The following is a 72,089-nucleotide window of genomic DNA, read 5'->3' as shown; positions in this document are numbered from 1 at the left end:
GCACTACGGGTCAAGTTCCAGGCCTCAAACAATGAGGCCAAGTATGAAGCCTTACTAGCCAGTATTTGAATGCGCAAGGCGACAGGAGCAACAAAGATTGACGCCTGCTCTGACTCCCAACAGATCGTTAGCCAATACAATGGTGTCTATGAAGCCACCCATCCGACTATGATCAAATATTTGCAAGCGTTAAAAGATGAAGATGGGACACTTGAAGACTTTAATCTAAGTCAAGTGCCCAGATCAGCAAACAATCAGGCGGATGCTCTATCAAAACTGACATCATCCGCACCCTGTGAAACGCCTCGGTCAGTGTTCTGGAAAATCATGGAAAAAAGAAGTATATCTGATGAAGATCCCATTAGAGTACTTGACTGAAGCTCTACCTGGATGAATAGAATCCGGGCATATCTTAAAGACGGCACCCTCCCTGATTCACTTAAGGAGTTGGCCGTGCTGAAGAAACGGGCTGCAAGCTTTGAGATGAGACAAGGAGAGGTTTTCAAAGCAAGTTTTCTGAAGCCTCTTTTGAAGTGTGTAACCCTAGAGAAGGGGCAAGAAGTTTTTGAAGAATTTCATCCCGAATACTGTGCCACTCATATAGGCGGCAAATCCTTAGCTGTCATGGCCAGGCGACATTACTTTTGGCCTACCCTTGAGGTTGATTCTATGGAGATGGTTAAAAATGCGACACGTGTCTGAAATTTGGCAAGCTAATCCATCGTTCGGCCACCAATCTGACGACAATCCACAATCCGGTATTGTTTTTTAAATGATGCATGGACATCCAGGGCCCATATACGGCTGCTCCAAGCGGCAAGCGCTACATCCTAGTGGCTCTGGATTACTTTACTAAATGGGTAGAGGCAGAGGCAGTCAAAAAATCAAGACAAAGGACGTCATTTCCTTCATCTGGAAGAATATCATCACCCGTTTTAGGGTACCTTTATCTATGGTTTTTTACAATGGTCTTCAATTTGAGAAACTTAAAATAGCTGGCGGGCCATGGGTGGATGAATTACCACACCTTCTACAGGCCATCAGAACAAAAACGAAAGGGGCAACTAGAGAAACTCCATTTCTCATGGTGTATGGGGCAGAAGATGTCTTGCCCATTGAACATTATGAGCTGACTCTTCGGATTATGCTATATGATGAAGAGACAAACTAGGAGGCCATGCGCCTGGAATTGGACTCACTCCTAGAGCGCAGGGGCAATGCCGCCTTGCGCCATGAGATCTACCGTCTGAGAATGACTCGGGCCTACAACAAAAGAGTACACAAGCGCCCTTAAAAGTTGGGGACTTTGTGTTACGGAAAATGGAAGCAGTTGGTAGGGAAAATGAGCAAGGCAAGCTAACCCCAAATTGGCCCCTACCGAATCTATGAAGAAGTCAGAGGCGACAACTACCACTTGGAAGCACCAGACGGAAGGAAGCTACCTAGAACTTGGAATGTAGATAACTTAAAGAAGTACTGCTTCTGAAATTTTGTAATGTTTTTGACCTGTTAATGAAATTTTGCCTTCATTTTCATTCTTATCTTTATTTACTTTATTTTGAGTACCAACTGTATAAAGTGCAGAAGGATCATGCTCACAAATTTGAAGGATGTCGCCTGCACAATGTTCCGACCGATCCTACTTACCTTTTTTTATCTCCGACTTTACAATGTCCAGACGGAACAATTAATAACCGACGACGATGGTTAAACATCGGCTGCACAATGTGCAGACGGACAATGTCGAGATTTTATAAGCTACCGCCTGCACAATGTACAGACGACCTTGTATGCTTTATAACTTGTTAAAATTATAAAGGAATCGTCTACCCAAAAAGAAAACACCTAAGATCTTTAATAGGGGACCCGACTACACCAAAGCAGTCGCCCCAAAACTTATTAAATTTTTAAAATAAGTCAATAACATAGCGGCTATGTATTCTTTATTAATTTTTAAGCTAAGTTAATAACTTAGTGGCTATTTACTCGTTAAAAGGGGCCAATGGCCGGATGAATATTATTTAAACTACCGTCTGCTCCAACATGAGTACGACTGTCTTCTCTAACATGAATCAGACAACTGGCAACGTCCATTAGGGTGAATTTGTCGAGGAGAAGCATCTCCCATTTGAGTGGCACATTGCTCTACGAACACAACAAGCGGCCCTACCAAATGCACTATGGCAGCACTCGCAGTCGTTTGATTTAATCTAACTTGAAATCGGCTACTGTTTCATATTAGAGGCTACCTTAACGCCTGTTCTTGCTCTGGGCAAGGCAGACGGACAATTCTTTTTTCAACAAACCAGCTAAGTCAAAAAACTTAGCGGCTTATCTATATTTCACAAGGTATTTGGCCGGATGCATTCAAGAAATCGTCTGCTCTACATGGTCGTCTATTGCTTGGTTTGGGGCAATCATCATAGTGATTGATTGACTTAGAAACAATGCATACTCTTTAAAGTATTAATAATTTCTCAGTCAATCAATCCACACAACCGAAACCAACCGACATCCGTCTAGGGGCAAGGACATTTGCATGGTATACAGGTTAAAAGTACTTAGCAAAAAAAAATACGTGTAGAAAAAATTGAAAGTTTTGAAATTTTTAAGGCATAATGCAAATTTTAAACCAGTCAAACGACCGTATGCTTCAATAAAAGAAGCAGCCGCCTAAAACGGGTGACTTTTAGAATTAGTCGGCATTTCTGGGAGAAATTTGAATTACCCGACCCCTTGGTCAATAAAATACACGGTTACTCGGCAGACAGGCTGGAAAAGAAAATGCTTGGCCATTCGGCCGTAGAAAGATACCTAAAGCTCAAGTAGTAGGGGAGAAGTTCTCATTGTTAGCAGCCGCATCCTCCTTGTTTTCACCCGTCGGCTGCTCATCATCTTCTTCATCCTCCTTCTGCTCATCCTTAGAGGACTCCCTCGTGGAGCCGGACTCCTCAGCAGCAGCCTTGGTCGCTTCCTCCTGAGCCTGCTGAAGAAGGCGGGTGTTGAAATCATTGCTGGCTTGATCAAACTTTGTTTTCCAAGTATCATAGTCAACACCCGACTTAGCTGCTTCCCATGCCATCCGCATGATGGCTTCATTGTCTTCCATCATTTGTCATACAAGGGCCTCCTTCTCCTCCTCGTTGTGAGCCTTGTATTTGGCTCGGAGCTGCTTCTCCTAGTTAGCCAAGCGCAACTATAGGCAGCTCACTCGCTGCTTTGCCATCTCAGCATCCTGCTTGGCCTCATCCAAGGGCTCAAGCTTCTCCTTAAGGCCCTTGACTTCAGCCTTAAGCTCGTTGATCTTCGTCCGAGCCACCTCCAAGTCCCGCTTCACTTGTAGGTTGGCATCCTCCTGGGAATACATCATATCAAGTGTCAATAACTCATTTTGTGCAATTTGAAATTGAGATCTATCTAAAGCGGAGGTGGCCCGAGCATTAGCAGCCGTTACCTCTTTTGACTTCTCTAGGATTGGCTTTTTAAGCCCTTGTACGCGCAGCATGTCCTGCATTCGGTCAAAGGGGCGAATGGTTAGCATCAGGAGGATACAAGTGTGACTTGTAATAAAATTTACCAAGTTATTGCCTCATAGAGGATCCCCAAGATGCCATCCAAGTTGAGGGTGCCGACCCCTCAAACAGACGACCTGTCCTCATAGTCAAATGCTCGAAGCATCTCCTTGGCCATCTAAACGAGAGTTGGCCTCTTAGCAGGAGCTGCACAAATTAATATAACATAGGCCAAGAGAGGCCGAATGGTCTATATCTATGTAAAAAACATTAAGGAGAAGTATCCCTTACCCTCCGGCTGCTCCTCATCCCCCTTGACGTGCTTCTTCCCGTCTCCTACTGAGCCAGTAGCAGAAGTGAGTAGCTTGCCACTCTTTGATGCCCTTGGGCCATCTGGCTTGCTGATATCCTTATCAGCATAGAGACGAGAGCCATCGCCTCTCTTTTTAGGCTTGTGGGTAATGTGCTTTTGGGACTTGCCATAAGCACCCACATCTTCGGCCTTCAGCTTCTGCAGCTTAGGGTCGGATGGTTTGGAGGGAGAAGACTTGGTGGAACCAATTTGCACCAACAAAGAATAGTCAGAAAACATGCAGACTGAGGAAAAATCTTGTTAAAAAAAGACAAGTGTGATAAACCTTTACTTTAGGGGTTCCGCCAGTTTTTTGTTCCTCGTTAGACCGTTTGAGAACGTTTAAACGGTACATAGATGCAGAGGCTGTAGCCGGCTTCTTAGAGGCCGAGAGCTTCTCTATATCTTTGTCTGCACAAAGAAATAAGAGTTAGAAATTTGCAAGCAAATATTGAAAACAGCTAGAGCATTAAAAACATCAAACGGCCGACTACCTCTTGGCATCTTTGTACTCAGGCCCCAGGCGGCCAAGTACACACTATCCGAGAGCCACTCGTAAAAAGGAATGTAACTTTTGGGGTGACTTCCTTCTCCCTTATCTGCTCGTTTGTCCGGACGGACAAGTTGAATAGACCCTTATAAAAAATTTCCTCATGGTTTCGCCTAGGAAAAGGCGGCATGGCTTTCTTTCAAGCTAGGATGGGGGATCCTTATTCCACCTGTTATATTTTTTATTCAGCAGGCGGTCAGAGGAGTGGAATATATAAAACTTTGTCCTCTAATCCTTTTACTTGGACTCCTTGCTGGTTGCCATCATGTACCCCTTGCAGGTGGTCATGGTGTACTAGCCTTCGCCGCTTGTTTTCGACGCTCGACATAGATAGTGCATGTGGGAGAATGCCTCAAAGCTGGGATCCACCTCCAGCATTTCACATGCGGCAACGTACCCGATTATATTAATCCATGAGTTCGGGACCAGTTGCTAGATACCCAGTTGGTATCCATCAAGAATTCTCTCCAATGCCGGATGGAAAGGGAAGCACATACCCGCATGAATGGTTGCCTCAGAACAACCAAAGCTCTCATCGTGGTAGCGGGCCATTCTTGGATAGGTGGTCGTATCTACAGCATCCGGCACGGTGAGAAGGAACCCATGTCCCATGACATGCTTAGACTTGAACTTGGTCAGGTCGGCATTCATTAGGTCCCGCCTGCCTTCAGGAATGTGCTTATAATAGGGAGCACGCTCCGGGCGGTTAGTAGCATGCGGCTCGGCCCAGCCTTCACCTTTTTCCACTAAAAAGGACTCCCATGTCGTGTTTATTTTAGCTCATGCCTCCTCCGAGTCAACAGAGGCACTATCAAAAGATGACGAGGTCGAGTCATCATCATAGGTCTCAGAAGAGCTATGGGACTGCCGGCTGGTGCCAGTAGGGTCCTCCCTCAATCTCCCCTCCGACGCCTGTCTAGAAGGCTTGGGCGCAAACTAATTTTCACCCTCCCACAAGATTGTGTCGCTGGGAGTTGGGGAATGGTAATAGGTTGGAGTTGTAGGAGGTTAAGAAGAAAGGCTTAGAGGATGGTCTTGAAGCTCACTAACAGGCGTCCTAATATAGCCGTCTGAATATATACAATGAACCCCTTCAAATGGTCGAAAGAACCATTCGAATTATAAACTCTTGTAGTTCTCTTGGTTATATCCATGGTGTCCTGCATAGACATAGATTCGGTCGGATTTAGGGAAGTTCGCAAATCAGGGTCCATGAACGAGCATTCGGCACCCCTAGTTCTAGATTCAGCCGTCCCCGGTGACCGGCTGATCACTACCCTAGGCCGTGTCGTGTGCGTTTGGGAAACCATTTTCAAAAACAAAGTAAGGAAAAAGTAAAAAAGAAAGAAAAAGAAGACGACGGTTTACAGACAGATTTGCAAACGATTGTCGGATTCCTGCAACGAACTAGTGAAGAGTTCAGAAGTGTTGCCTTGCAAGGCTTCTATTGCTTCCCTGCAGCTACTTGCTCGCAAGGCTATTATAGCAGCAGCTGCTGCAGTTACTGCCTCGCAACATAAGCAACTACTGCCTCGCATCATAAGGATGCTACTTCAATGCTCTTGATGTTCTTCTAGTCTACGCTACTGCTTTTATGCTCCTGTAGATGCTGCTTATATGCTCTACGCCACTGCTATTTTACTCTTGTTGCTGCTAATCTGCTCTATGCTACTATTGGAATATTATTACATTTGGTCTGTTACAATATAAAACTATATTCTGTTTTTTTTTTTTTTTTGAATTAAAATTGTAATGTTACAACTTTATATTAATAAAAATTATAAGTTTATATATATGTAAGTGTTTATATATCAATTTAAGTAAAAAAAAATTTATTTTTTTAGGGCATTAAGGGCACTGGTTCGGTTTGGTGCTAATAACTGTGTTATTGCCACTGGTTTTGAATCGGTGGCAAAAACTCTAACTTTATGGCATCCCTCGAATGAACACTGGTTCAAAACAAGTGCAATAGGGGGGATTTGAACCGGTGCTGTAGGGAATATTTCAAGCATTAACCCAAACTTGAACCCTACTGTGATCATACACTTAAGAATGGTGGCGTCCAAAGGGAAAGAAGCTAGAGCAAAAGAGTCGCCAACAAGTGTTTGGAACTTGTAAACCGTTCACGAGGTGAAGGTTACACCCCTTAACGATCAAGGAGATCGTCAACTCCAATAGGTCTGGAACCATTAGTGGTAGTTTCGGGACGAAGGTACAAATCCAACCTAAAAGAGATTGAACCTGCTCTAATCATAGGCCTCTACTTTATTCTTCTTGTATTCATGTGCGTTTTCTGACTAACATGCAATCATTAAGTTTACTTTAAACCTGTTTATCTATATTGGTTGAATATTAATCCACAACAAAACTATTATTGGCGATCACTTGAATTATAATCATATTAACCCTAAACAAGATTATTAAATATCTTATTAAACGTGATTACAAGTACAAATTCTCTTTAAATATGCGTAAAAGGTGTGGTCAAGGAATAAATAAATTTAACCAAGCAAAATAATAATCATAACAATAATAATAAATCATAATAATAATAATTATGAAAATAATCATAAATTATAACAATTACAAGAATAATCATATTAAAGCATAATAATAGCAATATCCTAGGCATGATACTAAAAATATTAATAACAAACCCTAGCGTGTCACTAAGCATTAAAAATCAAAACTTTAGCCCTAACATGATACTAACATGAATATTAGGAAAGAGAAGGAAGCATCGCGGGAATCATAATAAGCATATTTAATATTATAACCTTTACCCTAAACATGTTACTAGGAATCATTGTTATTCAAAATATCAAACATGATACTAGGAATCAAAATAACAACCTAGACATGATTTCTATATCAATAAATCAATTAAAGTACTTACTTGGATGCCTCGTATCTCTTTCTAATAACAAAATACACACGTTAGTAACTTCAAGGAGATTAATAAATTAAAGAATTATATTAAATAATTGAAATAGAGATTTGGGACCAAACCCTCATAAATCAAACCTTTCACGTCTAGGGCGAAGGTACCTTCGAACTTGGCTAGGTGTGTTTAGATCTTGTGAATACGGAATTTATTTTTGTAAAAAGTTGGTTAAGAAAGAGAGAGAGAATATCAAAAATTTCTTGATAAGAATTGATGAGAATTAGACGGAGAATTAACTATTGAAAATGGAGGTTTTAGGAGGCTATTTATACTAAAAATTAGCCGCACTTGATAAAAAACAAATCAGAGTTTTGAAAAGAATAAAACACGACCACAGTGCCAAACACGCGTCTGTCGCCAAACGTTGGAGTGCAGTACCAAACGCCAGGTCTGTCACAAGGCGCTGGTCCTTCCATTAGACGCTAGAATCAATTTTCCACGAGTTTTATTATTTTGATAAAATTTAGTCGTACAAGAGGGCAAAATCTTATTTTCCTTAAAGTACTTCTTTTATTCTGATTAAAACTCTTAAAAGTCAATTAAAGTTAATTTATCAATGCTAATTAAATTAGGAATTAAAATAACCTTGTAGAAGAATCTAGAAGACTATAATCAATTCTAATTGCATTAGGAATGATAAATCAATATTAGGCCCTCCTCTAGATCATTGGACCGCATATAAATATCAAACCGGGCCTAGTTTAATAATTTGGCCATAACTTCCTCATTATGCATCGGAATTGGGCTTATAATATATCATTGGAAAGCTCTTTTTGAACTCGACCCAACTACACTACTATTGGACCCTTGCCATTGACCAATAAAAACTGGATTGGTTGTTTTCGGAAAATAGGTTTTCAAAAAACAGAGAGAAATAAAATAAATAAAAACTAACTGCAACACTAGACTTTCCACACTTTCACTTCATTCGATTATGATACGACGTTAAAGGTACTCATCACTGGATTTGGTTTTGGGGAGACACAAATGGGTGTCTACAGAAGCCCCCATTTTGACTAAGTTTGGAGAATCGCAAGTTTCAAAAACAAAAGTCAAAGTATCGATAGGGACGGAGAATGATTAAGAACGTTTTTCGATCCTAAATCACTCTTGTACAGACGACCTTGTATGCTTTAGTATAAACAGAAAAAAGAGTTAAGAAATGCATATCTTGCACCGTCGAGCACACGTCTCTGGGAGTAGCAAATTTGTCGCATTTGTTGTCGTTGTGACAACTTTCCACAAGCTAGGGAATGCCATCGAAGATAACTTCTCTTGAAATAACTTCCAGTTGTTGGTGATAACCCTCCACAAGCTAGGCAACGCCGTCGATCAATGCTGCTACATCTCGAGCCTTCTCCTTGAATCATAGTGAAATGCTTCCAAATCATAGCAAAAGTCGTCGAAGACCACCTCATCACAAACCGCCCTTCTCAAATCTTGGTGACAACCTCCACAATCTTAGCGAATGTTGTCAAAGACCGCCCATCTCGTGCAATCTTCTTAAGTCTTGGTGACAACCTCCACAATCTTAGCGAATGTCGTCGAAGACCGCCCATCTCGTGCTATCTTCTCAAATCTTGGTGATAACTTCCACAACCATAGAAAAAGCTATCAGAGACCGCTTCATCTTGAATCGTTCTTTTCTTAAATCAAATAATAACCTCCCCAATCATAGTGAAAGCTATCGAAGGTCGCTTCATCTCAAATTGTCCTTCTCAAATTCAAGCGAGAGACTTTTTTTAATCTTATAGTCCCCTTGTTGAAAGCTTCGTCATCTTAAATCTTCAAATCAACCCTTCCATCTTTGGAAAATCTTTTTCAATAACCATATCTGCGATTCTTAAAGGCTTTAAATTGATTTGTGAAAATCTTCCATCTTAGGAATTCTTTGTGAACCATTATATTGGTGCCTTTGAATTGTGAACATGTATGTCGGTGCTTTTATTGCTTTTATGAACCATTATGTTGGTGCCTTTGCAATGAGCCAATGTTTAGTTTCTTTAATCCAAGTGAGACGATCTTTTCTCAGGTCAATCACTTTATGTGATTGTAATCAAGTCGACTAATTAATCATGTGAAATTGCTTATAGGGGCTAACTGGCGTACCAAGGAACCCAAAATAGTTGTATGAGGTCCGCATAATATAATATGGGGGCCACACATTGTGTCGTCGCACCAACGCTTGCTAAAAGACACTGGCGCCAAACTTTGCTTCTATCAACTGGCGACAGCCTTGTCGTCTGGCGCTGGAGTCGAGTCTTCCCTAATTTGCTCTTGCTGCTGCTATTCGTTACTTAGTTTCGCTCCGAATTTTGAAATTGGTTGTTTTCTTTCAACTAAATCCGCTCAGCTCTTCATCTCTAAGTTACTGATCCGTGTAATTTTGCTTAAACTCCTCTCATCTTGGAGGAATCACATGTGGTCATATTCGCAATTTTTTTGAAAAAATCCGAGAATATTCTTACTCTCTTGCTCTTTGGAATGTACCTGTACTTATATTTTGGACTATAGGACTTTGCTCATCTTTCTTTAGGGTTGACCTAAGACTTAGTGTTACTTGACTCATTGACTTGACACGACTCAAGGTATAAGCTTGACTTAATGATGACTCACTTTGTGTGACTAGTGTGTGCATAGTGCTGACTCAATGTGATAACATGACTCAATGTGTACATGACTCGTGTGTTCATTGTAATGTAATCATGCGACTCGAAAATGCAAAAAAGCAATAATTTTCCGTCACTTTTGTGGAGGGTACTGACTTTCTCCCGAAAAAGAAAGACGCGAAAAAGAAGCGAAGTTTTTGAAGGTGCATGTTGAATTAGCTTAGTCAAATGTTTTGAAATGGATTAATTCATCCTAGGCTATCTCAATTGATGACTCCGTGATGACTGTATTTGGGTAACTTAGGCACGGAGGCTAAGAACTTCATACTTTGTGATGCAATGATGATTGATGTTGATATGACAAAGCATGCTTAAGCGTTGTGTTAAGATTTCATGACAAAGGGATCCTAAGGGAAAGTATATTTGGTCATGTATCTGTGCGGTGTGTGAAAGTGATACTAAAGTTAGGCCGCAAGGGTTAGGTGTGGGAAAATATTATTTCAAGAAGAGTCAAATGATGGTGACTCTTTAGGCTAGGAAAGCTAATGATGTAAGGATCAAGCCCCCAAGTCTAGCTCTAACTAGATAGGGATGAGCATTGGAGATCCCTTGATATGATCATGGTGTGAGTGTGTGAATGTGAATATGAATGCATTTTTATTACGGCTACACCTCGATGTGAGGTTTCCTACGTATCTGTTAGGAATCAGGCCGAACGTAGCTCTAGCCGAACCTCGCACAAGTGTGTGTATACCTCAAAAAGGTCTTTTTAATATTTGTAACGTGGTTAGGCTAACGGTTGAAGAATAAGGGGATAAAAGGCTCAAGACCCTAGATAATCCTCCAAGGTGTGCAACTTCGCTTTTGAATCTTTATATTTTTATTCTTTAGGCTTTCTATTCTTTTGAGCTCTTTCTTTTCTTTTTTTTTTGGCTCTCTTTTTTTTGCTTTTGCATTTACTTTATTTTTATAAGTGTGGGCAATCCTGATCATGCGGTCTATCACTCACTTGGCAGTCATGTTTCTCAGGCAGAGTACCGAGCACTCGATAAGAGACGCAATCTGAGACGTGTTCAAATCGAATACATTTTCATATCAAAGACATTGGAACACTTACCCTTTTGTACATTTTTATTTTTTTTTATTTTTTGCTTATCGTTTTTCTATTTTAATATTTTGAAGTCACTCAAGCTTTTTATTAAATCGAAAATTGCATAAGTTGCACACCATCCCATCCCAAAGTTAGGTAGATATGGGATGAAAAATGAAGGGTCTATCTTTAGACGATGCTCGAAGTGGTTTATCAAAAAAGGATTGTATATTTGAAGGGTGAAAGGTAATATGATGTGGCTACAAGGGGTGCCTCAAATCATTGGTATACCTTGTGCTTAGTTCGACAAATTTTTTATTTTTTTTAAATGCGATGAAATGAAATGATCATATGTAAGGAAAATAAATGCTCATTTTATTAAAGGGAAAAAGTAATGGTCCTAAAAAATAAATCTAAGGAGAATAAAAAGATTCCTATGCTAGACTTATTGGGGAAAGGGAAAATAAAAGAAATAGAACAAAGGAGATCACGAAATCTTGTCGTTGAAGCTCGCCTCTGTCTTGTGTCCTTTGCTTTATCATCACTCGCTCTTCTTACTAGCTGGAGGCATGGGAAGCTTGTCATTATCGATCAAAAGTTTGATAGCCTCCTTTAGCTTCCAATAGCTCTCAGTAGTATGATCCCTACCTTGATGATATTTGAAATGTGCGTCTGGATTCCAACTAGGCAATCTCTTTTCAGGTGCAGGATCTTTAATAGGTCCAATGGGAGTAATGAGTCCCTTGGCATGGAGTCGATCGAAGGCAGTATCGTAGCTCATCACAATAGGGGTGAAGTCTTTCCTTAGTTGCTTTTTAGATCCTTGATTATCCATGGCTAAAACTTCACTGAGATCAAAGGTACTAACATTGTTACTAGAGTGGGCATTTTCAGAAGAAGAAGGATTGTAGTTCTTCTTTTCTTTCTAGCCACTATTGTTTCTATTGTTAGTAGCTTTATGCTTTGCGAGGTCATCTTCAATCTCGAGGCCTATGTCATAGATGGCTTTGAAAGTATTAAAGTTGTGTTGATATTTTAAGTGCTTTGAATACTTTTATTGTAAATTTTTAATGAACATCCTCACAGATTCTTTTTCGGAAGGTACCTCAATCATTTTAGCGGAAGTTTCCTTCCACTTGTTGAAGAAAGAAGTAAAACCTTCATTCTCTCTTTGTCTTAGCATCTCAAGTTGTCTATAATCGGTTTCCACTTGAATATTGCACTTATATCTATCAATGAAAGCACTTAATATCGATTCCAAGGTAGAGGTTTTCTCATTTTCAAGGGAGAAGAACCATTGTTGTCAAACGGTTTCAAAAGATAAGGAAAACAAGGAATGAAAGACTTTCTTATCAATCCCCTTAATGTTCATTATAGTTTCAAAGGCTATTAAGTTAAGATAAGGATTATCGGTTGCCTTGAACTTAGGGATTTCAATGGCATTGAACTTCTGCGGAAGAAGTTCCTTGCCTACCGAGACCCCTTGCAAACTGATGCCCTAGAATTTATAGTCATTGGATATCTTGATCAAGGTCTCTTGCATGAGATCAATTTTTTGTTGCTTCAAAGGATCATTGATTTTGAGAGTTAAAGCCTTCAACACCTCAGTTACGTCAGTCAAATGATTCCTAAGTTCATTGACTTCTTCTTGACTTGCCATTATCTTCTTAGCTTTTCTTTTCCGACTCACTTGTTTATCAAAAAGTTGAACTTGAATAAAGGTGTTATCTTTGATTAATCGCCCTTCTCTCCTTGACCAAGTACTGTGGAAAGGGAAATTAAGGATATTCATTATTTGTCTCAAACTCTATTCAACATGCAATAGATGGAAGAAGGTAGGAAGAATGAATATTTTCATACGGGGAAAGCATAGAGAATGGAAAGATGATGTAGATGGAGAGATATGACTAAATTAGGAATAAAATTTACCCCCCACTCGAATGAAGGAAAACGACTCATGCATGAACCTAAGACATGGTCATGGTGACATATAAATAGTGTGTGATTTTTATTGTGAGTGCAAGTGACATGCTATGAGTCTTGTGTAAGACCATGGAATTTAGTGCATAGACTCAATTAAGGACTTAACAAAGGTACCGTTATTAATAAAATAATCGAATTGATTAGCAAACTGTTTAATTATACTCATAGTGATGACTCGAGCAAAATATCGAACTGTCGCCAAAGCAACAGGACAGTCGACGCACTTTACAGTGTAGCGCCAAACGACAGAGCTGTCGCTTGACGCTGCACAACACAGTGTGGCGCTGCAGTCCAAATCGTGGCGTCATTGCTGGAACGTTGATCTGGGACTTCTTTCAGTATTATTACTCTACGGGACATGCCTAAAGTCGTACTAAGTCAATTCGGATTAAATTATTAGACTTTAATTACTCTAATTAATTAATTAATTAATTAGGCAAAGTTTGTTTAGTCATTAATCAGTTTATTTAATCTTAAACACAAGTCAAACACACGATTTGGAAAAACACATAGAGTATGCATAATAAATAATGCACAATTAGGTAAGTAGGCACAACATGATGAGTTTGCAACCTAACCATGGCTCTAGTTCTCTAAAGCTCGGGATATGGGTTAGTCAAAGAGGGTCATGATTAATTGTCCGGATGCACCGCGCGGAAGCCTTACCTTTTGTAGGGTTGGCGCGAGTGGATGGGACACCGCGAGTTAAAAACTCGCTTCCATGGTTTGGTGAATTCAACATTCTCGGATGTACCCTTTGTTGCACAGAGCGTTCAATCAGGTAGATGGAGCATGAATTCCTAGAGGGTTATGTCCATATGTAGAACACATATGGGTTTCAGAAAAGTGAGAAAAACTCAATCAGGAAGTAGGATCGAGCAAACAGTGCTAAAAACTAGTCAAAATTAGAACGCATATTTATGGCTCGGTATTGGAATAACTTGGCGCGAGCGAACAGAGGCTGTCGCCGTAATTTGGCTCTAGCGCCTGGCGCCAGAGTCAAATACTCGGCGACAGACTCTGTTTTCTGACGCTAATTCCTACATGCCTCAGCAACTTTCTGTGCTCGATAAAATTTTCCAGTTTCGCGCAGCATTATTTTGATCCTAGTTGTGAAAGATATTTCTCAAATTTCCTACGTGTAAATATCCTATGTTTTTAACTCATTACGGATGGTCTTTCCAATGAGATCTTTTTTATGCGTATGAAAATAATGTAAATCAAAATTACGCACATGAAATACTTAGAACTTTTTGAGTCTCATTCGCTCATTCTAAATCATTGCCAAAATAAGTTTTAGGAATCAATATAGAAATCCTCTCCAGTTGAGATTGCCAAAAATTGTAGGGAATATTTCAAGCATTACCCCAAATTTGAACCCCACTGTGATCATACACTTAAGCGTGGTGGCGTCCAAAGGGAAAGAAGCTAGAGCAAAAGAGTCTACAACAAGTTTTAGGAACTTTTCAACCGTTCACGAGGTGAAGGTTATACCCCTTAACGATCTAGGAGATCGTCAAGTCCAATAGGTCTGGAACCATCACTGGTAGTTTGGGGACGAAGGTACAAATCCAACCTAAAAGAGATTGACCCTGCCCTAATCATAGGCCTTTACTTTATTCTTCTCGTATTCATGTGCGCTTTCTGACTAACATGCAATCATTAGGCTTACCCTAAACCTGTTTATCTATATTGGTTGAATATTAATCCCCAACAAAATTATTATTGGAGATCACTTGAATTATAATTATATTAACCCTAAACAAGATTATTAAATTTCTTATTAAGCGTGATTACAAGTACAAATTCCCTTTAAATATGCGTAAAAGGTGCGATCAAGCAATAAATAAAAATAACCAAGCAACATAATAATCATAACAATAATAATAAATCATAATAACAATAATTATGAAAATAATCATAAATTATAACAATTATAAGAATAATCATATTAAAGCATAATAATAGCAAGATCCTAGGCATGATACTAAAAAGATTAATAACAAACCCTAGCATGTCACTAAGCATTAAAAATATAAACTTTAGCCCTAACATGATACTAACATGAATATTAGGAAAGACAAGGAAGCATCGCAGGAATCACAATAAGCATATTTAATATTATAACCTTTACCCTAAACATGATACTAGGAATCATTGTTGTCATTCAAAATATCAAATATGATACTAGGAATCAAAATAACAACCTAGACATGATTTCTATATCATAATATCAATAAATCAATTAAATTACTTCCTTGGATGTGTCGTGTCTCTAATAACAAAATACACACGTTAGTAACTTCAAGAAAAATAATAAATTAAAGAATTAAATTAAATAATTGAAATAGAAATTTGGGACCAAACCCTCAGTAATCAACCCTTTCACGTCTAGGGCGAAGGTAACTTCGAACTTGGCTAGGTGTGTCTAGATCTTGTGAATGCGGAATTTTAATTGTAAAAAGTTGGTTAAGAAATAGAGAGAATATCAAGAATTTCTTGATAAGAGTTTATGAGAATTAGATGGAGAATTGATTATTGAAAACGGAGGTTTTAATAGGCTATTATAGATAAAATCAGACGGACATGATAAAAAACGAAACAGAGTTTCGAAAAGAATAAAACACGACCGCAGCGCCAAACATGCGCCTGTCACCAAACGCTGGAGTGCAGCGCCAAACGCCAGGTCTGTCGCCAAACGCTGATTCTGTCGCCAGACGCTAGAATCAATTTTCCACGCATTTTCTTATTTTGATAAAATTTAGCCGTACGAGAGGGCAAAATCGTGTTTTCCTTAAAACACTTCTTTTATTCTGATTAAAACTCTTAAAAGTCAATTAAAGTCAATTTATCAATGTTAATTAAATTAGGAATGAAAAGAACCTTCTAGAAGAATCTAGATGACTATAATCAATTCTAATTGCATTAGGAATGATAAATCAATATTAGGCCCTCCTCTAGATTATTGGGCCGCATATAAATATCAAACCAGGCCCAGTGTAGTAATTTGGCCATAACTTCCTCATTATTCATCGAAATTGGGCTTATAATATATCGTTGGAAAGTTCTTTTCGAACCCGGCCCAACTACACTATTATTGGACCCTTTCCGTGGACCAAACCAAAATTGATCGGCTGTTTTCTTAAAGTAGGTTTTCAAAAACAGTGAGAAAGAAAAGAAATAAAAACTAACCGCAACACTAGACTTTCCACACTTTCACTTCATTCGATTATGATTCGACGTGAAAGGTACTCATCACTGGGTTTGGTTTTGGGGAGACACATATGGGGTTCTACAGGTGCCCTTTTACATTGTTCTACTCATGGTGTTAGGCATTTGGATATTTTGGACTACACATTGTTTTGCTTAATTTTGCCATTTTTAATTGTTTTATTAATTTAAATGGGTTTTAATTACTTATTAAATGTTGGAGACTAGGCCTCGGTTTTTTAGCGGCATTTACAAAATTTAATTTTGGCAAATATTTGGGTTTACCGGCTTATTTAATTGGATTAATTAAGATGGATGCGGAATTTAGTGGGAGTTTTAATTATTAATTACGCTAAATTATATATTCAATTAAACAACTTAAACTAGTTTTAATTAGGCATGTTAATTGGATTAACGATCATGTAAAATGCATGAGCCATTCACAAATAGTGAATGGGTCAATGGAATGTATATTCTCTCATAGGTTTTATAAAATAGTAACTAGTGGGGCCCGAAAAGGATATAAAATACGGATTGCGATTCATGATGTATTTTTGTAAATCTAAATATGGTCTGCGAACCGTTGAGTATTTTTGTACCTTATGATTTGGGTATTTTATACCCTGCCAAGTGGCCCAATCAGAGCATGACACGTGTCACTGGAAGGGGCTTCAACTTGGACCTTTCAGATAGTGACATGTGTCGAGCTAATATTGCCCCCTGGGAGTGGCGGCTTTCAAGGCCCAAATACCAAGGGTCCCCAAAAAAACGGCATGCTCTGACCCCTAGGTCATCAAATCCTAGGGAGGGCACACTTCCCAAAGTCCCTATAAATAGGGACATTCCCCCATTTAATGGGACACGTTCCAATCATTACTGATCTGTCACTCTTAAGAAACAGACAACACCTGAGCTTGCAATCCGAGTAGATAACTTATTTTCCGCACGTTTTACTTCGACTCTTTACTAACTTAACCGTCGGAGGCTGACCATCGACCATTCGTTGCTCCGTTTGTTTTGCAGGTACAGGCGTCCTTGCTGAATCCAATCTTAGAGTTGTAACTCTCTTGAGCGACACAAAAAAACCCGAAACAACTTAATATTTAGATTAGTCCTAATCGTAGATACTAGTATTTGCATAATTATGGTCATGTCTTTAAGACGAAGGTTGTTGGAAGACGAAGCCATGAAGTTGCAAAAGCCCTCTCTTGAAGACTTGAAGATTCCAGGGGTCTTGCTAGTTGTCAAATGCATCTTTTGAATGTTTTCGATATATATTTATGAGTATTTATACATGATTATATGCTAGATGCATATTTAGGATTTCGAATGTTGTGATGATTAATTAAATTCACTTATAAATAAACCAACATAGAAACCCTAGGTCCCTAATATATTGAGTAAAACTTGGCATTCCAAAACAACACTTATCGACCTATTGAGAGTAGTAATGGGCTACTCCAAAGCGAGGCATCACTATTACTCCCTAGGTTACATAAGGCATACCGGGTATGCAAGTTGGTTTTTGTTATACTCAACGATATGAGTGATGGAATTTAAACATTTTGTGGCAAAGTGGATAAGTTATTGAGAGATCATTAGATGGATGATTTATCCAACCAAGAGTCACTACTACAAAAAATGGCAAAGAGACCCATTAAAATATGCCTGAGAAACCGCCTCACAACGGGTCTCTATCTCAGGGGGTCTGTTTGATAAAGAGACCCGTTCGTTAGAGGGGTCTGTTTTTAAGGACAAAGAGACCCCTGGTAAGTGAAAGAAGGTTTGTTATATATGTTTTGAAATAAATATTTTAGAAGAAAAACAGACCTGTTATAAGAGATAAGGGTCTGTTTGGTGGCTATCTAACAGATCTACTATGTCAGATAACAGCTCTCTTTATTCTCCAACTTTTTTAAAAAAAATTAAAATTTTGCTTTTTATTTGGTGTGGGCGGGTTTGCGTTTGAATTTGAAAATTTTGTTTATTTGCAATATAAAAACTGGCGGATAAATCAATTAAGTAAACTGTAATTTTCAGTTTATGACCACAGGAATAACAATGGATTAAAATAAAATTGATGTGATACAAAAAAATATCCAACATAATATGCAACAAAAAAAATGGATTTACAGAAATTTACAATTACAATAACAAAGACTTGAATACTCCATTTTCCAACTCCTTTTTCCATCTCCTTTTGATTGAGCATTTCTTGTAAAGAAATCACACAAATCTGACAAAAAAAATAACACAAATTGCTCTTAATGAAATTATATGAAAGCTATAGTAGTACTCGTATAATTTTATAAGTGATCCGACAGAAAAATAAAAAAGGTAATTAATTATGTGACATTTAGCCATTAAGCTAACGTACCCTACCACCAAACCTCTATTAAACTTATAAACAATATAATTACCCAGATGAGCATAATAAGACAATGTAGAAGAACACAATGTTTAATCCACAAATCAGACATACCCAGAAACTATTTTCCAAAGCTTTCAGCCCAAAACAGATTAGAGTTACCTTCGAAAGCCAAAACAATGTCGTCCTCAACAATCTCAGGAAGAACCCACTTTTCCTTCGACCAAACACCAAACCCATAAGGCCAATTCGTCTTCCCAACTCGCGAATTGAAAAGGGATTTCTAGTAACGTCCAACAATCCGCCGGAGCGAGAGTGGGAAATGATCTCCTCGAGGGAGTAGGACTCGGTGGAGTCAAGTGGCGCGTTGAAAAAAAAAATTAATAATGAAAATAATCAGAAAAATAGAGTACCAAAAAATAGATAGAGAATGAAAATAATCTGAAAAATAATCAACTAATTAACAACATACTACATAGAAACCAATTACTAGTGATAACTGAAGAAAAACACCAAATGAAATTAGAGTTAGATGAGTAAAAAATAAAATAAAATAAAATATAGGTAGTATAAATCTTACCCAACAGTTATTCGATATACGGTGAATGACATTAAGCAAAAATTCATAGAATTTAAGATTATGAGAGTAATCAGGCACTCTAAAGACTAGCAAATTCATCAACAAATCAGATCTAAAAAATCAATCATTTTCATCCAATAATAACTCACTTTTACCAAATCAAATACAATTGCCGGAAAAAAAACCACTAATATTGAAATTCAGTAATATTCCACCCACATAAATCACAACTTGTATATATATGGAGAAATTAACATTGGTATTTCATCAAAGGATTCTTTGATTCACAGCAAAAATTCAGAAATTAAGAACGAAAATCATAACAAAACTTAAAGTATTCCTTGAGAAATAAATTAAAATGGACAAACTCTGATTTTCTATGAGAAAGTGACGGCGAGAAGGACACCTCACACCACCACACCACCAGCGAGAAGCCGCGGAACGCCGGACCAAAAGAAGGAATGAGAAACCGAGAAAGGGAAGGACCCAGAAGAGAGAGAAATAAAGCGGATCTAGGATTGTAATGGAGAAACCATTGTTGTAGATAGAGAGAGCTTTTATCACTTTCAGAAAAGGAAAGCGGCGTGAAGAGGATGAATTGTGATGAAAATTGAAATGGGGAATATGAAGAGAAAGAATAGGGTTTTGTTATCAATCCTTTAAGTGGTGGGCCCTTACACATATAAGAGACCTGTTAATTCAATTACGGGTCTCTTATTTTTTTTTCCCTCCATCTTTTTGTGGGCTCTTTGATACATAAGAGACCCATTATCTCTAATATTAGATCTATTATATAAAGAGAGCCGTTGAATTAATTAACGGGTCTTTTATTATAGGTTCCTTTGATCATTTTTGTAGTAGTGAGTGGCTTGGAGTCATTAGCAAAGAGTTGCTTACCTTAGGAGATTGAGTGTTAAGATAAGCCAACGGATGCTTAACTACCATTTTTTTCTTTGGATCTTGGAATCGACTTATTCTCGTCAAATGGGGATAAATTTAATGCGTGGATAAGACATTTAATAAGATTGAAAATTTGCATGAATATTTTTAATTTTCAAACTTATTTTACTTGATAAATGGCTATACTTTGCATCTATATTTTTATAATTCCAAATCAAACTATATTGTTTTCCCTGATTGATAAAGGAAATCTTTTAAAAATGGTTCTCAAAGAAAGGAAAGGCAATTCTAAAAATAAAATTCTGATAAATGACTTTCATAAGTCCGAAAGGACGGTTGGACTCATGTATTCAAAATACTAGGTAGTTTTGATAAACATGAAGTATTGAGTTAGAAGCTCAAAAATTGTCAATGCTTGACAACCAACATATATTCTCTCTTTATACGCTGGTGAGTACAACTCATTGATGTATTAATTCAATTACGAATTAAAGGAAAACATGGATCTTTGTTATGCGGCGCATTGGATGCTTAATTATGCCTAACAAATTATTAAAGTCAAAGACTCTTAAAGAAATGATTCGGAAAGATTATGAGATAAAGTATGATAAGAATTATAGGAAACGAGGAACAAAGAAAAGGAATACGATTACATTTCTGCTAAAGATTTCATGTTATTCTAATTAACTTAGCAAGTTATTATTTTCACAAGTATCAAATACTGCTTGAGTGTTCCACTTTGAAAGTGACCTCAAACGATTGAAGATAAGCTAAGTTATTGACTTACAAGCTTAGAATGTAGCAAGTGGTGCTACATCAGTTGTAAGATAGTATGCTTTGTTTAAAGACCTTTTAAGCTAAGGTTGTAACAAATAAATGGTTATTGTGTTCCAAAATCAGCATGCGTTAACACACGGAAAGACTCACATTCAAAGTAAAGAGCAATAGTTGCAAATTTATTTGAATGAATGGTTGTTTAAACCATGAGTCAAGAATGCTTTATTATAAACAAACATTTCCCTAACATGAAAACTCACAAAGTTTAAATCATAGGCATGATTTGTGTTCCAGACATCTTTAGCAATGTCACATTAACAAGAACGGACTCAAGACTATATAGGCTCTTAATAGTTTATCGATTCGGAATCGTTCTAAGCAAGTCTTACTTGTTGAAAACCGACAAGCTATTATTCTTGGTATAGACCATTCACTCCGAAAGCTAAAGAGGATTCAATTAATTCAACGTCTCAGGAAGAATTTGAAAGAATGTGACAATATTCATCAAATGTGAACAAACTTGACCTTAAATAGTTCAAGATTTCAATGAAGTACAGAATCCACTTGGGTAGATGTCAAAACGTCTAGATTAGATCGAGCGACGTTTCCTTAAGCCAAGAATGACCATCACAAAGTTATGAAATTGAAATTTTCATAAATAACTCCACATAGAACATAGTGTGTCTTCACGGAGACCTCGATGCCATTTAAAAAAAATGATTCGAACACTGATGGATTACACCCCTTTCTATAAAGTTCTTACAGATTTGCACAAAGGACTAATGTTACACTAAACAAAATGTCAGAGCTAAGAAAGGACACCATTTCAGTTATGGAAAGAATTAACTTCTAAATATCTTTTCAAGTATATGTATAAAACTTTTAGCCACAATGAGAGTTCAGTGGCTGAGCAAGAGCTAAGTGACTCATTGGGAGCTCACCGGCTTAGCAAGAGCTAATTAACTCAGTGGGACCTCACCGGCTTAGAAAGAGCTAGGTGGTTTAGTGGGAGCTTAATGGCTCATTAAAGGCTAAGATAGATCAAGTGGGAGCTAACTGTTTATTTCACAAGGAACTTTTACCCAAAGATAATATACATGTATCTTTGTAATCTATCAAGTGAAACTACAAGCACAACTTCCACAACCTAAATGAGAACATAATGTTTGTTGCTTTAAGTGGTGTATTTCTAGAAAGTAATACATTTTCAAAACGACAAGTGGGGAGAAAATGAACTCGATGACCATCGAGATTAGCAACAAACTAGAATTGAGAATCTCAGAAGACCTTAAAAGGGCTTCGTAAGAATACTTGATCAAGAATACTCAAAAGGACTTTACAAGTGTTTTTAAAGAGAATTCATTACTCACAAAACTTTTGAAAAGTTGGAGTAAGATCTAGATAATTAAAGAGCTTTGGAAGCGCCTTGAAACTCAGTGTTTGATGCAATAACTCCGCATAGGTATAGAATTCACCAAAGGATTGGATTGAATCCTATAGAAAATATTAAGTTAGAAATAAACCTAAGACATACAAACATACTATTTACTATTAGATAGTAAGGGAATAATGCCTTATAAGATAGCTACGACAAATCAAAATTCCAAATAATGGTTAGAGGCCATAAGATCCAAAATAACTCTATGTTTGAAAATCATGTTTAAAACTTGATTAATTTGCATAAGGGATGAAGACACATCGACCGCAAATAAGATTTCAAGGAGAAAACTAACAAATGTGGAAATGTATATGCATACATAGCTAGATTGGTTGAAAAAGATATAAAAATTCACGGAATTGAATTTAATAAATTATAGGATATTTTGGATTTTAACACCTTACAAAAGGCTGAAAATGTTTTTTAACACCCCCCAAAAAAAAACTTTTATTTTAACACCTCCCAAAAATATAAAAGTTGGAAGTTAACACCAAAATCCATCTTCCGTTAACAGAACTGTTAGTGGGGCCCACCCCAACGGATATATTTTTAAAAGATCTGTATATAAGAACCATTCTTCCACGATTCTTGCACGATATATAAGAACCATTCTTGCACGATTCTCCCCCAATGAACGAAATCGTTGTTCTTATTGAATAGCAGCAGCGCATTGCATTGTTGCACGATACTTGAAACAATTCTTTCACGATTCTTCCACGATTTTTGAGAAGAGGAACAGATTGAAGCTGCTGAAACAGGTGAGTGCGGTCAATTGTTCGGTTGTTTGGTAATTATGGTTTAAATTCTCTTCAATTATTATTTGCAATTGTTTCGTACTCAGATTAATGGTTGGATTATGTTATGTACGCATCTAAATGCCCAATTGCGAAATTAGGGTTCGTCAGAAATTGAATTTGGGGCTTTTCGTATTATGAAATTAAAAATGAATTTTGTTGCTGTCAATGTTAATTCGTCAGTGTACAAATCTGTAAATGTGACTGTCGATCTAAAATTGATGCAGATTATGTCGTTTGTTAGCTCTTCCCCTCCTGAGGCCAGAAAATGTAAGTGTGGTGTGCCAATGGCCAAGCTCACTAGCTGGACAAGGGAGAATCCAGGCAGGAAGTTCATATCATGTAAGTTTTATGACCCAATAACAGAAACAAGGGGTTGCAAAGCTTTCGAATGGGTTGATCAACCTGATGGAACAGATTGGCAAACAGGGGTTATCAACAACCTGTTGTTGGATAAGAAGCTGCTAAAGGGTGAAGTTAATGAATTGAAAAGGGAAGTTGATGAAATCAGTGGCCAAAGGAGGTGCCTACTTAATGAAGTTGATAATTTGAAGATGAGATGCAAGGCCTTGAACGCTGACAGGAAGAGAATGAACAGGGAGTGCAATGAAGGGAAGGTGTCTTCAATCAGCTGTTTTGGTTGGGTGGGCATGGCCATTTGTATAGGTTTGTCAATGGGTGTAATTTTCCTAATGGCTAGGGGTGTGTAATAGTAAGCTGTATTAAGTAGTTATAATTTCTTGTAATGACTTGAAGTGTTATAAATATGTCTTTTAATCAACCTATTTATGCCTTGTCTAAGTTCCTATTTATGCCTTGTCTTTTAATCAACCTATTTAAACATGTGAAACATTAAAACATGGGAAATATGTGAAACACTAAGATAGTTCAAGTACAGGTTGACAAAAGAACCTTACTTCAACATGTTTCAATGGCAATCAAAGCCATGCAACCATTACAATTCAATATCTAATTGTTCAAATTTGTTAAGGGAAGCCACTAAAAAACTAGCAAGTTACATAACCAGTCATGAGTACATAATAAAAGTTTGAAATTGTTCAACAGACATAATGTTTGATATCCAGCATGAGTACATCACTGAGTAAGGTTGTTGAGGGATTGCAGCCTGGCCCTTGTTACAACACCTGTGGCTGTTGTAGGCTGACTTGAGGAAGACCTTGTCTTTCTTTTTGGTTGGCTTGAGGCAGGCTGACTTGAGGAAGGCTGAGCTGAGGATGGCTGACTAGAGGATGGCTGAGCTGAGGAATGCTTAGCTGAGGAAGACTGTGGCTGTGGGCGCTTGCTGAATGGCAGACAACCTTCTTGCTCTTGAGGAAACTTTTTGTTTCCTATGCTGTTTGGTCCAGCCCCAATTGCACTCTATGACATGCATATAAAAATAAAAAGTCAATGGAAAAGACACATACATATATAAAACAAAGGGGGAGTTGGTGTAATGCTTGTGTTACCTTTTTAGCAGCCCTAATCTCTTTCTTCTTCCTCTCCTCCACCATCCAAGGAGTGTTCAGTGGGGGTCTGCCTGCTGACTTTATCAGCTCTGTAGCTGGTGCAGCAGGTACTTTGCAAGTCTTGGCATAATGCCTATATCCCCCACAGTTGCTGCATTGCTTCTTCCTCTTGGTACTTGCCTGACCACCTGAAGAAGAACATTCTCCTGGCTCAAGCTTCCTTTTTTTGCTCTTTGGTCTCCCAGGTTGCACCTTAACAGAAGGGGGTAGTGGTTCCCTCATTCTGACTCTCTCCCAGTGCTTTGGGCCAGGCATTGGTTGGACAGCTGGTTCATAAGCAGACCTGTATGTGTCCATGGTATAGTATGGGTCAACAACAGCCTCTATGTCACCCCTCATATCCAATATGCAGGCATAAGCATGAACACATGGAATGCCAGTGAGTTCCCAATGGTAACATGTGCAGGTCTCCTTGTCCAAATCAACCAACACCTGGTCATCCTTCAGCTGCACCTCAAATGTATTCCCTCTGGATGGCTGCACCACACAGGACCTAGCCACAAAGTCTATCCTCCCCAGAACATGCCTCACATATGGCACTAAGTTGTGTGTAATTGTTTTTGAATCCTCCCACTTTTCATTATTCCTGTTCATAATATACCTCCTCATCCATTCCATTTGGGTGAGGATAGGTTTATCTCTGGCAGGCCTAATGACTGCATTGAAAGTATCACACCAAGCATATACAAGCTAACCAATATAAAAACACACCAACAGTCATATAAAAGCATAGGCTAGCTTCAACAATCAATAAACTTACAATGGTGGTGGCCCTAGCTGCTCTCCAAAACAGCTCCTTAAAGGTTGATCCAGTGAAGTTGAGCTTGAAGTTAGCCCAAATATGCCTCACACAAAACCTTTGCTCAGCTTTGGGAATAACATCAGCCATTGCTTTAATCAAACCCTACCAAATGCAGACAAAAGTATAATCATCAGTCAATCACATACATACACATGAAAACTTAGAAATTGAACCTAAATAGTTAAGAGGGAAACAGAAGCATTACCTTTTGCCTGTCAGACATGATGGTCAGCCCAGCTCCTTGATCATGTGTGAACATTGACATAAGGGATTCCAAGAACCAACCCCAAGTTTCCTGGTTTTCAATCTCCACTGTGGCCCAAGCTAGAGGAAACAAGTTGTTATTCCCATCCTTAGCAACTGCCACCAGAATTTGCCCAGGAAAGGCACCCTTGAGGTGACAACCATCCAACCCTATTAAAGGCCTACAACCCTTTGCAAATCCATCTCTCAATGGCCTTAAACAGATGAACATCCTCATGAACAATGGTGGCTCTGGCCTGTCAATACCATCAACAACAACATTGCACCCTGAACCAGGGTTGTACTTCATCACAGCTTTCCCATAATCCCACACCCTAGCATACTGCTCCCTAGCTGAACCAAATATCAGTAGTTTTGCCCTACACCTAGCTAGCCATGCCTTATAGTAACTCACATCAACTCCTAAATCATTCAAAATCCTAGCCCTAATCTCCTTAATTCTCCAACCAGGGTTACTCCTAAACTCTTCTAAATACCTCTCTGCTATGTATTCAGCAGTAAGCATCTTGTTCTTCTTTACTCTGAAGCAGGAATGGTCTAAATTCAAGGTTTTGATTTGCCAAGTTTGCTGCTTAACAAGTTTTGATGCAAACACCTTGAACTGACACTTTACCCCCCCCACACATGTACAAGCAGGCATTCTACAAGTGTAGCTATTGAACTCACAGCCACATCTATATCTACACTGAACTGTAATCCTTTTACTGTCATTATGCAAGTAGTAGAACTCATACCTGTTTTGAATGGCATGAAGTCTTAAGGCCCTCCTCAAGACTGAAGCATTACTGAATTTCTGATTTAACTTCAACTTGATTGGGTTGTCAAAGTCCACATCAGCATTAAACCAAGGAGCATAGTCCTGTTCCTCATCAGATCCACACAAACTCCTTGAATCATCTGAATCAGCATCACTTTCTGGATTCACCTTCGGTTTTCCAACATCCAAATCATTTCTCAACTCTACTCTCTTATCTTTGCCAACCCTGTCATCTACTGCACTCTCCAAACCTTTCCTAAGGCTCTTGTTCACTTTGGCCAAGATCTCCTTTGACCCTTCAATATACCATTCCTCATCCCCTTCATCAAATTCTTCTTCACCAGGTTCCCAATCTTGTCCCTCATCACTCAAATCTGAACTTGAATAACCAGATCCTTCACATCCATCATCCTTTTCTTCATCAAACCTCAACACTTTAGCATTAGCTGAGGCTTTCCTAGGTGGACTCTCCTCCCTTTGTTCAGTTTCTGTCTTCTTAAACCTAGGGCTCCTCCTAATAGTCGATGTATTTGAACTTTCTACCTTCTTATCCTTTTTTTTTGTCTTTGCAGGATTGGGTTGGGCCTCTTGTATGGGCTGACTAGGAGCTTCTGTTGTTACAAAAACCTCAACATACCCCTCTTCATTTACTGTCTCCAAAAGGCCCTTAACCTCTTCACTGTTAACTAGTTCCCTTTTCCCAGTGTTAAAGGTTTTCCCCTTCTGCCTATACCAACAGCTGTAATGCATAGGCACATCCATATCACCATTAACAAAACCATGAATTGCAGCTGTTCTAATCAAATGCACATCCAACTTAGATACTTGAACCTTCCTCTTCCAGTAACACCAACCACCACACCAACACAGCAGCTGCCTGTTTTTGGTTACTCTTTTAGGGACAAAAGCACCTCCCACTCTAAGGCAGATGTCAACCAAACTATCCTTGTCACCCATTATCTACCCACCAGTGAAAAACATATAAAACATATTAAAAGCCATGTAACTATACATGCACAATACGAATAAACAAATCCATCACAGCCACACAAACAAACACATAAAAAAATTGAAAATAAACATATACAAGCCAATGTAGGTGCTCAGTAACATAAATTAATCAACAAACCACACTTGCTAGTTTAATTAACAATAAACCACCTTAATTAATCTCTACTTTCAATTACGAAATCCAATTAACCTAAGTCGCATAGTCAGTTACAGAAATTGATTTATCAAGGCTTTCCTACTGTGGTCCCAAAATTTACCCTAATTACCCAATTATTGCAAGGTTTACAGCAATGAAGCACCAGTAATTGACGAAATTGCTATCAAAGGAGAGCAATTTTACCTTATTTTCTGTGAATTTCAAGCGGCTTTCGCACTTTTGTAGTTGAAGAAGATGATGAAGAAACCCTCCTGAGCTTATCTTCTCCAACGTTGACACCACCCTACACTCCACTTCTCAGCCAAGATCTCCTTTGGTTCAAAAGCGAAATCAATGAAGGTTCAGAAAGAATTCAATGCAGAAGGTTGCTGCGAATTCAATGAAGAAAGAAGTTTCGTGTTTTGCTGGGTGAAAATTGAAGTTCAAGCCAATTTGTGGGACCCACGTTAAATTTCCGTGACGGAAATCGTTAACTGGTGTTAACTTCCAACTTTTATATTTTTGGGAGGTGTTAAAATAAAAGTTTTTTTTTGGGGGGTGTTAAAAAACATTTTCAGCCTTTTGTAAGGTGTTAAAATCCAAAATATCCTAAATTATATTCACCAATCGGAATGCTAAAATCTTTTCATGGTTATTCTAGCAAAATTGTACATATGAAATATGACTAAAAAGATACCAAAATTGCCTTCCTAAAATAGGATTTTGGAAGTGTCTATGAAAATAGTCTAAGGGTTTTGAAAATCTAAATAATGCTACATTTGAAAGCAAGCTCAAGAAATCCATTATGGGATTGAAGAAAGCATTGCATAAAGGAATTGGAACGTTTTTTCTCATAAATTTAATAAAAGGATTAACTTATGAACAAACATAGAAATTCTTATGAATAAGAAGTTTAGTGGGAGCAAGAGTTACTCTTGTAGGGTCCAACAAGAAGTTTACGAACTCAGTTGAAAATTAACTATCAAATGCTAAATGCTTAGATTTGAATGTATTTTCGACAATGGACCAATTAAAAGACGATACTTAGTACATATTGGGTATTAAGATCTATTGTATAGACTTAATAAAATGTCTGTCGTGTAAAGGAATTTACCGTGTTAAACATAAATTGAAGGATTTTGAATGACTTTTGACCCTTATGTATAAAACTAAGTAAATGTTTGAACTACTTATGAGCTAGGCTAAATACTAAGTCAAACAAGAAAGACTCTAGTAAAGACTTTCAACCCATATCACATAGCAAATAGTTTAGCAAGACTCGATGAAACTAGATGTGCTAAAATTTAATGTGGATGGAAAAAGATTAAATATCATTCTACAATTAAATCCATCATGTACGCTACGATATGGAATCGTCACACGACTTACTTTCTTAGAGCATGTGAAGTATGTATATAGTACTAATCAACCCGAATCTATGTAATAGATCATTAGATTATGGCCAAGAACATCCAAAGTACTTGGATAAGTAACAGGATGAGTTCATAAATTATGGAAACAAATACAATTTGAGAATTGATGTTGCAAGCACAAACCTTAACAAGGATTAGATCCTTAACAAGGAAGCCGTTTATAAGCACGAGCTAATAATGAGTCGTGGCTTGAGAATGGTAACATGGACGTGCATCCATGTGTAATGTGCGGGAATTTAAAGTAAATTTCCATGATCACAAGTGATTAGGGTATCCCAAATCATTGTGAGTCGTTTGGAGTGAAACCCAAGCAAAGCATCATTAGGAAGCCTACTTAAATATATGTTGAGAATATTGTTGTCTTAAAGGCAATAATAAGGAAGATGTTCTATGGAAAGTTCATTGTTGAAGGTTAATGATTGTAGGTTGTCAAGTTGAAGATCTCAATCATGAATATGAGTGGGAGCCATCACTTGGACAATAAATCCTATATCACATATAATCCATGGCACTCTAAAATTTTATCATCTTATTATGAAAGTGATAAGTAATGAAGATGCTAAGATTAACAAAGTAATTATAGCTAAAGCTATGCAATAAGTGAACGATAACATTCACAATTGCACGACAGAAATCAAGAATATGAAATATGGGTGTAATTTATATAGATGTTTTATAAAGAGTGTTACTCTTAAAACATTCGGAAAAACCATTTATAAACCATTCAGGTTTTGGAGTAATTTAAAATTTATTGCAATTTTATCACTCTGTTTTCTATTTAATTATGGTTTAGGATTAAATAATGAGTCCATTCGATTCTGAGAATATTTAAAATAGGGTATCAAGACCAGTCTTGATAAGAAAACACCTATTAAGTGAACATTGAATATTATAATAAAAATTATCCATAATCAAGGTCATCTAAACGATGGACGATTAGTGTGTAGTTTGATTTATAACACTGATTCTTGTGCTACAAGGACATGATTGTCATAAATCATTTGTACAGGTATTGGTTTGGAACCATACCGGTAGATCTGTTATGAGGATACTTTAAGAGAATTAAAATCGTCATAAGTATACTTCTCAATATGGCTATCGAAACCTATTTCCTCGACCATGAGTATTGTGAGCTCTCTTGTTTGAGTACTATTCCGCTTTGATGTTGTCAAACGTCTACCGTAAAAGGGGATTATAACAGCAACACTTGGGATGCTAGGTCCCCTCAGTAAGAGGAGCTACATTACAAGGCTGGGAATGTCCCCCTACTAAAAATAGGGAAGATGTCTTTGTTGTTTACAAGGCCTCTTGAAGAGCGAGACTGTAAAATGCATGGTCGTGCTCGGATGGATTTTTGAAATCATCTGTTTATTAACAGTCGGACTTGGGATCGAGAAACACTTCTAGACATAATAAGGATGACGAATAAATCTTACCTTATAGTTCATCAAGAGACATTAAGTGACATAAGGAAAAAGGCTATACACTAAAAGCACACTTGTTCGGAAGGACAAGTGAGAGATCGAAAGGAATGGTGTCCTTCAAACAAGTGTATTATTCCAATAGAGGGTTCAGAATTATTAAAAAGCTAATTATTCAGTGAGACCAAGTGATCGGAATTCCTGGGTGGAGGCCGCTTCCAATCAGTTTTAGTAATGTATAATTAATATTATAACTTAATCTTGACTGAACCCTTCAGGTCACACCAAAGAAACTAACGAGCTGGTGCGACGAACTATATCAGAAGGAATTCATGAGTCACCCGAGTAATTAAAATTTAGACGTTGGAAATTCGAGCTTGGAGCGACGAATTCGAGCGTCAAAAGTCAAGCCAAAATTTAGGAATTGGCGAGACGGGAAAATGCTTCAAGTAACAATAAAAACCCTAGCCACGTGAAAGGCTAGGGAAGCACACCAAATAGGAGTGTACCACGTGGCAGCGCACGTGGAAGCACACGTGGTAGCATCCACGTCGGCAGCCGCCAAGTGGCAGCAACAACATTGGCAACTGCCACCAAGTGGCAGCGTACCACGTTGGCAGCGTGCCATGGTGGCAGCGACACATGGCATGGGCCGTGGACCTGGGTGAAGGGTCATGAATACGGGTCAAAAAAGTAGTGGCCCAACCAAACCCAATTTGGGGCTCAAGGTTAGGTGACACGTGGTTAGCTCACAATGCATGTGAGTTACCTTGGGGAGCAAGTGAGGAAGTGGTCCTCACCTAACCATGTGACACTTATTACTTAGTTATTCCTTGGTTTATTTAACTAAGGATTGAATTCAACAATTTTTCCATGTGGGATCTTTTTGTGAAAAAGTCCCACATTGAAAAATGAGTGGAATTCACAAGAAAACCTTCCCTATAAATACCCAAGGCATGCCTTAGGTATTTTCACTTGAGTAAGTGCTGAAAATGGCATTAGATTGTGAAAACCTTTTAACACAAATTACTCGGGTTTAGGTCGGGCCTTGCTAACTCCAAGGCAATAGATCGAGTTCGGTGCTCGCGTTGCAGATGGACTTTGTAGGAAGTCCCCGTGTGAGGGAGGCTAAGGGGCTTTCTAAGTAAGAGCTCTATTAAGTGAGCGAAGAATGCTACAAAGGTAATAATCTCTTACTTAGTCTTGTGTTTATTTTAATTATGAATTATGGTTATAATTATTATGAGTTTGGTTTTGGGTTGGGTTTCTTTCCGCGGGTGGTCGGACTCACCAAAACCCAACATAATGTGTGTGTAAGTGACACTAAGTCTAAGCTGCAAAGGCTAAGTGTATGGAAAATTATTTTGAAAAGAGTCAAATAGTGGTGACTCTTAGGCTAGGTAAGCTAATGATGTAGGGATCAAGCCCCAAGACTAGCTCTAAATGGATATGATGAGCATAGGAGATCCCTTGATATGATCATGTGTGAATGTAATTATGAATGTATTTTTTATTACGGCCTCACCTCGATGTGAGGTTGCCTACGTATTCGTTAGGAATCAGGCCGAACGTAGCTCTAGTCGAACCTCGCACAAGTGTGTGTATACCACAAAGAGGTCTTTTAAGGTTTGTAACGTGGTTAGGCTAAAGGTTGAAGAATAAGGGGATAAAGGCTCAAGACCCTTGATAAGCCCCCAAGGTGTGCAACCTTGCTTTTGAATCTTTGTATTTGTATGCTTAAGGTTTCTCACTTTTGAACTCTTTTTCTTTTATATTTTGCTCTCTCTCTTTTTTCTTTTTTGCTTTTGCATTTTTTTTTATTTTGATAAGTAAGCCAATCTCGATCACGCAATCTATCACTCACTTGACATTCATGTTTCTTGGGCACGGTACTTAGCACTTGATGAGAGACGCTATCTGAGTAGTGTTCATATCAAAGACATATTCTTGTCAATGACATTGGAACACTTGCCCTTTTGTACACTTTTATATCGTTATTTGCCTTTTGCTATTTTAATATTTTGAAATCACTTAAGCTTTTGTATTTAGAAATTTGCATAAGTTGAACACCATCCCATCCCAAGGTTAGGTAGATGTGGGTTAAAAAAAGAAAGGTCTATCATCAAATGAGGCTCGGAGTGTTTTATTAGGAAAGGATTATATATTTGAAAGGTAAAGATAATATGATATTGGTACAAGAGGTGCCTCAAATCATTAGTATACCTTGTGCTTAGTCCGACCCTTTTTTTTTAATGTAATGCAATGATCATATGCAAGAAAGTAAATGCTCATTTTATTAAAAAGGAAAAGGAAAAAAACCTACAAAATAAATCTATGGAAAATAAGAAGGTGCCTATGCTAGACTTATTGGGGAAGGGTTTGAAAAAAAGAAGAATAAAGCATGAAATATTGGTGAAAAGCTTGCGTCGTGCATTTGTTTCATCATTACCCTTTTTTTTTGTTTGTTAATCACATGACTCAAACTCGAATCAACATGAATAGATGGTCAAATTGTGTAGTGACGTGAATGATGTATGAAGGAAGCATGTAAGATGAAGGAATGTGAATGTAGAAAGTGTTTAAGAAGGAAAGTGTGATATATGCATGGAAAAATTAGGAATAAATTGGACCCCCAACTCAAATGACGGAAACAACGACTCATGCATGAACCTAAGACATGGTCATGGTGTGAAAAGAGTTGTATAAAGTGTGTGAATACTTGTGATTGTAAGTGATATGTTCAATACTCGTGTCATGACCAGTGACTAACTATGTGACTAGACTAAAACAAAGACTAATTTAAGACATCTCGCATGTGCACTAAACTGGGCAGGCTGTAGTATTTTAGTCATAAATTTTTATTTGTGACTCTGATAGGGACAAAACTAACGCCAAATTAAAGATAAATTTCGGGGCTACAGATCCATAGGTTTTACAACTTATAGTTCTTTCTAAAACTCCGGATTTGACCAAAACAAGTTGACTTTTGTGTAGTATACGCGAATAAAAATCCGGGTTGACACAAAGGAACTATGACTCGATTTTAGACATATTTATATCATGCAATGCGTTTGCAACCTAACCATGGCTATAGTTCTCTAAAGTTCAAGGTTAAGGATTAGTAAAAAAGGGTCCACGGTTATGAGTCCAGATGCACCGTGCGGAAGCCTTACCTTTGGAAGGGTTGGCGCGTGTGGATGGGACCCCGCGAGTTAAACTCGCTTCCACGGTTTGGTGAATTCAAAAAACTCGGATGTACCCATCATTGCCATGAGCGTTCAATTGGGTAGATGGAGCGTGAATTCCCAGAGGGTTATGGCCATATGTAGAACACATATGGGTTCAGAAAAGTGAGAAAAACTCAATCAAGAAGTAGAATCGAGCGAACAGTACTAGAATCGATCAAAACAAAAAAGGTAGATTTCTGGCTTGGTATTAGAAGAACATGGCGCAAGACAATAGGGCCTGTCACTAGAAGACAGGTATGTCGCCAAACAACATTTCTGTCGCACAGCGACAGATCCATCACATGGCACTAGCTCTGTTTTCTCATCTTTATGTTCTTTGAATTTTCCAATTTTTCGTGGCGTTTTTTCTATCCTTGTTGTGAAAGATATTTCCCAAATTTCCTACGTGTAAAAATCCAATGTTTTTGACGCATTACGGATGGTCTATCTAATGTGGACCTTTTTTATGCATATGTCAATAATGTCAATCAAAATTACCCACATGAATACTTAGAACTATTCGAGTCTCATCGACTCATTCTAAATTATTTGCAAAATAAATTTTAGGAATTAAAATAGAAACCCTCCCAAGCAGAGTCACCAAAAAATTGTAGGGAATATTTCAAGTATCCCACACTTGAGCCTCACTGTAATCATACACTTGAGCATGGTAGCATCTAAAGGGAAAGAAGCTAGAGTAAAATAGTAGCCAACAACTTTTAGGAACTTGTAAACCGTTCACAGGGTGAAGGTTACACCCCTTCACGATCAAGAAATTGCTAACTCCATAGTGGTCTGGAACTATGACTGGGTATTCGGAGATGAAGGTACGAATCCAATCTAAAAGACAAAGAACCCGCCCTAAAATAGGCCTCTACTTTATACTTCTCATATTCATGTGCGCTTTCTGACTAACATACAATCAATAGGTTAATCCTAAACCTGTTTATGTATGTTGGTTGAATATTAATGCACAAACAAATCTATTATTGGCGATCACTTGCATTATAATCATATAGCCCAAAAAATATTATTAATTATCTTATTAAGCGCTTTCTGACTAACATACAATCAATAGGTAAATCCAAACCCGTTTATCTATGTTAGGTGAAAATTAATTCACAAACAAATCTATTATTGGCGATCACTTTAATTATAATCATATTAGCCTAAACAAGATTATTAATTATCTTATCAAGCATGATTACAAGTAAAAATTCCCTTTAATCATGCATAAAAGGCGTGATCAAGGAATAACAATAATATAACATCAAGCAACAATAATATATTGATAATAATCATCATCATAATATTCTCAATCTCATCAAAGCATAATAATATTAGAAAGATCCTAGGCATGATACTAACAAAATTAATAACAAATCCTAACATGTCACTAAACATTAAAGATCAAAGCTTTATCCCTAATATGATACTAACATGATAGAAAAAATAGAAAGCATTACAGATACATGCATGATATTAGAAATATTAGCTAATACCCTAAACATGATACTAGGAATCATAAAGACATCCTAACATGATATTAGGAATTGAGATAATTTAAGCGTGCTTTCTATAAAGTAATTACATACTTGGATGTCTCGTATCTCTTTTTAATAACAGAATACACGCGTTAGTAACTTCAATGAAATATTACATCAAACAATTAAATTAAATAATCGAAATAGATATTTGGGACCAAACCCTCTGAAATTATCAACCTTTCACGCCTAGGGCGAAGGCAATGTTGAGCTTGGCTAGGTGTGTCTAGGACTTGTGAATGCGGGATGTTGTATTTTGAAAAGGGCTAGACTTAGAAAAATAATAGAGAGAGAATGAGCTTTAGCGTAGAGAGAGAAGAGAGATGATTGGTGATCGTTGATGAATTTTGATGATTGAAAAAGGGGTTATATGACCTTTATTTATAAGGAAAAAAGAGGTTCGAAGGAATAGAAAAGAATCTGAATTCAAAATGAAATAAAACTTGACAATCAATCGTTTTTCCAGATTTTGTTTTTATCATAACTTTTGATCTAGAAGTCCAAATAAGGTATATAATATGTCCTTGGAAAGCTCTCGAAGTCTACTTTCCTTGGAATCAAATAAAAATCTTTTGTAGATAAAAAGATATGGCCGAAATAGTGGGATGGTGTCAGTTTTGGATAAAGTTTCATATTTCTTTCATATCTTTTTTGTTATACCTCGGAATAAATATTATAATATATCGCTGAAAAGATAATTTTAAGATCTATCCAACCATATGTGATTTGGATAAACAAAATATGTGGCACGAAATTAATATCTGATTATCTTTGATTTCGCACATAATAAGGACTCTCAAACAGAATTTTTTTTATTCAATTTCGAATTCTTTGATCTTATCTTTTCAGAATTAGGATAATTATAAACTTTTAGAAACTTATAAAAGCTTATAATAAATCCTTATTATTTTAGGAATGGGTATAAACCTTTGGACCCACCACATGATCATTGGGCCGTAGGTAAAATACGGTTTTCTCATTTTAGTATTTTGGCCATAGCTTCCTTATTATTCATCGGAATTGGCGTATAATATATCGTTGGAAAGGTCTTTTCAAGACCCATCCAACTACACTATTATTGGACCCTTATCATGGACCAAATTAAATGGGACTAGAAATTTTTCATAAACGGGGTAGGAAAAGGAATATTTTCGAAAATAGAAAGAAATATTTTTATTAAAAATAACCGCATCATTAGACTTTTCACACTTTCACTTCGTTCAATAATCAATGACATGAAAGATATTCATCACTAGTTTTTGCTTTTTGGGAGACACATTTAGGTGTCTACACTAATCAATAAGCAAATAAACAAAAACAAGAAATAAAGGAAAACAATAATGATGAGAGAAAGTTAGAAAGTCTCATTGAATATGAGAGGAGATTCCACATAGTTGCTTCTTCAATCTCTCAAAACCTCCATGAAAAATCCAAACTTTCTCTATCTAAAACTACTCCTAAATTAGAGAGAGAAACTCCTAATCTAACCCTAAGAGAGAGAAATTAAAAGAGCCTAAAACTAATCTAAAACTAGGTGAATAATTGTTAAAAGAGTATTAAATCCCAAAGGGAAGTGATGGAGCCACCCTTGGGCACGGCGGGTCAAGTGACCTAGCAATAAAATAGTTTTTTTTTTTTGACAAAAAAAAACAGTGTTTTTAACATTAAACAATACATTAAATAACCATAAGTGCTTAATATCCTAGTGGTTACGGCATCACAATTTTGTAAGGAGGTCATGAGTTCGATACCCATGAGCAAGCAATTTCATTATATTTTTGTTTTTTTTTACTTTCTTCATTCTTTCTTTGTTTTTGGTGGAGACATATTACTACTATGATAGTGTAATATATATTTTGTAAAAATACAATTAATCATGGTTTTAATAACTTTGTCAAAGATAATTTAAATTTATTTATTAATTAACTTCATCCCTTAAAGCCTCAAATCCTCATTAATTAACATGCAAATATTATATATGCAATATATATTTTTGAACACGTATTCTTAGTTCTCACTAGTTAACTTATTGACATTATATTTTTTATTTTTTAATTTCATCTCTCATATCTTACCTTCGTACTTCTCATTAGATAACTTGTTAAAGCTCATCTTTCTAAATAATTTTGGTAATTTTATCGGTGATTTGTCATTATCCGTCACAAATCTTACTCCTCTCCCACAAGATATTTGATGCTTTTGGAGTGATTTATTTTTTATTAGCTTTAATTTTAGAATATATATGCATTAATTATTGATTTGTATGCGGTCGATTGCTGAAAGTGAGTCGGTGACCCAGCACCCATAAAATCCTGGATCCGCCACTGTCAATGGTATTTATATTACAAGCTAAAATAAAAGAAAGTAAAAAGAAATAAAACTCATCAAATTAATTAAATTACAAATCAAAATAAAAGAAAATAAAGAAAAGGAAAGGAAAATAGAAAAAGAAATAAATTAAAAAAAAAAAGGAAAATAAACCAAAATCCCCCCAAAAACATTCAGACCCCCACGAATTCATAATTTCTTCATCATCCTTCACGCATCATCATCATCATCGACCATAATCACCAATTCAAACACCATCATCTTCAATCTCACCCGTTGATTTGAGTAAGTTTATCGCAGCAGTTGGATTTCGAAATGCTTAAAGATCCACGAGAAAATCATGTGAGTTCTATTGACCCGTAGGAGCGTCCGCGCACACCCATCGGAGTGACCGCTCTTGCATTCTGCCTCAAATTTGGAGAAACTGAATAAAAGAGGAGCGGCCTGTCACGACTAATGTCCCACACCCTTGAGTATGGGCGGTAGGCAGCAAATTAGGCCAAGAGAGATGCCCATGGGTGCTGGTAAGCACCTTCCCCCTAAAAAGCTTTATTTAGCACCCTTGGTGAAATACTAGTGAACACCGCAATGACAGTAACACAATAATGGGTCATTTGGGGGACAAAATGGAACCCAAATGAGCCCAAACTTGGTGATCCACCGTTTTTTGACCCAAGGGACACGATGGTGCAGCCAAATTTTCAAGGAGAGGTCTGGAACATTCCAGAATGCACTAGAGGTCTTGGGATGCGTCCAGAAGCTTCTAGAAGTTTCTAGGTTGCTCTTGTACATACTTGTAAACTCTAGAGTAGTATAGAATACTCCGGAATGATGTACATAAGAGTTGTAACTTAGAATCGTGTAGAAAGCTCTAGAGAAGTAAGCTTCTAGGACCCTCCATTTGAGGAGGTTAGAAGGTTCTAGAGTAGAACATTCTAGTTACTTCGGAGGCTTATAAATAGGACCTTCCCCCTCATTTTGCAAGGTATCCAAGCATTTTGTAAACACTCACTCTCAAGCAATACAAGTTCCTTAACTTACTCTCTTTTGTTCTTACATACTTTCTCACTTACTTAGCTTTCGTTGCCATTCTTGCTAGAAGCGGTACTTGGGGTTAGCCTTGACTAGCAAACTTTGGGAAGGAAGTTAGTGGGCGCACGTGAACAACACTAGGGGAGTTAGTCCCCACGTGACAGGCCGCTTCGTAATATAGGGGTGTTCATAAATCGGTCCGGGCCAAAAAATGGACCGGACCACCCCGGACTGAACCGGACCGAATTAATCGGTCCGGTCTTCGGGTCTTGAAATTCATTCTTCCGGTCTTCGGTTCGGTCCGGTCCAAAGCCCTATAAAACCGGTTTTCGACCGGACCGATTTTTTTATTAAAAATATGTGTGAAACCTTAAATAATGGTTAAAAAATATCCTTAATAAGCTTATAAAACTTTGCTTTTTTGCACTAAACATACAAAAAGAGACGTAAAAATGACGTTAAAATATAGTTTTTCCAATACTTTTTTTGTGCTTTCCTAAACTTTATAAAAAATTTAGTATTCTTTTTTAAAAAATTCTTAAATTGGTCCAAAGCGGTCCGGTCCGGGTTTTGGACCGATTCTTTCGGTCCGGTCCGGTCCAGGTTCGGTCCTAACTTAATCGGTCCGGTCTTCGGTTCTTAAAATTCTAATTTTCGGTCTTGGACCGGTGAACAGCCCTATCGTAATATAGACAACCCGCTTTGTATGGGTTTGCTAAGCAAAATAATGAGCCTGACATCTCTTATGGGTTTAAGCTTTCCTTTTGTCCCAAGAGAGAAATTGAATAAAACTGGGGCTAATTGGAGCCTACTGCTTTGGGTTGCGGGCTGCTCTGTTCATGGCTGGAACAGTGGCTTTTGTGAGTCGACTTGTTGGAGTAAGGGAGTGCAGGGAAAGGAGGTGGCGAGGTGATTGCGGTGGCTGGGAATTGGTTTCGCTGATGTTATTTGACAGTGGTGTGAACAGGGGAAATGGGTTGCTAGTTGCGGGGTGTGAGGTAGTTAATTAGAGGTGATGCGCATAGAGGGTTGTGGTCTTGTGTGCGTGGTGTTTTGGTGGTTGTGCAAGCTGTAGATTGGTAGAGATACAGCGGTGGTTACTGGCTGGGAGCAACGGTGGCGGTTTGAGGTGGTTAATTGGAGCTGTGAGTGCTCTTGGGGGCTGATTTGGGCTGTTTCGTTGGGTTTGTATGCCGGCAGCAGCGTGGCTGCTGGTTGTGTTTAAGTGAGAAGAGGGAGCAAGGGAGGAGCATGGGAGTTGTATGGCTTTGGTGTGGTGGAGGTTAAGAAAGATTTGAGAGGGAGAGAGTGGTGTAGGATAAGGGAAAGCAACATGACCAGCAAGTACGGTGGAGCGAGGGGCATTGCAAATTTGACTCGAACCTTGGACCTCCGAACACAATCCTACAAAACCAAATGTACACAAGGAAGAATCGGGGAAAATATAAAATAGAAATAAATAAAGTAAAATAGAAAATAAGAGAAATATAACTAAAACAAGCAAAAATAAATAAAATTATACAAGCCAATAAAATAAAATAAAATAACAAAATAAACTTTAAAACTAATAAAATCATAGAAAGAGCTAAAACATGCCAAAATAACGAAAATAAAAAGAAATTTTAATAATAAGAGAACAAGAGAATAAAATGGAAAATAATAGAAAATAAACACGAAAGTAACTCTAAAACTACTCCCTAAGAGTGACATAAATGTCACTCATCAGAGGGTAGTATATAATATAATAAAATAAAATAAATATTAAAATAAGGTAAAATAAAATAAAATAACTCAAAGATAAAATAAATTCAAATGAAATTAAATTAAATAAAATAAAATAAGGAACACAAACTTGAAAATAAAAGGAGGAAAACAAGAAGAAAAATATTAACAATAACCTAGACTAAGAACATTATAAATTAAGAATTATAAAATAAAATACTAAAATAAACTAAAAACTATTAAAAACTACAAAAATACTCAGAATAAAGATAAAAGACGGGAATAAGCATATAATAGAAATAAAGGATAAAATGATCTAAATTATTGGAAAATAAGCCGGAAAACTACTCAATAAACACCCCTAAAAGTGACAGAAAAGTCACTTATCAGCACCCTTCATAGAAGGTGGTTGGCAGTTGGAGATAGGAGTTACAGCTTAACTTTTGTAAGTTGTAATTTTTCTTAAAAACAATGACATTATTTGTAATTTAGTGTGTGAACGAGTCATTCAACATATGCTTATAAGTTGAATTTAGTGTGTGAACATTTGTAGGCGTCGTTCGAAGTGTGCCTACGTTAAAGCTTGTGTGAATAGGCTTGACACTCATAGGAAGTGAGAATTGATGTATACGATTAGGGACAAATAAAGTAGGGAGCCGCCAACAAATTTTTAAGGAACTTGTAAAACGTTCACGAATCATTATAAGGAAACCACGAGAAAGGGACAACGAAAGGAAACAACGATTGACCCGTGAAGGTTACACCCCATTCATAATCCATGAGATTACTAACTCCATATGGTTCAGAACCACGAAAGGAGGATCGGGATGATGGTACAAAATGAGAAATGGATTCACATTCGCCCGTATTGGCCTCTACTCGATTCTTATAGTGAAAAGTGATTCTTGCGATCTCAAAGGCATGCAAACAAAATATTCAATTTGCTTCAAACTATTATTATGTTAAATTGGTTGAATATTAATGCAACACATAATTCTAAAATATTTTTGATCACTTGATTAAATAACAAGATTAAAAAGGAACCTAAACCGGCTGTCCAAGTTATCTTATTAGGCGTGATTTTCAATTACATATTCCCTTTTACATGCTATATGGTGATCATAATAACAATAATAGAATAAAAATTAACATTGGAAGCAATTTAACAATAATAATGTTAGTCAACTCAAATAATAATAATAACCCTAATTATTATACTAGCAATATAATAATAAAATAAGTAATTAAATTAATTAATTACTCACATTCCGCTCGTTCCCTTAAATTGTTACATCATGAATAAATTGTTAGTAACTTCAATAAAAAATATAAATCAAATAAAAATTAAATGAAATAAAGGTAGAATTGATTTAGTCCAAACCCTCAATTATTTGTGCCTTTCACACCTCGGTTTAAGGACGGATGCTCAGGTCGAGTATGGACTCCTTGGAGTGCTTAAGGGAAGAATGGTGTAATTAGAAAAAAGGTTTTAGGCTTAGAATATGAGGGAGTGAGAGAAGAGAATGATTTTTGGTGTAAAAGAGAGAAACAGAGAAGGATTTGATGCCCCGAACTGTAGAAAGGAGGGGGCTATTTATAGGGAAAATAAGCAGAAGGAACACACGGAACTAAACAGATAAAAACCCTAAAAAATAATGCAGCGACACGGCAAAGATTGTCGTGACACGGCAAAATGTGTCGTGACACGGTACACCTTAGTGTGACGCAAGAACATTTGATTTGTCGCGGGAAAGAATTCACCTACAGAAGATAAAGGCGCGTTAAGAATTTACGCGGAGAAAACATGGAACAGCCCTGTGTCACGGTATGGGCACCGTGACACGGGAAAATATGTCGTGACGCGGCAATACTTCCCGTGGCGCGACACTTTTTCCTGTGACATGGTGGAGTTTTTGCGTCCAGATTCTTAAGCGTGTGGGAAAGAAACGCGGGAAAGACACATGAAAGCACCATGACACGGTGAAAATTCCCGTGTGACGGTACCAGGCCCCCGTGCCATGTAATCATCTCCCGCGACGTGACAGTTTAAGCTAATCTGCGGTAATTCAAGTTTTTACGCGTTTTTAAAATTATCATAACTTTTGATCCGTAACTCGGAATAAGGCATATAATATATTATTGGAAATATTATCAAGTATACTTTCCAACCCAAATAAAATCAGGTCAAAATCATTTGTATATTTATGGCCGTTTTAGTAGAAGCGTGTCGGTTTTTGGTCGAGTTTAGTGTTTTGCTCATATCTTCTTCGTTTTAAATCGGAATTGGGCTTATGATATATGGTTGGAAAGATTATTTAAAGGCCTATATAACTAATTAATAATTGGATCAAAATTATACGGCGAAAAAAATCAGTTTCTCTTGGTTTTGTGATGTGGACACCAAAAGAGGAAAAAAAGCTATGGTTTAGGGAAATGAGCTAGGAAATGGATTGGTTTATGAAATGTATTAGATTGAACATGGATTTAAGAACTCCAAATATTAAGTACTCAACCCAATCAATAATGGCAATGAAGTTTGTTCATCATCGGGTTTGGTTTTGGGGAGACATTTTTGGGTGTCTACAGAAGCCCCCACTTTGACTGAGTTTGTAGAAACGTCAGTTTTGAAAATGATAGTCAAAGTAGTCGATAGGGACAGAGAATGATTTAAGACGTTCAATGATCCTAAATCACTCTTTATACGCCGACGCCTGTAGAAAAGTGTTAGTTCTACAAATAAAAGAGTAAAGGGATATAATATTTCTCTGACACCAGTGCATCGGTGATAAATGAGTTTGGTAGCTTCCTATGCTTGAAGGAATCCACCGGATGACGTTTATTGAAATGCTTTCCATTCCTAAGGAAAGCCAACTGACAAGTTTGGTAGCTTTCTATGCTTGAAGAAATCTACCAGATGATACTTTCCATGCTTGAGGAGAGTCGACATATGAATTTGGCGGTTTTCTATGCTTGAAGAAATCCACCGGATAATACTTTCTATGCTTGAGGAAAGTCGAAAGATGATTTTGGCAGCTTTTTATGCTTGGAGAAATCCACCGGATGACACTTTCCATGCTTGAGGAAAGACTTGTCCGATGATGAGATTGTAAGTCTCTGTGTATCGAGAACCTTGCGCCATGAATCATCTTCACATGGGAGATGACCACTAAAATAATAATGGTTTTCTTGTCCCTGAACATGGGCTGTAGATGGTTAGCTTATCCCCGAACGTTGGCTGTAGATGGTTTGCTTGTCCCTGAACGAACGCGGGCTGTAGATGGTCCGCTTGTCCCCAGACGTGGGCTGTTAATGGTCCGCTTGTCCCCGAACGTGGGCTATAAATGGTCCGCTTGTCCCCGGAAGTGGGCTATAGATGGTCCGCTTATCCCCGGACGTGGGATATATTTGAGACATGCAAAATAAAATTTCCCAAGGGACTCGTATAGACTATGATTGACTTGACCAACTAACTTGACCAAGTTTGACTTGACACAATATGACATGTATATAGCTTGTGGTTGTGCGTGTATATGGTGTGTGTGCAGACACAAGCAACCGAGAAAGCAAAAATTTTCCGTCATTTTTGTCATGAGACGAGTGGAGGGTATCGACTTTCTCCCGAAAAAGAAAAACGTGAAAACTGAACTTTTATTTTCAAACTTCCCTCGATGAGAAAATTTTGAAAAAGTTTTTGAACTTCTCCAAAAGAAAAGGAAAGAAGTTTTGAGCTTCGTCGTTGAGCAAGACAAAATGAATCGTATTGATAAAGTTGCTTGTCTTGATAATAATGCATGCATGATGCATGTTCTTAGGCCAGGAGGCAAAAGACGATTACATTATGTGACACGATAGATGAATGAACTTAGGTCATGGAGCTAAGCATCATATATGGTGTAAAGAAGCGATCTTGAATGGCACTTAGGTCTAGAAGTTAAGCATGTATATAGGTGAAGTAATTATTGCATAATGAACATTTCTTAGGTCAAGGAGCTAAGCACGATATGCTTTGTATGATTACAAATCTTTGCTATATAAATGTTCCTTAGCACATTATGCGATGCATGAAACAATGAATATTGCTCAGGTTAGGAAGCTAAGCAAGTATACAATGTTTCTTCTAATGATTGTTGTCTTGAAAGATGATGAAACATGCGCGGTAGAGAAACAATAATTCATGATAAAGGGTTCTTATAGGGAAGGATGATTGATATGGATATGGATGTGTGAGTGAAGTGTGTGAATGTGATACTAAGGTGAGGCTGCAAAGGCTATGATGAGGGAAATAGATGTGAGAAGAGTCGAGATGGTGACACTTTAGGCTAGGTAGGCTAAATGATGTGGGTTCAAGCCTCCAAGTCTAGCTCTAGATGGATAGGGTCATAGGATTAAGCATTGGATATTCTTCGACTCGATCATGCATATGAATATGGCCTCACCTCAATGCGAGTTGAGGTTGCCTACGTATCCGTTAGGAATCAGGCCGAACGTAGCTCTATCCGAACTTTGCACAAGTGTATGTACACCTCAAAGAGGTCTTTCAAGGGTTGTAATGTGGTTCAGATGATGGTTTAAGGAAGAAAGGGGTAAAAGGCTCAAGACCCGAGAGAAGCCCCCAAGATGTGTAGTTGTAAATTGGACTTTACAAGTTTTATTTTCAACATTTCTTTTGCTTTGTTTTTTTTTTAAATCAATATGGGCAAGCTTTGATTATGCGGTCCATCACTCACTTAGCATTCATGTTTCTTATGCACGATACCAAGCACTCGATGAGAGAGGCAATTTGAGACGTGTTCATATCAAAGACATTAGAACACTTGCCCTTAGACATTGTTTATTGTTGATTTGCTTTTTTTTTTTTAATACATTCTCTTTTTCTTTTTTAATTTGAACCTGCTTTCTGAATGTTACACAATTTTCACACCTTCCCATCTTAGGGTTCGCTGAATGTGGGTTAAATAAATGAGGCTAACCGTTAGACGAGGCTCAAAGTGGTTGATCAAGAAATGGATATGTGATAGAAAATGGTTTAAGGGGAATCATAGGGTTGAAAAGGTGCCTCAAGTTATTGGTGTACCTTGTGTTTAGTTAAGTAATTGATTTTTTTTTAATTAGTGAATGAAAAATTCTATGATTGAGATATAACGGAAATATGCTCATTTTATTAATGAAAAAGGTGAATGAAACACATGAAACATTTAAAAATTTGAAATGGAAAACCCATGCTAGACATGAATGGGGGAATGGAGATGAATGATATAAAAAAGAAAAAAAGAAATCATGAAATCTTGCACGAAGGATCTGCTGTGCGCCTTGTGTTCATTACTTCTTGCCGCCTGGAGGGAAAGGATGTTTTTTTACATCCACCAAGTTTTGAATGACGTCCTTCAAATTCCAACATGGCTCCGTAGTGTGGCCCCTTCCTTGATGGTACTTGCAATGGGCATTGGGATTCCATTTGGCGCTCCTTTCTTCAGGTTTTGGCTCTGGAAATGGTCCAATAGGTGTGATCAAGCCTTGACCGTAAAAACGATCAAAGGCCGCATCATAAGTCATTCCTAAAGGAGTGTATGTCCTTTTTTTCTTGGGCAATGGAGCATCAAGAGCTAAAACTTCATGGAGTATTTTCGTGCTTAGAAAACGAAGAAGAAGGATGGTCGTTGTTCTTGTTTTTCCAAGTGTTATTATTGTTACTACCATAAGTCTTTATTAGCTCATCCTCGATATTGATGTCTATGTCGTATACAACTTCGAAAGTGTTCAGTGTAAGAAATTTGAGATGTTCCTGTAGACACTCATTTGTGTCTCCCCAAAACCAATCCCAGTGATGAGTACCTTTCGCGTCGAATGGTAATCGAATGAAGTGAAAGTGTGGAAAGTCTAGTGTTGCGGTTAGTTTTAATTTCTTTTCTTTCTCTCTGTTTTTGAAAACCTATTTTAAGAAAACAGCCAATCCGGTTTGGTTTTGTCCATAGGAAGGGTCCAATAATAGTGTAGTTGGGTCGGGTTCAAAAAGAGCTTTCTAACTATAAATTATAAGCCCAATTCCGATGAATAATGAGGAAGTTATGGCCAAATTACTAAACTGGGCCCGGTTTGATATTTGTGTGCGGCCCGATGATCTAGAGGAGGGCCTAATATTGATTTATCATTCCTAATGCAATTAGAATTGATTATAGTCTTCTAGATTCTTCAAGAAGGTTCTTTTCATTCCTAATTTAGTTAGCATTGATAAATTGACTTTAGTTGATTTTTTAGAGTTTTAATCAGAATAAAAGAAGTGTTTTTAAAGAAAATACGATTTTTCCCTCTTGTACGGCTAAATTTTATCAAATTAAGAAAATGCGTGGAAATTTGTTTCCAAAGCCTAGCTACATTCATGGCGTCTGGGGCTAGAGTCCAGCGTTTAGCGCCACGCGCGTGTTTGACGCTGCTATCGTGTTTTATTCTTTTCGAAACTCTGATTCGTTTTTTATCTCATTCGACTTATTTTCTCTATAAATAGCCTCCTAAAACCTCCGTTTTTAATCGAATAAAAAATCACCAACTCTCATCAAGAATCTCTTGATTACTCTCTCTCTCTCTCTCTTTTCTAAACTAGCTTTTTCATACAAAATTCCGCATTCACAAGATCTAGAAACACCTAGCCATGTTCGAAGTTGCCTTCGCCCTAGACGTGAAAGGTTTTAATTTCTGAAGGTTTGATCCCAAATCTCTATTTCAATTATTATTTAATTTAATTGTTTGATTATTATTTTTCTTGAAGTTACTAAAGCGTGTATTTTGTTATTAGAAAGACAGACGAGGCATCCAAGTAAGTACTTTAAATTTATTTATTGATATTTTGATATAGAAATCATGTTTATGTTATTATTTTGATTACTAATATCATGTTAAGATGTTTTATTAATTCCTAGTATCATGTTTAGGATGACGAATAAGTTTCTTATATCAATTATAATTCCTATGATGCTTCCTATTATCTTTCCTAATAGTATGTTAGTATCATGTTAGGGTTAAGGCTTTGATTTTTATTGATTAATGACATGCTAGGGTTTGTTATTAATCTTGTTAGTATCATGCCTATGATCGTGCTATTATTATGCTTTAACATGATTATTTTAATTATGATTGTTATTATTATGATTATGATTATTGTTATGTTGCTTGATATTTATTGTTATTGCTTGATCACGCCTTTTATGCATGTTTAAAGGGAATTGGTACTTGTAATCACGCTTAATAAGATAATTAGTAATCTTGTTTAGAGTTAATTTGATTATAATTCAAGTGATCGCCAATAATAGTTTTATTTGTGCATTAATATTCAACCAACATAGATAACCAGGTTTAGGGTAATCCTATTGAATGTATGTTAGTCAAAAAGCGCACATGAATAAGATCATAATAAAGTAGTGGCTTATTATTAGGGCAGGTTCAATATCTTTTAGGTTGGATTTGTACCTTCATCCCTGAACTACCAGTCATGGTTCCAGACCTATTGGATTTTACGATCTCCTGGATCGTTAAGGGGTGTAACCTTCATACGGTGAACGGTTTACAAGTTCCTAAAACTTGTTGGCGACTCTTTTGCTCTATATTCTTTCCCTTTGGACGCCACCATGCTTAAGTGTATGATCATAGTGGGGTTCAAGTTTGGGGTAATGCTTGAAATATACCCTGCAATTTTTGGCGACTCCACTGGGGAGGATTTCTATTTGAATTCCTAAAATTTATTTTGGCAATTATTTAGAATGAGTGGATGAGACTCGAAAAGTTCTAAGTATCTCAGGTGCGTAATTTTTATTAACATTATTGTCATATGCATAAAAAAGATCTCATCGGAAAGAACATCCGTAATGAGTTAATAACATAGGATTTTTACACGTAGGAAATTTGAGGAATATCTTTCACAACTAGGTTGAAATAATGCTACGCGGAATTGGAAAATTTTATCGAGCACAGAAAGCTACTAAGGCATGTAGGAACTAGCGTCAGAAAACAGAGTCTAGCGCAGATGATTTGACTCTGGCGCCAGGCGACACTCCTGTCTCCAGGTGCCAAAGCCAAATCGCGGCTCCGGCCTCTGTTCACTTGCGCCAAGTTCTTCCAATACCGAGCCAGAAATATGCGTTCTAATTTTTACCAGTTTTAAGCACTGTTTGCTCGATCCTACTTCCTGATTGAGTTTTTCTCACTTTTCTAAAACCCATATGTGTTCTACATATGGACATAACCCTCTGGGAATTCATGCTCCATCTACCTGATTGAACACTCTGTGCAACAAAGAGTACATCCGAGAATGTTAAATTCACCAAACCATGAAAGCGAGTTTTTAACGCACGGTGTCCCATCCACTCACGTGAACCCTTCAAAAGGTAAGGCTTCCGCGCGGTGCATCCAGAAAATTAACCATGGACCCTCTTTGACTAACCCATATCCCGAAATTTAGAGAACTAGAGCCATGGTTAGGTTGCAAGCTCATTGCATCATATTGTGCCTACTTGACTAATTGTGCATTATTTGTTGTGCATACTCTATGTGTTTTTCCTAACCGTTTTTTTTACTTGTGTTAAGACTAAATAAACTGATTAATGACTAAAAGAACTTTGCCTAATTTATTAATTAATTAATTAGACTAATTAAAGTCTAATAATTTAATCAGAATTGACTTAGAATTGACTGCAGCGCCACACTGTCTAATGCAGATCCTGGCGACAGCTCTGTCGTCAGGCGCTACACTGCAAAGTGCGGCGCCAGTCCTGTTGTTTTGGCGACAGTTCGGTATGTTGCTCGAGTCATCATTTTGTGTCTAATTAAACAGTTTGCTAATCAATTCGATTACTTTATTAATAATAATACCTTGTTAAGTCCTTAATCGAGTCTAGGCACTAAGTCCAATGATCTTACACAAGAGTCAAAGCATGTCACTTACACTCACCATATAAAGCACACACTAATATGTATGTACACTTTGACCATGTCTAAGAGTATCTTGTATGCGCGTGTTTTCCGTCATTTTTTTAGGGGGGTACGTTGGATATTAATCCTCCAATTAAACAACTTGTTTGAATCCTATATTTGATTCCCAAAAATATACATCTTATTTTTGCTTTTTTTTTTCTTTATAAACCCGTAAAGTCAAAGTCAATTTGAGTCAAGTCATTAAAATAAAATAAATGGTTTAATTTATTGCGCATGGTCAAGAAAGGAAGGGCGTTTGATCAAAGACAACCTTTTTATTCAAGTTCAACTTTTTGACAAACCAATCGCTCGAAAAAGGAAAGCTAAGAAGATAATGGTAATTTAGGAGGAAGTCAATGAACTTAGGAATCAATTGACTGATGTGACTGAGGCGTTGAAGGCTTTAACACTCAAAATCAATTACCCTATGAAGCAACAACAGATGGACCTCATGCAAGAAAGCTTGATCAAGCTATCTAGTGACTACAAGTTTCAAGGCATTAGTTCACAAGGGGTCTCGGTGGACAAGGAGCTTCTTCTGTAGAAGTTTAATGCCAACGACATCCCGAAATTCAAGGCAACTTACAACCCTTATTTTCATCTAAGAGCTTTTGAAACAATAATGAGTATTAAGGGTATTGATAAGAAAGTATTTCCCTCTTTATTTTCTCTATCTCTTGAAACCGTTTGCCAACAATGGTTATTCTCCCTTGACAAAGAGAGAACCTCTACTTGGGAATCAATAGTAAACGCTTTCATTGATAGGTACAAGTTCAATATTGAAGTTGAAACTGATTATAGGGAACTTGAAATACTCAAGCAGAAAGAGAACGAAGGTTTCACTTCTTTATTAACAAATGGAGAGAAGCCTCTGCAAGGATGATTGAAGTACCAAGCGAGAAAGAATCTGTGAGGTTGTTCATCAAGAACCTTCAAGAGAAGTACTCCAAGCATCTGAATTATCAAAATAATCTACATACCTTTAAGGCCGTCTATGACATTGGAATTAATATTGAAGATGACCTGGCTAAGCTAAAAACTGCTAATAGTAACTCCCACAGTGGCTGGAAAGGCAAGAAGAACGATAATCCTTCTTCTTCCCAAACCACCCACTCAAACAATGTTAGCACTTTTAATTTGAGTGAAGTCCTTACTATGAACAACCAAGGACAAAAGAAACCATTTAGGAGGAACTTTACTCCTATAGGTATGAGTTATGACACCGCAATTGACCGAATAAATGCAAAAGGTCTTATAACTCCTATTGGACCATTTGGGGACCCACTAGTTGAAAAGAGGGCAGCTAATTGGAACCCCAATGCACATTGCAAATATCAGCAAGGTAAGGGCCATCTCACTGAAAATTGTTGGAAACTAAAGGAAGCTATCCAAGATTTAATTGATAATAACAAACTACCATTGCCCCCTGCCAGTAAGAAGCCAAGCATCGACAATGCACCTCTCACTCATTCCTTGGCCATCTCTAATGTGGAAAACAAGGTTGATCCCTCATCTCTCATCAAACTTGTTGAAGAAATTCATGACATCGAAGAAGAGGAGGAGATCATTTTCGATGCCATGGATGACTTTCCTGAACCAGCTAGCAAGGAAGACGTACGAATGCTTATATGGTCCATGTGGGAGGGAACAGATTTGCTATGTGAGGCTCTCAAATTTGCAAAGAAACAAGCAAAGGAGCTTTAGAATAAGAATGATAAAATTCCACCCACGAAGAAGAAAACCTTCTCTCTACAAGTAACTGACGGACCCAAGAAGAGCAATAAACTCTGTACTCCAATTGGGACTTCATACACTAAAATGTTTAAAATGCTCTCCGAGAGTGGTAAAGTCAAACCTCTAGAACCGAGACCATTTGAATCACTAAAGATGACAGATATATTCTACTGTCAATACCATCAATCAGGGGGACACACTATTTAAAACTGTTTTAAATTTAAAGATTTAATTCAGAAAATGATTGATGATAAGAAGCTAGTCCAAATACCACAAGAAGAAGACATAAGCATTAATGGGGTTTGGGACAGCGATGAAGAAGACATCTACCTAAAAGACATGGAAAGACCTCCACCTTCAGTGTCATATTCAGTAGATGACTTTTGGGTTGAAGAGGATTCACCTATAGACGTCCTCACAAGATCAGGAAGAACACAACCTCCCATCTCAACACAACCTACGCCGACTACGCAACAAGTTCCCATACCTATCATAGAAGACAATGATATTATCAAACAATTCAAAAAGACCAAGGTCGAGATGAATGTATGGAAGCTTCTAGCTACATCTCTAGAACATAGGTTGGTAGTGATGAATGCCTTGGATAAGATAGGGATAGATTATGACACCACTCGTGAGGGCTTGGCTAACTTCCTTACAAGTGATCTCCCTAGTCCTATAAACTTGATCCCTTTTTCTGACAAAGATTTACCCCAGAAGGTGACAAACATTACAATGCATTAAACCTCACAGTTGTTTACAAGAGAATGAACGTTCCAATGACTCTTATAGGCAATGGATTAGCAATTAATGTCTGTCCACTCAGAACTGCGAGGATGTTAGGCATAAGAGATGAAGAATTAACCCCGTCAACACAAGGAATAAGAGCTTATGACAACACTCGTCGTCAAGCTCTTGGTAAGATTACCATGAATATAACGACGGGAGCAATAGAACATGCTACTACCTTTCAAGTGGTAGATAATTAAAGCTTCATTCAACTTATTGTAGGGATGCCATTGGCTTCATGACCTAAAGGCCGTCCCTTCATCTCTCCACCAACAGGTAAAAGCCATAGTTGAAGGAATCCCTATCACAATCGATGATTAACCCATGAGGATTAAAGCTGTGGAAAATCCAATCATTAACGTGAAGCACGATGAAGACGTTGAAGACTTGAGGGGCTTTAATGAAGAGGTCTCCTTAATCGAGGAGGATGAAAGGACCCCTCTCTGCAACGGCCCCTACTCCAATATGATGGTAAATGCTATTCTTAAGAAACAAGGGCATTTTCCTGGAATGACTCTAGGAAAGAAGAAGGGAATAGCAAAATAGCTAGAATTATCTGGCCTCCCTAGAGTTAGATACTTTTGGACTTGGTTTCGAACCGACTCGAGAAGATCTTAAGCGAGCCCAGGAAAGGTCTAAGGCGCGTAGGAACGCTTGCATCCAAAAGAAAGCAATCCCAATGGATTAGTATCCTCTTACTCTCAATGGACAATTCATAAAAGAAGGATACTATCCATGCTATGAATTTCCCAAACCTTTTGTTGTAAATAGCATAAGGCAATCGGGATTCGAAATTTTCTTAGATTGCTAATTTCTAGATGAGATCCCAACTCCTATCCACAAGGAGAAAGGACCCCATGCTTTGACTTCAATGTCATGGGATTATTATTTGGGTGAGAAAAAGATGAGCCGAGATACATAGAGGATAACTCCTCGCACATCCTAACGGTCCTACAAAGCGAGAATTTGACCCCTCAAAGCTCATAACTCCAGCAGAAGGTTCAGTTCAAGGGTGGCGCAAGACAGTCAAGGTGAGTACTCCAAGTGGAACGAAAATCTCTATAACGACAGGGCAAGGACCGATGTTTGAAGAGTCGTCAGAGTCAGAGTCCTTTCCTGTAGAGTCATCCAAGTCCTTAGTTCTAGGATCCCATCCTTCTTCTATTTCTTCTCCTAGGATAGTTAGTAATCAAGTCCCTAAGGACATCTCCCTTTTTGATGTAATGATTTCCGAATTCAATAATATGTCTTCTTCTACTTACTCCTCGTGTTTCTCTTTAACCCAAGATGACGAGCATTGCTTAACAAACAATGAAAATGACAAAGAAATTATTAAAGCAATGGAAACACTTGAAAAGAAAACACCGATAATTGAGGAAACTGAGACGGTTGATATCTCAAATGATTCAACTATTAAAAGAGAGGTTAAAATCGGATTAACACTTAATGAAAAAGAAATAACCGATTTAATTAATCTACTTAAAGAATTTATTGATGTATTTGCATGGTCATATGAAGATATGCCAGGTATTAATAGAGAAATAGCTCAACACATTATACCATTAATTCCAGGAATGAAATATGTAAAACAAAAGTTGCGTTGAATGAAACCCGACGTAGCTCTTAAAATAAAAGAAGAAGTTCAAAAACAAATAACTGCAGGTTTTATCAGGGTATCCAAATACCTCGAATGGGTGGCCAATGTCGTCCTAGTTCCGAAGAAGGATGGAAGGGAAAGAATGTGTGTCGACTATCGAGATCTAAATCAGGCAAGTCCAAAGGACGACTTCCATTTACCACATATCGATATTCTGGTAGATAATACAACAAATCATGCACTTCTCTCGTTCATGGATGGATACGTAGGATACAATCAGATTCTCATGGCAGAAGAAGACTTGGAGAAAACAACTTTCATAACACCATGGGGTACTTACTGTTACACAGTAATGCCATTCGGGTTAAAAAACGTAGGTGCTACTTACCAACGAGTAGCGACTGCTTTACTCCATGACATGATGCACAAAGAAGTTGAAGTATATTTGGACGATATGATTGTTAAGTCAAAATATCGCCCAGGACATCAAGTAGGCTTGAGAAAATTCTTTGAAAGGCTTAGGAGATACAACATGAGGTTGAATCCATCCAAGTCCGCTTTTGGAGTCACCTCAGGCAAGCTTTTGGGATATATCATAAGCTCTAGAGGAATAGAGATAGACCCAACCAAGATCAAGGCAATTATGTGAATGCCAGCGCCCAAAACCGAGAAACAAATTCGTGGATTTTTTGGCCGGTTGCAATATATAAGTAGGTTCATATCAAAATTAAAAACAATATGTGAACTAATATTCAAGAAGCTTAAAAAGAATGTACCAGTAATATGGGACGATGAGTGTCAAAGAGCCTTTGAAAAAATCAAAGCCTATCTTGAAAATCCTCCCGTACTAGCACCAGCACTTCTAGGAATACCTCTTAGGTTATACCTAACAGTCACCAAGGAGACAATGGGAGCCATGCTTGCACAAGAAGTGGAAGGTAAAGAAAATGTAATCTACTATCTAAGCATAAAGATGCTCGAGTATGAAGTACGCTATACACCACTTGAGAAATTGTGTCTCGCATTGGTATAGGCCACAACCAAATGAAGACGTTACATGCTCGTGCATACAGTCTTTGTAGTTTCCCGAATGGATCCACTTAAGTATTTATTCGAGAAGTCTACACTCAATGGGCGCATATCAAGATGGATAGTTAACTTAGCCCAGTTCGACAAGATTCATGCCTCAAAAGGCTATCAAAAGATCTGTGGTCTTAGATTTCCTAGCGGATTTTCCAATAGAAGATTCAATGCCAATACACGACAATGAATTTCTAGACGAAGTCTTGATGGTCACAGAAGATGATACTTGGACTTTATACTTCGATGGAGCCTTAAACCAAAAGGGATGTGGCGTTGGAGTATTATTAGTATCACCTAAAGAAGAGTATGTTCCAATCTCTATAAATCTAGATTTCGACGTTACCAACAACATTGCTGAATACGAAGCATGCGTGGTAGGCCTTGAAACAGCTTTGGCATTGGGAGTGAAGAAATTACGAATATTCGGGGACTCTTCATTGATCATCAATCAGATTTCTAAAAGATGGAAAGTAAGGAGCGAAAGTCTAGCCCTTTACCAAGCTTATCTAGAAACTCTCACCAATCAGTTAGAAAAGGTAAAATACACATATCTACCTAGAGAGGAAAATCAATTTGTTGATGCCTTGTCAAGACTAGCCTCAATGGTTAGGATTCCTACGGAAATGGAGCAAATGCCTATAACTATAGAGAAAAGGCACAAAGCGGCTTATATTCAAGCTATAGAAGATGATGAAGTGATCCAAAATGAAGAAGAAGAAGAGGAAGAACCATGGTTCACAAATATAATTAACTATGTCACCAAAGGAGAATACCCTCCTCATGCTGACAAAAGAGCAAAACGAGCATTAAGACTGTTGGCTTCCCAATATGTACTCATAGACAACGAGTTGCATAAAAGGGTAACTAAGGGTCGAGCTCTCTTATGTGTAGGGAAAAAGGATGCTCAAAGAGCTATGAGGATAGTCCACGAAGGCATTTGTGGAACCCATGTTAATGGCAAAATGATAGTCCAAAAGATAATGCGAAAAGGATACTATTGGACTACCATGAATAGGGATTGTCATCAATACGTGAAAAGATGCCCTAAATGCCAAATCTACGCCAATTTACAACATGTTCCTCCATCTCTACTTTACACCTACACTTCACCATGGCCATTCTCTACATGGGGAATTGATATTATTAGTAAAATTACTCCTGCAAGAACAAGATGTCATGAATACATCCTAGTAGCAATTGATTACTTCATAAAGTGGGTAGAAGCACAATCATATCCAAAGCACACTGCAAAACATGTAGCACTCTTTATCGAAAGGAATATCATTTGTCGATATGGAGTCCCACATGAAATGATAAGTGACAATGGAACTCACTTTCAAGCTGAGTGTGAAGAATTGTTACAAAAATTGGCATTAAACACCATCATTCTTCTCCTTATAGACCTCAAGCAAATGGAGCAGTTGAAGCAGCTAATAAAAATCTAAAAACTATCATCGAGAAAATAACAGAAAATTACAAGGATTGGCCTGACAAACTCCATTTCGCACTTTAGGGTTATCCCACGTCAATTCGCACATCAACAAGAAATACGCCATTCTCCTTGGTTTACGGAATGGATGTCGTACAACCTGTAGTGCACTAGAAAGTAAACTCAATGAAGTCGAATGGACTAGAGTAAGATATGAGGAGCTAATTCTACTTGATGAAAAGCGACTAGAAGCACTACATCATACTCAATGCTATCAAACTCGTATGGCTAGGCATTTTAATAAGAAAGCCAAGACAAGAAACATCAAAGTAGGAGACTTGGTGTTAAATGTTGGGGTTTGGTGAGTCCGACTCACCGCGGATTCAAACCCAAAAACAAGACCGCACTAGCAATAAATAAAACCATAAACATAATTAAATTAATCACAAAATTAAGATTAAACGATAACCTTTGGAGCGTTCTTCGCCCGACCGGAAGGGGCTCTTACTTCGAAAGCAAGCCTAAAAGTTACGACGGCCTGCAACGATAGTCCACCCACAACTCAACCACCGAAAACGGTCCAATTCCTTGGGGTTAGCAAGGCCCGACCAAAACCCGAGTAATTAATGAGTTCAAAGGTTTTCACAATGGTGATGCCTTTTTAAACCCTTACTCAAGTGCTTTTCCCAATACCCCAACTTGGATATTTATAGAGAATTGCATGAGTGTGATTATTAATAGAAGAAAGAAAGAAAGTGGTACTCCAACAATGATTATTAAATAAAGAAAGAAAGAAAGAATTGCATGAGTGTGATTATTAATGAGGTCATTTAAATGAAAGGGAGGTGGCCGGTTGGGGTATTTCGATCATTGTGGATATTTATAGAGAATTGCATGAGTGTGATTATTAATAGGTGAGGACCACTTTCTTTCTTCTATAAATACAAGGAGGGTACTCCAACAATGACCGATGCTAGGGGTATTTCGGTCATTGTTGGTTTATTATTATTTTTCACGTCTCGTCATTTACTATTTTTGACTCAACTTTTGACTCTACAAGCTCGAATTTTCGAAGTATAAATATTAATTACTCGGTCAAATTATTAATTAATTCCTAATTAATTCGTCGCTTTGTTTCGTTAGTTGCCTGGGTGTGACCCGAAGGGGTCAGTCAAGATTAAGCGGTAATATTAATTATGCATTAATATTACTGATCGGAAGCGGCCTCCACCCAGGCATTCCGATCACTTGACCTTACTGAATATATTAGCTTTCTAATAATTCTGACACCATTCCTTTCAATCTCCCACTTGTCCTTCCGGACAAGTGCACATTTTGTGTACAACTTTTTTCTTATGTCGCGTAATGTCTTTTCATGAACTACAAGGTAATATTATTTTGTCATCCTTATTACGTCCTGAAGTGTTTCTCGATTCCGAGTTCGACTGTCAATAAATAGATGATTTTTAAAATCCAACCGAGCACGGCCATGTATTTTCAGAGTCTCGCTCTACGAGAGGCCTTGTATACAACAAAGACATCTTCCTTATTTTAGTAGGGGGACATTCCCAGTCTTGTAATGTAGCTCCTCTTACTAAGAGGACCTAGCCGCCCGAGTGTTGCCGTTATAATCCCCTATTACGGCAGACGTTTGACAACATCAAAGCGGATTAGTACTCAAACAAGAGAACTCACAATACTCATGGTCCAGGAAATAGGTTCCGATAGCCATAATGAGAAGTATACTTATGACGATTTTTAATCTCTTAAAGTATTCTCATAGGTCGATCTAGTATGGTTCTAAAACAATACCTGTGCAAATGATTTATACAATCATGTCCTCGTAGCACAAGAAACGACGCTATAAATCATACTACACACTAATCTCAATTGGTCATTAATCGCCCATCATTTAAATGACCTTGATTAGGGATAATTTTTTATTATAATATTCAATAGTCACTTAATAGGTGTTTCCTTACCAAGACTGGTCTTGATACCCTATTTTGAATATTCTCATAATCGAATGGACTCATTATTTAATCCTAAACCACAATTAAATAGCAAAACGGAGTGATAAAATATTGCATGAAATTTATATTACTCCAAAACTTGAATGTTTTTTCTTAGTGTCTTACATTAAATGTTCAAAATTAACTAAAACACTAAACAAGGAAATGAAAGCCAATCTCCTACATGCTTGATTCCCATTGCCTAAACGTGTTTGTTGTGCTTAACTTGAGGAAAAGGTTTAGTAAGTGGATCGACTACATTGTCATCCATTCCAACTTTGCGAATTCTAATTTCACCTTCTGATTTCCAATCTCGAATCATGTGAAACTGCCGTTTGACATGTTTGACCTTCTGATGTTCCCTTGGCTCTCTGGCCTGAGTATTAGCTCCATTGTTGTCATAATAGAGGGCTATTGGACCCTTTATGGAGGGTACAACATCAAGTTCACCAACGAACTTATGAATCCAAACAACCTCCTTAGCTGCTTCAGTAGCTGCTAAGTATTCGACTTTAGTTGTAGAATCTGCAGTTGTACTCTGCTTGGCACTCTTCCAACCAATCGCTCCTCCGTTTAGACAGAACACATATCCAGATTGCGATTTGAAATCGTCACTGTCTGTATGGAAGCTTGCGTCGGTATAACCTTCCACAACTAATTCATCTGAACCACGATACACCAGGAGTTTATCATTGTTCCTTTTCAGGTACTTTAGGATATTCTTGGCCGCAATCTAATAGGCCTCTCCTGGATCTGATTGGTAACGGCTCGTAGTACACAAGGCATACGATACACCTAGCCTAGTACATATCATGGTATACATGATCGATCAAATAAGCGAAGCATATGGAATCTAATTCATTTTACCCGCTCATCAGGTGTTTGTGGACACTGCTTCTTGCTTAGGGTTATGCCATGTGACATTGGCAGGTGACCTCTCTTTGCCTCCTCCATGCGAAATCGAGCAAGTACCTTATCAATATAAGTACTTTGACTCAATCCAATCATCCTTTTTGATCTATACCTATAGATCTTGATGCCTAGTATGTACTGAGCCTCTCCTAAGTCTTTCATTGAGAAGCACTTTCCAAGCCAGGCCTTTACATACTCTAACAACGGAATGCTGTTTCCAATGAGCAATATGTCATCGACATATAAGACTAGGAAGGCGATATCACTCCCACTAACCTTCTTGTAAACACAAGATTCATCTGAATTCTTGATAAAACCAAACTTACTGATGGCTTCATCGAATTGCAGATTCCAACTCCTGCTTGCTTGCTTTTGTCCATAAATGGAATTCTTAAGCTTACAAACCTTCCCAGCATTGTTTTGGTCGACAAAACCTTCAGGATGTGTCATATACACAGTTTCTTCCAAAATACCATTAAGGAAGGCGGTTTTGATGTCCATCTGCCATATTTCATAATTGTAATATGCAGCAATCGCTAGGAGGATCCGAACGGATTTCGGCATTGCGATTGGTGAAAAGGTTTCATCGTAATCAATACCATGAACTTGTCTGTAACCTTTTTCCACCAATCTAGCTTTTTAAATGAATACATTTCCATCTTTGTCGGTATTTAACTTGAAAATCCACTTACATCCGATAGGTGTAAAACCTTCGGGTATGTCAACCAAGTCCTAGACTTGATTTTCAAACATAGAATCCATTTCAGATCTCATGGCCTCTTTTCATTAAGCAGAGTCGGTGCTTGCCATCACTTTCTTGTAGGTTGCCGGTTCATGTCCATCCATAATCAGGATGTCTAGATTCTCGGTTAGTACTATCAGGTTGAGATCTCGGCCTCTGAGACCTACGTAGGGTAATGAATTGATCATTTGCATTGTCGGTTTGTCTTTGCACATTTTGATCATTTTTACCTGCGTCAACAGATGCTGTTTGAGCACTTTGACTGTCATTCTTATTTTGTTGCTCATCCTCACGAACTTCGTCGAGTTTGATTTTCCTCCCACTTGTCGTTTTGCAAAGGTGTTTCTTCTCCAAAAAGACACCATCGCGAGAAACAAACAATTTGTTCTCTGATTTATTGTAGAAGTAATACCCTTTGGTTTCTTTTGGGTAGCCCACAAAGTAAAACATGTCAGATTTGGGATGAAGTTTGTCATAAAAAAATTTCTTTTCATATGCTTTGCATCACCAAATCTTAAGAAAAGACAATCTAGGAGGTTTTTTCGTCCATAATTCACGTGGAGTCTTTTCTACAGCTTTTGATGGTTCACGGTTCAGTGTTAGTGCCGCAGTTAGATGTGCTTGTCCCTAGAAAGAGATAGGAAGATCACCAAGACCCATTGTTGATCATACCATGTCTAACAAGGTCCGATTTCTCCTTTCGGATACTCCGTTCCATTGTGTAGTTCCTAAAGGTGTCAATTATGAAAGTATACCCTTTTCTTTTAGATGGTCATAAAATTCTTTGCTCAAGTATTCACCACCTCGATCCGATCGAAGGGCTTTGATTTTCTTGCCAAGCTGATTTTAAAATTCACTTTGAAATTCTTTGACCTTTTCAAACGATTCAGATTTATGCGACATTTGGTAGACATAACCATATCTATTATAGTCATCTATGAAGGTGATAAAATATCGGTTTCCATTTCTTGTGGTGGAAATCATTGGTCTACATACATCAGTGTGTATTAGACCTAATAAGTCTCCTGCCCTTTCTCCCAACTTGGAGAATGGATGTTTAATCATCTAGCCTAATAAACATCCCTCGCAATCCTCAAACAATTCTAAATCGAAAGAGTCAAGAATGCCTTCTTGAAGAAGTTTCTTGATGCGTTTGATGTTAATGTGGCCAAGACGATAATGCCACAAGTAAGTTTAATTTGACTCAATGGTCTTAGCTCTTTTAGTATCATCATAAAAAATTTTGTCTAAACACACAAAAGGTGTCATTTCCATAAATGTAAACAAGACATGAAACAAAAGGTCTTGTGATCAAGGTTAAAATGACGTCCAACGTCGCAAGATCAAAGTATGGTAGATAAAACTTAGCAAGTTTTAGAATTTAGACAAAATACATGAGATTACAAGCTTTCTTTGGATACATTTTCTTCATCTTCCACTTGTGTACTCATGAGCACTTGAAAAACACTGCTCATTTCGTCCCTGAAATAGGGGCATAAAGTGAGTCAATTTTCTGGTATCTAATACCTTATAAATTACTTATTTTCAAGTGTCAAGATGATACTTGATAATGAGGCTTTCTTTACTCTTGCCTCATCTTCCAGTTACTCGCTGCATTCCCTTTTGTAGTGGCCTTGCTTACAACAATAGAAGCAGCGCATTTTAGCCTTGTTTTTGAACTTGTTCTTCTTGAGCCTTAGAGCAAACTTAGCGGCATTACAAGAATAGGTTTATTTGGAGCTCTTGGCATGGACAACTTCCTTGCAGGATAGTTTGTTCCGATTGTTGGTAAGTTGCATCTTAATTGCAACGTATCCCGAGTGGAGTGAGATTAAAAGAATATGAGCCTCTTGCTCATCCTCCACCGGTTTACCAATCAGTTTCAGATGGTTATATAACCTCGTCATCTTTTACAGATGGGCTTGAAGTGGCATCCCTGGTCTAAGTCTTCCACTATAGACCCTAGCCCATACTTCTTGCCTTTCTTTGCTGAAACACCCATCTTGCGGTGGCTTGATCCTTATGTTAGACAATGACCCAATCACTTCTTCCAAGAGTCCATCATAGTTTCCCTTATCTCTCTTTGTTACTCTCAAATTAACCACATCTTCTAGAGCCTTAAGAAGTACATCCGAAAGGTGGAGAATTTCTTCTTCCACTGTTCCGGAATGGAGTTTGCCATGAGTTGAGAGACTCTCTTGCAATCATAACTCCACTCCTCATGAGCCACATTGCTCATAATTCCTTTTGAGTAGAAACTCGGGATGGGCGTATCCAAGATATGCTCTAGGTAGCAATAGCGGAGGGTCAAACGAAGTTCCTCTTCCCATTCCTTGAAGTTGACCAAATTCAAGCTAAATGATAACTTCTCGGGAAGTTCTAGGAACATTAGATTGTGGTCGATAGTTGAAGACATGATTCTACATTTGAAAGAATTTTTAAATGAAAAACCATTCAAAATACTTAGATAAGATTGACTTCATGCATTTTAAACAAACTTATTTAAAACGTCTTATTCACACATTTAAAAGTTGTCCCCATTTTGGGTGAGAATAAGTCGATTCCAAGATCCAAAGAAACAAAGAGTGGTTAAGCATGCTTTGGCTTGTCTTAACACTCAATCTCCTAAGGTAAGCAACCTTTTGCTAATGGCTCCAAGCCACTCTTGGTTGAATAAATCGTCGCATCTAAAGCTCTCTCAACAATTTATTCACTTTTCCATGACATGTTAGGACTCCATCACTCATATCGTTGAGTACAACCAAAACCAACTTGCATACCCAGTATGCCTTACGTTTCTTGGAGAATTAGTGATGCCTCGCTTTGGCGTAGCCCACCACTACCCTCGTTTGGTTGGTAATTGTTATTTTGGAATGGCAAGTTTTACTCAATATTTGGGGACTTAGGGTTTCTATGTTGGTTGATTTAAGTGAACTTAATTAATCATCACAACATTTGAAATCCTGAACATGCATCTAACATATAATTCATATACATGAACATATATATATATATCGAAAAACATAAATAGAGATGCATTTGGCAACTAGCATGACCCCTTGAGATCTTCAAATTTTCAAAAGGTCTTCATTTGCAACTTCATGGCTTCGTCTTCCAAGACTTGACCAAAATAAATGCAACTACTAGTATGTACGATTAGGGTTAATCTAAATATTAAGGTGCAAAAATAATCAGCGGTTCATAAAATGTATTTAGATTTACAAAAAATACATCACGGATCACAGTCAGTATTTTCTATCCTAATCGGGCCCCACTAGTTGCCATTTCATAAAACCTGTGAGAGAATATACATTCCATTCATCCATTTACTATCTGTGAATGACCCATGCATTTTACAACGATAAACAAGTAACAATGCATGAACACGCGAGAATTAGTAACTAATCTAGGTGGTTAATCCAATTAAGATGCCTAATTAAAACTTGTCAAAGTTATTTTAACCGATTATGAAAATAATAAATGAAGCTCCCACTAAATTCCGCACCCAACTTAATTAATCCAATTAATTAAGTCAGTAAACCCAAATATTTGCCAAAATTAAATTTTGCAAATGTCGCTAAAAAAAACCGAGGGTTAGCCTACAAATTTTAATTAAATAAACAAAATAGTTAAAATCATTAAAATGACAATTTAAGCAAAAAATTACGTAGTCCAAAATGTCTAAGTGCCTAGCACTAAGACTTGGAGTGCTCACACCCCGCACAACCGTTTGATGCTTAATGAATGTGGGAGTGGGCCCGAAGTTGGTAAGTGTTACACCGCCCACATCAGCTAACTTTCACGCATCAATAACGTGGCCCTTGATGGCCATGTTGTACGAACTCATTGCACTACATTGCTACGTAAGCAACGTCTACGCATATTACCCTTATTTACATACTAAGCAACGCATAAATTAGCTTTAAAATAGCATTGCCTTAAAACCCGGGGTTAATGTGCTAATGATGGGATTGTGCGCATCGTGCCACAAGCACGTAGCACATCCACTTGCACTCCCCGAAACCAAGCATGCACACGGGCTGCTTGTGCTCGCCCCACCCACGACTAGCCCAGCGTAGCAGCACCAGCCTTCCCTCGCACACACGCACGAACGCATAGGCTGGCTGCCTATGCGCACAACACTACGCACACACGCATGAGGCGCCCAACAGCCTTGACAACCTCACGTGGGCTGCGTGAGCATCCCAGCTGGCCGAGAGCTAGCTCGGGGCTCTTAAGCCTCGACTTGTGTGATAATGCAACAGAAAAATTTTCGATTTTGTGTGTGACAATATTAATCATTTCTAAATTAATTTTAGAATTAATTTTGAGGGAAAATGAAATCAATAACAAGTCCAACTTAAATAAATTCATCGAAGTGCAATTAACCAAAATTATTTCCAAGAACCATTATTTAATAAAATTGGTTTAAACTTGGTTTAACAAAATAAATTAGGGCAATTCTCATTATTAATTTAATCAATTTAAATTAATCTTGAGAGTTTGACAAAATAAAAGGGAGTTGGAAAAATGAACATAAGTTCAATAAAAAACTCCAACTATAATACATAACATAAGTTCAATAAAAAGCTCCAACTATAATACATGTGAATCCTTGAAAAATTATATCTTCCAATATGAAGATAAATAAATTGCTATCACAAGTTTTAAACTTTATGATTCCAATCAACTAAAATGATTAAATCAACAAAGTTTAACCAAAATACATGGAAATTAGTAACTCAAAGTTTCAATCACTTAACATAATTAAAGATTGAATCTTTATTACTTAGAAGCCTCAAATAACAACAATTTCACACTTAATGCAATTAATTTGCAATTATGTGAAAAATAAAACCAAGCTTTCAAACATAAATTACCACCAAGTAATTATGCCTAAATAGGTTTAAAATTGCATATAAATTAAGGAAAGAACCAAATACATAACCACCATAAATATGCAATGAATTTCAAGGTTAAAAAGACTTAAAATTTTCCGTCAAAACAAAAAATCCCTCGAAAAGTGCATTTTTGGTCGTTTTTTGGTTAAAAACCGAGTCTTTATAGGGAAAATCCATTTTCAGAACGCCTTTTCCACCCAAAATTTACTATTTTTGGGTCGAAATCTGGGTTTGGGAGCTGAAGACAGCTCTAATACGAGGTTAAAATAGATAAAACGAGGTACTAATCTAATTAGCAACTTAATACAAGAAAAATTAAGCCATAAGAACACCTTGAAAAATATTATGATTTTAAAATAAACAAGCGAGGCTCCGATACCGCTGTTGGGGTTTGGTGAGTCTGACTCACCGCCGGAAACAAACCCAAAAACAAGACCGCACTTGCAATAAATACAACCATAAACATAATTAAATTAATCACAAGATTAAGATAAAACGATTACCTTTGGAGTGTGTTTGGCACGACCGGAATGGGATCTTACTTCGAAAGCAAGCCTAAAAATTACGACGGCCTCCAACGATAGTCCACCCACAACTCGACAACCGAAAACGGTCCAATACCTTGGGGTTAGGAAGGCCCGACCAAAACCCGAGTAATTATTGAGTTCAAAGGTTTTCACAATGGTGATGCCTTTTTCAACTCTTACTCAAGTGTTTTTCCTAATATCCCAACTTGGGTATTTATATGGAAATGCATGAGTGTGAAAATATCTCCCATCAATGTGGGAGAATTTTAATACCCCATTTATTTTAAATCTAAAATAAAATTAATAATTAAACTAGAAATAAATCAACAAGTGGCAAGCATACAAGGAGGAGTAGGTGAGGACCACTTTAAGGAAGAGGGGACCAAACTTGCCCCCCACTTATGCCCCCATAACCCGCCACCTCCCTTTCTTCTCCTCCATTTGAGTTGCGTCACATGGAAGCTCACTTGGGCACCCATGGTTGCCTTGTGGGCTGCCATGGGGTGGTTGTGAGACTTTGGCCCACTCACTTACGCCCAAAAGCGTGGGCTACTAGCTGGCACGGCCTAGCAAGCCACGCACGAAGAGTGCGGGCTGCTAGCTGCCTCATGCTAGCATTGCCACGCACACTTGGTGCGGGTTGCTAGCTTTTTACCGCGCCCCTACTAGCACTCTGTTTTACCGATTCGGTCGTTGTTGATTTATTATTATTTTTCACATCTCGTCTTTTACTATTTTCGACTCGACTTTTGTCGCTCCAAGCTTAAATTTCCGACGCCTAAATATTCATTAATCGGTCAACTTATTAATTAATTCCTAATTAATTCGTCCTTTCGGTTTGTTAGTTGCTTGGGTGTGACTCGAAGGGTTCAGTTAAGATTAAGCTGTAATATTAATTATGCATTAATAATACTGATCGGAAGCGGCCTCCACTCAGGCATTCCGATACTTGACCTTATTGAATATATTAGCTTTCTAATAATTCTGAACCTACTAACGGAATAGTACACTTGTTCGAAGGACACCATTCCTTTCATTAAAAGTATTAAGGAAAATTTTTTTGGATCCAAGAGGTAAATTTAGGCCGGGTCAAGACCCTATATTGGCAAAACAATCCTATCAGGAGGTGCAGCAATATTAATTGGTATGGATGAAAATGAGTTCTCGAATATGACAAATCTTGATTAACTTAAAAATTACTACCTATAATTACTTGAGTAGGGTACTCAAGAAAACTACGTTTGGCTTGATTCCTTAAGAAAGAATACGTTGGCAACCCTTTACGGGTGCGTCCACTTTAATTTTCGAAAACATCGCATCCCAGATATAAAAAGAAATTCGACAGAAATTCGACGAAACATCGGCGTCACAAAAAAAATCTTGTTGCCGGACGATGTATTGCAGCGCCAAGCGACAACGTCTGTTGCCAGACGATAAACGGTAGCAGCCGGGGCCAGCCATAAAGTAACGGCGCCGCTCTTCTAGAAGTACCTGGGCAAATTTCGGTGTTTTTCGAAAAATTTTCGTCTTCCGTACTAGAAAAAATTTATGGAAAATAAAATATTTTGTTTTCATTGATTTAATAAATTAAATTTAAAGAAGATGATTTAATTAAAAAGCCGGAATTTCATTAATAAAATAAACTAAAAATTACATAACTGATGGAATTTAAATAAATCTTAATAAAACAAATTATCTTTAAATTTAAAACTATGTCTAATAAATTGAAAGTTAAGCAATGCTTCAATCTTTCTTCTCTTTCTTTGCTCTCTTCCAATTTTTATCTGTATCCTCTTCATCGTCCATGGCTTTAGCAAGTAGGCATCCCTTAGAGGACCTACATTCAATTTTGGAGTAAATAGTTTCTCCCTTAGGTAGGACTCCATGTTTCTTCTCTAACCAAACCTTCTTTTCTGAAGTGTCAGCTTTTCTTTTCCATTTATCCTTTGTAGAGCTCTTCTTCTTAGGCATCATAGGTGTTTTGAATTTAATTTTTCAACCCAAACGTTCCTTAACAGGAATTACGTTGTCACCTAGACGACTCTTCAGATCAGTTTTACTCCGATTTTTCATGTCCTTTGAAGGTTTTTTGAGAAGCCACCTCTTTACATCATTGGGCAAGAAAGGAGGAACCTTTTGGGTAATCACTTTCCATAAAGTTCTAGCTCTCCAGTATGCATCAAAATTTTCTACTTCGTGTGAAACAGGGAATTCATAGGGACGACGAAGATCACCAGAAGGAATTGTTTGAAGTAGGCCGTACTGTCTTTTTACCCTGCAGGGATAATAAAAAGTCATCTTAGTTAAGCTTGGAAGACGACAGAAAGGTTGCTTGTTGACACTAACCATCTTCTCTATTTTCCACCAAGGGATGACCCACTTGATAGCAAAGTTGCAGGAGGCAAAGACTTTTTTCCATTTATGGCGCCCTATCTTAGAGAAGCGTTTCTTTCGCCTCACAAATCAATTTGGTGTGTATTTTTCAACATTGTCGGGAGGAATAATTAATTCTAGTCTTTCCATGAACAACATCTGCAAAAATTTAATGCAAATAAATTAATATTACTATATAAAAATATATTTTTTATTTCTGTAATTAAAAATATAATTTTTTTACCTGTAATAAACTTGGAGAGACCCGAAAAGGTGCTTTTGGATTTCTCTTCAAATCATCAAGACTAAGCATAGTCTCTCCAACAATTAATGGCATTGGATTTCTCCCAGATTCGATTTGCTCCAATACAGTTGGTATGATTGCTTTTCCCTTATTAGTTCAACCACTAGTGAAAAGATATTGGTTAAGCATGCAAAAGAGAAAAGCCCTTCTTCTGTAAACATGAAAAGATTCAGAATAAGGTCTATCAAAGTAATGGTGTGCAAATTTTTTAAATTAACTATTCTACCATCTACAATATTTGTTAGATCTTTGTCTCGTAAATTAAAGAAGCTCTCAAAATCTTTATAATAACACTCATTTATTCTATGGATTACCGCAAGATCTAATGAAGGGAAGCCTAAAATAGCACCGAATTCTTCCGGTAAAGGGCTAATTTCATCACACCCTAGTCTAAAACAATGAGTATCCGTATCCCAATATTCTAAGGTGGTATGAATAAATTCTATATCAAGATCTACCCCCTTAACACCATAGATACCTCCCATATGAAAAAAGTCTAGTTATTTTCTCTCTTTGGCAGTTAAAGACCGACACCATTCACGTGTGAAGTTGGTAAAACTCTTAGTAACTAAAGACATGATTATTTTTATAAAAGCTAATACTATGTTTAATTTGCTAAAATTATGAAGAAATTCGGCAGATCAGGGGGCTTTTTATACACAACATTGATACAGTTTCAATCCGGAAAGGATTCGGAGTCATCTCTCTTCAGCGCCAAACGACAACTCTGTCGTCTGACGCCAGTGTCTGGCGCCGATCGCCAGCAGCGGCGCCTGGCGCCAACGCAAAATGCGTGGTGCCACGTGGCGCTGATGTGTCTTATCAGCGAACTATTCAAAACCGCGTTTTTTTTTGCTATGACTTGAACCTGTACAATGGCTTTACGATTTTATTCCTTATAAATTATTTAATTTCGATTTTTTCTTTTTTCGAATTTTATTTTGATTTAATTTATTTTTAAGTTCGTTGCAAATTCAATTTTTTTTCATTTTTTCTTTTTTGGGGGAGAAACTCGGATACCATCCATGAATAATAAAAATGACGAAATTTTTGCGCAAAATTATTAATTCAATTCTTTGCACACACAAACATGCACATAAAAATGAAAAATAAATACAAGATAAATAAAGTAATAATAAATAGATAACAATATGTATATACAAATATGTCTAATAAATGAGTCAATTAGGAAAAGTTTTATACAAGTTTAAATACATAAAACACACGTACAAACTACGGCGCTGGAGGATGTAGATGATGAGAGATGCCCATCATATCATAGAACTGCGCAGTACGAGGAGTATTCTCTCCACCAGCTTCAGCTCCAGTCTCTTCAGGAGGAGGAAAATTCAGCACAGAACGCGTCCACCAAAGGTCGCCCTGATGAACCGACAGAGGCTGAGGCTGCTGTGATGACGAGCCGACCTCATACATCCCACCACCTCTAGGAGCCGAGGTAGCCTCTGCCTAGCCTACCGGCTCAACACGTGCTCCCTCAGATGAAGAGCCCGAGCCTTCCACCGCCTCGGTCCGGGCAGCCTTAGATCGACCACCTCGACTACAAAACTTGTGCGGCGACTCCTCGAGCTAGACCTCGCCGGATCTCTCCGGACCTCAGGCCTCGTTTGGGTACAAGAAGGTATGGGCTGACCTGCAAGAAGAAACCAAGTCAGAAGCAATCAAAGAGAAACATAACAATGCAAAAATAAGGAGGAAAAGGTTACCTCCTAAAAAGACTCGTCACGACGACATGTAGCTACGTTCCTCATCCAAACGAGCTGGCTTCGGATGGCGTCTATACACAGTGCCATCGCCGTGACTATGTCGCGCGAGAACTGTCAAAGAAATAAAGTCAGTAACAATGAATGACATATATGAATAAATTACAAGTAAATAAACTCACCGAAGTCTGGTGGTGAGGAATCAATCGCTCCACGAAGCGATGATCCTCATGAGCCGGAGGAATCATCTCCTCGATAGGCCCGTATGTCTCCTGGTAATGGATGGACATACGAGGGAGCACGAGCTTAGTAGGCCCAGCCTGACAAAAGCAAACCAAAGTAAGTAAAATATCACTTGGGGGCTACTTAGCAAAAGTTAAAAGATGAAAATCATACTGTCGCCTCCTCAGACAAAACAGGGACTGGAGCTAACAACGGCAGCAACTCTTCCTCATAGCACTGCCTTGGGATCGCATGAGATTGCCAAAGGGTACCAGCCCTCTTCGACATGTTGAGCAGCCTCGCGTCATTGAACATATGACGCGACGGGGAAGAAGGGACGACGAAGACATTTGAGGAGTGCTGAATAGCAACCCTTTCTCCCAGGTATGAAACCGCCCCATACGTCCCTAAGAAGTAGCGACGCTTAGTAGTGTATTGCGCGGCTAGCCCAGGGACAACAAAGCCGTTCCACGGCCGGTACTTCACATCAGGCTCCCGCGAAGAATGCCTATGAGATGAGAATCTACAAAAAAAGTAATGCAAAAGTGTTCAACTATGCAAAATATTATACCGAGAGGATCTACCCTCGAACATGGGCGGTAGATACCTGAACGTGGGGGCATCCCAAGCAGGCGCTCACAGGAAACCTGCGTGGTGACGGTCTCGCCGGCGTAAGTGAAAGAAAGTACTCGTAGAACCAGATCTACAAAAGATAAAATATCAGCCAATGCTAACAAAAAGCTTAGAGCTAACTTTATAGGAGATAAAGTATACCTCTACGACTCTCCAAAAGCTGGACAGAGCAACGTTCCCCATGTAGGACCAGTGTCGACACGAGTCTCACAACGCCCGAACTAAATCAGCATAGGCCAAGCTAGCCCAGTCGTAAGTCCCGATCATGTGAAGATCGGACTGCAGGAAAGTAGTAAAGCAGCACTCTACTACCCTTGTTAAGGGAAAACGTCCCTGACATCAAAAGAAGCGCAAATATGCGCACCCGCTGCTCTTGGGTGGTCGCGTCATCCTCGGAAGCTGTCGCCAGAGTCGACCGGCGAATACCCTAGGCGCTGAACTGTGAGGACTCCACCTCAGCACGGGCCCGAACAGCAATCGGACCCAGCAACTCATCAACCTCAAGAGAGTATACGCTGATGTTACTGTCGAACGGCAGCGTAGTAAAACTAAAATCCAGCCTTGTAATGAGACTGAAGTCGGTTGGGGTGACCATCATCTCACCCCCAAGGAAAGTGGAAAGTATTGGTGGTGTCCCAGAAGAACTCCACCAGGGCGTGAGCCATGCGGTGACCTATTCAGAAGAAATCATAGCCTCAGCGACCTCGAACAGGGCAGTCATCCCACAAGACTCCGTCGACGTTAATGAACATTTTATACAGGTTTCCCACAGTATCGTTGCCCGAGCCATGGCAACGTGTTCTACCAGCAGTAATCCCACGACGCACCCTCTCAGAAATATGGTGGTCGGGGGAGAAGTACAAAGTCCGCTCATCCCACTCAGGGAGGGGAAAGAAAGAAGTGGACAGGTTGGCGTCCTCCTCTACGGGCTCATGCTCCCATCGTGTGTCTCTGGACCGTGATCCCAAACCTCGCTGTCTAGCCATACTACATTGTGCAAAATCAACATAAATTATGGTTCTATAGTATCTAAGGTTCGCCTAGACGCATGATACTATGTTCGCAAAAAATAGAGTACGAAGTACTAAAACAGAGCACAATTTCAATTTGACCATAAACTGCATTTTTCAAGCATCCAAACAATTTCTTGCAATACTATGATAATTATTGTGACAAATTGGGCAAGAATTGCTAGCAAAAACATCAAGAACAAGCCACATTGTCTTCCCGACCTTAAGAGGTCCAACAATGGTGATTCGTTCGTTTCTTCACCAAATTGAGTCAAACAAGTCTCAAAATACTCCCAAGGAAATGTTTCAAACATAATCAAGTAATTTCATGGCATAAAATTTGACAAACAAAGCGAATTAAGCAATTTAAAGTTCGAATTTTTCAAAAATTCGTGAACAAGAATGTCAAATTCATCAAAAAACAGGGTGAGCTTGAAGAAAACTTACATAGATTGGGAATGTGGATGGAAAAAGCTTCGATTTGAAACAAATTTGAGCAAAATTGGTTGAGAAATGAGCAAGAACGAGCAAGTTTAACTTCCGCGGCGATTTTCAAAGAAGAGCAGCAGCAGCAGCGACGAAATGAAGAAGAAAGGGAATATCTACAAAATTCCTTACTCTGGCGCCAAACAACAGCTTTGGCGTCTGACACCAGAGTTTAGCGTTTGGCGCTAGATCCATTGTCTGGCGCCAGAGCCAAATTGTGGCGCCAACAACGTTTCAGCGGCGACAGAACACTCAGCTACTCAAAACGCTTGTTTCGACCTCGTACAACAATTTTGGGTTCCTTGGTACACCAATTAGCCCCTCTAAGCAACTTGACGTG

General features: G+C 37.9%; 3 protein-coding genes and 1 long non-coding RNA gene across 4 annotated transcripts; 1 reads left to right on the top strand and 3 right to left on the bottom strand.

Moving 5' to 3' along the window:
- Nucleotides 1-18,268: 18,268 nt before the first annotated feature.
- On the bottom strand, nt 18,269-19,833 carry LOC110734068. The gene is made up of 2 exons (XR_002513761.1): nt 18,781-19,833; nt 18,269-18,486 (listed from the first exon to the last, which is right to left on the bottom strand). It is a non-coding gene; the product is annotated as an uncharacterized LOC110734068 (long non-coding RNA).
- Nucleotides 19,834-22,730: 2,897 nt separating this feature from the next.
- LOC110734067 lies at nt 22,731-23,888 on the top strand. Its single transcript, XM_021914130.1, has 2 exons — nt 22,731-23,071; nt 23,335-23,888. The coding sequence occupies exon 2, from the start codon at nt 23,338-23,340 to the stop codon at nt 23,815-23,817; it is 480 nt and encodes a 159-aa protein (XP_021769822.1). The 5' UTR covers nt 22,731-23,071; nt 23,335-23,337; the 3' UTR covers nt 23,818-23,888.
- Nucleotides 23,889-24,020: 132 nt separating this feature from the next.
- LOC110734066 (putative protein TPRXL) lies at nt 24,021-25,297 on the bottom strand. Its single transcript, XM_021914129.1, has 2 exons — nt 24,577-25,297; nt 24,021-24,487 (listed from the first exon to the last, which is right to left on the bottom strand). Exons 1-2 carry the CDS (start codon nt 25,252-25,254, stop codon nt 24,203-24,205), a joined length of 963 nt encoding a protein of 320 aa, XP_021769821.1. The 5' UTR covers nt 25,255-25,297; the 3' UTR covers nt 24,021-24,202.
- Nucleotides 25,298-25,306: 9 nt separating this feature from the next.
- LOC110734002 lies at nt 25,307-71,239 on the bottom strand. The gene is made up of 6 exons (XM_021914058.1): nt 71,013-71,239; nt 70,261-70,323; nt 69,795-70,143; nt 69,581-69,718; nt 25,644-27,419; nt 25,307-25,540 (listed from the first exon to the last, which is right to left on the bottom strand). Exons 1-6 carry the CDS (start codon nt 71,237-71,239, stop codon nt 25,307-25,309), a joined length of 2,787 nt encoding a protein of 928 aa, XP_021769750.1.
- Between the last annotated feature and the right edge of the window lie 850 nt (nt 71,240-72,089).

Source organism: Chenopodium quinoa, unplaced genomic scaffold (genome assembly GCF_001683475.1).
Source record: "Chenopodium quinoa cultivar QQ74 unplaced genomic scaffold, ASM168347v1, whole genome shotgun sequence".
Taxonomy (NCBI): domain Eukaryota; kingdom Viridiplantae; phylum Streptophyta; class Magnoliopsida; order Caryophyllales; family Amaranthaceae; genus Chenopodium; species Chenopodium quinoa.
Note: the sequence above shows the minus strand (reverse complement) of the source record. Positions and strands in the feature narration are given on the sequence as shown.

What these genes read in the sequence shown, in the direction of transcription:
- LOC110734066 (XM_021914129.1), bottom strand. Translation starts at nt 25,254, where the DNA reads ATGGAATGGATGAGGAGGTATATTATGAACAGGAATAATGAAAAGTGG. An exon ending in AGATTAGGGCTGCTAAAAAG is followed by an intron (nt 24,488 to 24,576) that starts GTAACACAAGCA and finishes TGCATGTCATAG; the next exon opens with AGTGCAATTGGGGCTGGACC.
- LOC110734067 (XM_021914130.1), top strand. Translation starts at nt 23,338, where the DNA reads ATGTCGTTTGTTAGCTCTTCCCCTCCTGAGGCCAGAAAATGTAAGTGT.
- LOC110734002 (XM_021914058.1), bottom strand. Translation starts at nt 71,239, where the DNA reads ATGGCTAGACAGCGAGGTTTGGGATCACGGTCCAGAGACACACGATGG. An exon ending in AACGATACTGTGGGAAACCT is followed by an intron (nt 70,324 to 71,012) that starts GTATAAAATGTT and finishes TATCTTTTGTAG; the next exon opens with ATCTGGTTCTACGAGTACTT. An exon ending in TTCCTCACCACCAGACTTCG is followed by an intron (nt 27,420 to 69,580) that starts GTGAGTTTATTT and finishes ACTGGTGGGTAG; the next exon opens with ATAATGGGTGACAAGGATAG.